The following is a 57,613-nucleotide window of genomic DNA, read 5'->3' on the forward strand; positions in this document are numbered from 1 at the left end:
TTTGTGATTCTATGAGTAACGATTTATTGTAAAAGAGTTCTAAGAGATTTTTACCGTGAAGTAGTGTATGTGGAGACTGGTCGTCGCATTGCGTGTTTGTTTTCTGTTGAATATGTGACATCCGAAAAACAGATTCAGCCTAAAACTCTTTTAGTACATCGTAAATGATTTAGTAAACTCGTTAATACTCAAACAGTCTTGTCAGCTTTAAACTCGCAAAGTAAAAACCTTACCTTTATATTCTGTTATTTCTTTTTACGTCTCGAAGGTGTTCGCGAAATCGATCGCGTAGTGTCCTTCCTATCCCGGGTTCCTATACCCACAATGTATAACTTATTGCATAAAGTGCATTTTACTGCAAACAATCACATCATCCCATGTAAAACAATCTGTGCCGGATTTCAATAGGTCGATTGCTTGGGTCCCGAAATTGTAATGACGTTGATGACGTTGTAATAAAGGAACAAGTTTTAATCGCGAGCGCGCGCATTAACTCCCATGTTGATTGTCGGATTTAACTAGAAAGTTGCCTATGCTTTTATCGCGTTTTACTAGAAAAACCACGAAATATTGCTAAATATTGCTGATTTTAGTGATATTTGCTTTTATTGCTAACGCGTTCAGTTTGCAATTTTGTGGGGAAGGGTATAATGATTGGCATGGCCGCTAGACCAATCAATTTACTTTATAATTGCATTATCCAGTGATCCGCGAATTATAGTGCTGGCATATATTGATACGTACGAGTTAGGCTTAAGGGGCAAGCCCAGTGTTTCCAAATATGCCATTGTTATTGATAATTAGTTATGTTGCAACTTAAGCAGCTGCAAAAAGATACCTTGTACCTCTGCAACGCTCTACTAACCCAAGAGTTTGAAGATTAGAGATTTGCTGGAATTTATTAAACAACTTTCTCGGGGTAGCTCCCAGAGGATAACCGATGATAGGTGCATTACCGAAATGTGTTGTTGAGTGCTCCTGAAAAGCATCAGGGACTCTATAATAGCTAATGATTAAGTAAAGAAAGCAGCCGTTTATCAATGATTGTACGTTATTTTTATTGTCACTAGTTTTTTTACACACCAATATGGAGAGTAGCTTTGCTTACTCACTAACCCATGCTAAGCTGTGCATAACATCTAGTTTCCTCTTTAAGGTACGGTAAATCACGTTACTATATTAAATCACTTTCTTTTTTTTCTTGTTGTAGCTCATTGGCAGCCACTCTAGAAGACGATCTTTCTCGTTACTTGGTGCACACAGCGCATGTAAACTCGCGTCCAGCGACATATGGACCACACGGGAGTGAGCCACATTGCCCTTGCACAGGGTACAGCAAGGCACCATTCTTGCTGGCTCCGCTACCGGCAACGTACTCTGGATCAACGTCAACGCAGATGAAGTCTTTTGAGCTCTTTTCGGTATAATGTGCAGTCATCAAGTATCCATGATACTCCTTGGTCCAGCCAGATGGACAGTCATTCCGTGCGGGCATCATCAGCATTGAACCACGTGACTTGGTGAAGCACACAACGCAAGGTGCTTCATGGTCATGGAGACTTTTCTTGAAGGGATCCCCATTGTACCCACTTACTTCATACTCTGTACCGTACACATATCCCGAGTTCTGCCAACCGTTTTTATACTTGTCATACTTTGGATTGTTTGGAAGGCAAAGGTAGTTTACTCCACCACCGTAGTGGGTATAATGCTCACCACCCATTATACCTAATAACAGCAAGTAGAAAATTAGCATGAGTTAACCCTGCACAAATTACCATTATAGGCGTGCTTCGTAACTAGATTATCTAGATTATTTTGTTCCTTTGTTTGTCGGCAGAAACGAAGATTCCACAATGGCCTGGTATATTTTCCCGTTCGTAGTAAACTTTTTCCCTGATACATTCGCCATAAAGCGTATTTTTTATACATTAAAATAAAATTAAAGAGAGAGTTTTGTAATCCTTGTACCTTTGTAGACAATATTAGCTCCACTAGGACATGTTGTTCTTCCCCAGCGCACATACTTGACCCCAGACTTCCCTGTTTGCCCTTTTTCTCCTTGAGCTCCTTTTTCTCCAGTCCTACCGACAGCTCCTTTGTCTCCTTTGCAAACAAAATTTGAAGTAAAAGACGCTTGGTAAGTTCAAATCCATCCTGAGTGACAGCAAACCTTCTTGTTTTCTCCCCTCCTTAAGTTAAGCAGCCTTGTTAACATTTAAATTTATTATCCCAATTTTCGATTCAAGGCTATCCATTCGTTAAGGTGATTGTAGCCTTTTCATTAATTATTACAAGCAACAGTCTTTGTTATACCTTTTGGTCCTGTTTTTCCTGGGGGTCCTGGTGGTCCCATTCGTCCCATACCATGATATCGACCATCCCGCACTGAAATAAAAGGACAACAAGTGACCTTTTTTAGTCTTAAACTGGATGCTCTCAATCGCATCATCTCTAATCTCCAAGTACTTTGTCATTGGGATCATGAGCCAACTTCATTTTACCACAAAAATGCTTCTGTATACTGCAGATACACTTCAAAAGGATACCTCTCATATAAGTAGTTCCAAATATATTTTTAGTATTTTCTCAAGCTGATGCAGGTGGGTAACGTCACTAAGAAGTGACTAAATAAACGTTTTGTCATTGTGTTTTTTTGATTTTTAGTTAAACAAAAGCTATTTTTTTGAGATAGTATTTTATTAATTTTAAGTATACCAACCAAGAAGGTAGGCCAAAAGCGACGAGTCGCTTGATCGAGGTGGAACGTGCACCATGGCATCAAGTCTGCAGAAAGATCGTAAGAGAACAAATGTATTAGCCAATTAGAAACCTTTCATACTCAAATGAACAGACCAAAATTAAAAAGCCAAATACTGAGCAGCTCATTTCTCTGATGCACTCAGCCAATCAGAATGTGTACAACGCCGTAAATAAATTCCTGAAGTGTGACTGGACAATAGCTATATTAACTAACAATTTAAGAGGGCAGCTTCTTTTTTATGCTGCGAATGGTAGTTATAGCTCTAGGATGGTATGCTTAATGTGACCCTTCACAATGAAATGAAAGTTAAGAACAAAGTTTTTGCGTTCGATGCTGCACTATAAAAGTTTGGCTTTGAGGTTGCCGTGGCAACACTTCAGTTAAAATTAAACGAAATAAAGATTAAACAAAAATAGCACAACTAACACAGTGGAATGATGAGTCCTTTCAGAGCTATCATAAAGAATAGAAGTTGTTTAAAGATAAAACGTACCTTTTCATGAACCTTGTCTCCATCTCTTGAAAACTTTTTTCCATTAAGCTTGTAGTTTTGTTATGTCTGTGACAAAAAGATACAACAGTTAAGGAAAGGACAAGCCTGCGAATATAGCCACCATTTGCAGAACTTGGGGTTATGGCACGTTTTACTTCTGATTCGTCATCCAGAGTTTTAACACAATACGGCGATATATACAGCTTTAATGATCAAGTTTACGCTATAATTAGAGCTTTGTATAGGTATGAAGAAGTATGTGTGAACCAACATAACATGACTTAGTAGAGTTTAGAGTGGCGCTTTCCACGTGTCAGAGCAGGCCGGCCAGAGTGGTTATTCCTCAGACTAAAGGCACCATTTTAAAGAACTGGATCTGGTGCTAGAACTTCCAGCTCATTTTCTTTATCACAAAATAAGGAGAACCTATCAAGAACAAAGGAAGTGAGAAGGAAAAGGAAGAAAAAGACAAAATATAGGACAACTTAAATAAAAGAAGACGATTGAAAAAGAAAGAAAACTGTAGTAAATAAGAACAAAAAGACAAAAGAGTAAGAACGAAAAGGAAGAAGAAGAGAAAGAAGAAAAGAAAAAAGAAAACGTAGACAAAAGGAAGGTGAACCTTAGTTCAAGAAGAAAATAAAGTGAACAACAAAAACAGGACAAAAAGAAGGAGGACTTAAATAAAAGAAGAAGAGGAAGAAGAAGAAGAAGAAGAAGAAGAAGAAGAAGAAGAAGAAGAAGAAGAAGAAGAAGAAGAAGACAGATATATTAAATATAAGGCAAGACTAAGTGGAGGAAGAAAAGTGAGAGAGAAAAGGAAGAAAAAAGAAGAATTCTAAGTATAACAAGACGAGTAAACAAGGAAGAAAGAAGCAATTAAAGAAGACAAAACTAGGAAGAAGTTAGGGAAAGAATGCAGAAAAAGAAAAAGAGTGGAGACGAAAAGGAAGAAGATAAAAAAGACAATAGAGAGGGGAAATTAAGTGGCTATAAAGAAGAAGAAGGACGAGTAAGAATAAATGAAGCAGAAGAGAAATCAAAGTGACACTATCAGGAACTCGTGGATATGGCGATGGAAGTGGCCCGTGATGCCATGGGTTAACTAAAAGGTGGCTTTAACTTATAATAGTTTGGAATGGTCTTTGAATTGTAATAGTGACGATGACTCTTAGGGCTCTTCACGCGTTTCCCCCATGGAGGGTGGGTGGGGGAAGGAATGCGTCTATTTTTCTCTGACTACCTACAAATTGTTAAAACGGATTAGCAAGTAAGAAATTTATATTCTTTTTCTTTTTCGAAAAATTAATTCATGTCATAATCAAGGTAAGAGAAGTGCAAATACTTTTGTTGTAAACAGGGTCAGGGTTTGACAGCCTGGGCAGCAGATTTCCGCTTAGACTTGAGTTAGCCTCACAAAAATTTGAGGTTTTTGGGTAAAGGAGGAATCAAACATAGGACGCAAATTTTGGGTATGTCCTTGGGGGAGGCGTCATCATTTTTTGTTTTGTTTTGTTTGTTTTTGAGGATTCAAATGTTATGCAGCTATTTGTTGCTGCCTCTTATCTTCCAATTGGATGTTCCCAGTCTCTCACCTAATAAAAGACTTTTAATACTGGTAGCCCTTCAAAAGATCGCGTGATCTAGAAATCCGAGCGCGACACATCACTCTGTACCTGGCGCTTATTATCCCTTGATATTCCTTCGTTCAACCTCAAAGTGCTGGTAATCGTCCTTGAAGGATGACTCTGTTCTTCCACGATGTCAATGGAGTTGTAAGGGCATTTTTACAGTTTTAAGAAACAGAACTTTCCATCAACTTTATTTTCACTTCTTTGTTTTCGACTTACCCGACAACTGATCAATGGAAGGGGCAATGCTTTCTTCGTTATCAAAGCAAACACCTTGAGGGAAGAATTCTTAAGCATGTGCTGCATGTGGGATGAGGTAAGACGGAAACACATTCATTTGTAAATAATGTTGATCACTGCTGGAGTAGCTAGAGCTGAGTGTCTTATCGAAATGAAATGCCAAAAGATTTCGTAACGAACTGACTTTTTTGAAAATTGCCGTTCCATTTTTATTTTGTACCAGAATTTCCTTATATTTATTGGTCGAATGGATCGGTTTGAGTTGAAGATTTTGCGTTTCAGGTCTAGATCACACAAGGCACAAGGCCCTATTTGTGAGGAGATTCAAATTATTTTCCTTGCATGTAAATGGCTTTCCGACAACTGTGGCATTTATTTTTTATATCTTGGTCATTTTAAAGCAGCAACAGAACACTTCCTGAATTATATCAGTTTATTAAAAGCTTGCCACGTTTTTGTAAAAACACAATGAAAATAAATAAATAAATTCATGACGGGAAAAGACTCATGAATTAAAAAGTTAAATTGTGACTTCACCAGATGAAAATATGCACACTACCTTTCACATGCTCATGTCCCTCAGTCGTAGTTCGCATAGAAGAAAAACGAGTGAGAAAGAAAAAGAAAAAGATAAAAGGAGGGGAAGCTGAGTAGAAGAAAAAGAGGAAGAAAGCAAAAAAGAAGAAGAAGAAAAAGACAACCAGGAGGTGAAGCAGAGTACTAGGAAACGAGTGAGAAAAAAAAAAGGAGAAGAAAAAGGCAAAAAGGAGCTGAAGCTGAGTAGAAGAAAAAGAGGGAGAAAGCAAAAAAGAAGAAGAAGAGAAAGGAAAAAGGAAGAGAAGCTTAATTGAAGGAAAGGAGAGAGGAAGAAAAAAAGAACAAGAGGAAAAAGACACAAAGGTAGGGAAGCTGAGTAGAAGAAAAAGAGTGAAAAAGAAAAAGAGGAGGGGAAGCTAATTAGAACAAAAAGATTAGGGAATAAATAAAAGAAAAAAAAGAAAAACAAGGCAAAACAGAGGGCAAACTGAGTTGAAGGAAAAGAGTGAGAAAGAAAAAAAAGAAGAGGAATAAAACGGCAAAAAAGGAAGGAAAGCTTAACGGGAATATTAAGAAAGTCAAAAATAATAAGAAGAAAAGGACAAAAAGGAGAGGAAGGTGAGTAGAAGGGAAAGGGTGAGAAAGAACGAAAGAAGAAAAAATGCAAAAAGGAAGGGAAGCTGAGTAAAAGGAAAAACGTGGGAAAGAAAAAAAAAGAAGGAGAAAAAAAAGGAGAAAAGGAGGCGAAGCTCAGTAGAAGGTAAATAGTGAGAAAGAAAAAAAGAAAAAGGCAAAAAAAAAAAGAAAGCTGAGTAAAAGGAGAAGTTTGAGAAAGAAAGAAAGAAAGAAAGAAAGAAAGAAAGAAGCTAAAAAAAAGTGAAAAAGGAGAGGAAGCTGAGAAGGAGAAAAAAAGTGAGAAAGAGAACAACTAGGAAGAAGAACAAGGCAAAAAGGAAGAGAAACTGAGTAGAATGAAAATGTTGTGTGACCAAAAAGAAAAAAAAAAATTAAAAGGCAAAAAGGGGGGGGGGGGGGGAGGGGAAGCTGAGTAGATGGAAAATGGTGAGAAAGAAAAAAGAAGAAGAATAAAAAGGTAAAAAGGGGGTAAAACTGAGTAGAAGGAAAATCTTGTGTGAGCAAGAATAAAAGAAAAATACGAAAAAAGGAAAAAGAAGGGGAAGCTGAGTAGAGGGGAAAAAGTGAGAAGAAAAGAAGAAAAAGAAAAGACAAAAAGGAGGGGAACCTGAGTAGAAGGAAAAGATTGAGAAATAAAAAAGGAAGAAAAAGAAAAAAAAGAGGGGAAACTAAGTAGCGGACAAAAGAGTAAGAAGAAGAAGAAGAAGAAGAAGAAGGAGAGGAAGATGAGTTGAAGGTAAAGAGTGAGGAAAAAAAAAGAAAAAGATGACAAAATGAACGAAAACTTAAGTAGAAGAAGGAGAATTAGAGAGAAAAGAAAAAAGAAGGGAAATACCATAAACATGGGGAAAAATGAAGGAACACTAAATGTGAGAAAAAGGGAAACGAAGAAGAATACAAAATGAGGACAACTTAATTAGAAGAAGAAGAAGATAAGACAGTTTCCAAGCTAAGGCTGCAATGCCTAAGATCCTTCTGTTACTTCGCGCTACTAAGGGAAACTTGAAAGGATGATTGACTAAGTTGACATGGTAACATTCCCTCCTTCAAAACCCTAATTTGCTTATGACGTAGGTTTTTGGTTTATTTCACGAATATTTTACGATTACTTGTAAAAAACCTTGTCTTGTATTGACTTGTTCAAATATCTGTTTTTTGCATATTTTAGCCAAAGAAAAAAAAAACGACAAAACGGATTTCAGTCCGTTTCCAGGATTCATATATTAAAAGCTAAATGTTCTTTATCTCAGGTGATATGATTTATGGAATTCACACATTTATAAGTTCAAAATGTTTCCTCATCTAAACGAGTCTTTCATCTTGGGAATAAAATGGTGACCAATTTCTTTTATACTCCAAATTAAATAGACAAATACCGCTCACACTGTGGTTAATAACAGGAAACTCTGATCTCAATTTTCTGTACATAACTCCTCAACTATTTGTGATTCTCTTACACAGTGAAAAGGTTTAATTATGCTGAAGAACGGCAGACTGAGTTTTCCACTTCATTTCAAACTTCTTTTTTTTTTAATTATCAATATATTCTGCATTCTTATATCAGTTTCAATTAATTTGAAATTGCAAGACTATGAAACCAACTGAGAGCATACCTTTCTTCCATGGCTTGCAGTCGTTTTTCCAACTCCGCAATATTTTTAACAGCTCTTGGTTCGCGATGCAGCAAGGTCTCCTTTCCGGTTGCGTCAGCGCGATCAGCAGAGACTCGCTCGGAGTTTTGGACTTCTCCTCGACGTAATCCTTCCAGAGTTTCATCCTTGGCGGTGATGGGAACGAGAGTGGCACAACACATCAGTAACACGGCCACAAAACGCACGCCGTCGCGCGGAGTTACTGCTGTGGAGGATTTCATGGGCTTTCCGTACATCGTAACGTTTCAAATTCAAAGACAAGAGAATAACAACCTTCGTTCTGTATACCAAAGTAGGGTTGTGATGTTAAGTCGATATCGAGGGGCATAAGGCTGAGAGATGGGCGAGAATTTTTTCGTGTATAAGTGACGTAAGCATCCACCGGAACAAGAGACTGGTATGATAACTGCTGAAAATAACCAACGGAAGTAGTAGTAAGCTATGGATGAATTTTTCGCCCAGTTTGTTCTTTAAATACATATAAATAATATCGAATAGACTGTGTCCAACACAAATGACGTATTTAGAGAAGATTCAAGTTGAATGCCTTCCATCAAATTGAATGAATCAATGCAAGGCCAAGTTTTTTGTGCACCATATTATTTTAGATAGCGTGCACCTCTTTAGAATCGTTAGGATTTTGTTGGATTTGCATTGACAGCTATATTATTCCAAGGTTAGGGTCCAGTGTGTGTGTTAGGGTCTAGTCGAGTTTGCTCTTTTTGTTCTCCAACCAATAATGTGAGACGTTGGAAACGGTGCAGTATCACGTTGCTCTATTGTTTCTGTTGTTTGCCCATTGCTCCACGTAAGTGTTTTCAGCCTATCATGTGAGCTGTTCTAAGTAGCTGCCTGGTGGCAAATAAGTCGAGTGGCATTCTTCATTTACGTCACGCCAGAACAATTTATTTTCTTTCTTTCACATGCAGTGCTCTTCTCGTTAATTTTTATTCCGGTTATTTCAATTGGTGTAGTCTCGTAACCAGGTTATTTTATTTGAGTAACTTGAACTCGGCAACTGTTATAAAATTCAGTAATATTTAATCTCGGTAAACACAGCAATGGCAGTTTTACTATTGTTAGCCGGTGACTAACGCATTCAAATCATCGCAGCATTAACCGCTTCGTTGTTGAATTATCAGATCACTAGCAAACTCTGTTCTGTAGTCATTAGTGAGCTTAACTATCGAGAGCTACTGAAAGACGGATGGTAAACTAACTATTGTTAAAACTTTGTTTACTTATATAGTTATTACCACAGTCGTCCACAAACCACTTCGATACTAATACCAGCTGATGGCATAATTATTAATAATGTTACTGAACTGTTTCAAATAAATTGTACCACTCGAAACTCACTAATAAACTGTTTTTGCTGACATAATAACCTGATTATTTTAAGGAAATTCTTCAAGATAACTGGATCTTTATCGTATCTAGATTCATTTGCTCTCATAAATAATCGCAGTGTTAATCTTTATTGCAGAAGGTAAGGAACAATCCATTGTTCGAGAAAAAAGGTTACTTTTCTCTTTCGTAATCACCAAATATCCAGTGCGTTTGTTTGTTTGTTGTTGTTTTTTTTCTTTCTGAATATTGAAATTTCACTAAAATTTCAATCTGAATTATTCCATTATATCACAAAGAATCTACTTTGTGCGGCTGTGTTTACGTTTGACTGCGCATGACAGGAAGCTTGCTTTTACTATAAGTGCTCTAAAAGTAGACAGATTTCTACTGAGATAACTTGTTAATTTTGCCAAAAAAGTAAGACAACAAATGACTGGTTGTTTGCGCATGACCAATAAGAACTCCATCTTTACTGACGTGTCCGTTTTGTGGCTTTGGCGTCTCTTCGATCGTTCAGCTCCAACTTTTATAAAAGACAACACGAATTATTGTATAACAGGCTGTTAGGCTGTTGACCTAAGGAATAAGAATTAAATTGTGAAAAAAAATCTAGTGTTTTCTTTAACGGCATATAGGCTAAAGCCTCACAACAGCGAAGTGTGAAAGAAAGCGAGCTAGCCTTCACTCGATAACAATAGCTACGTCTGAAGTGTATTTGAATAATAATAAATGAAATAATTTTTTTCTAGGGTTTTAACCAAAGAATCCGAACATATGAAACAGCCTTGGCTTATGCAAATTTATTAAACGACCGAAGAATGAGGAGACGTTCAGTAAGTTGCATTCAGCTAAAGGCAATCAAGGTCTACTAATTTTGCTTAATGTTCTCGTTCATTGCCTCTGAACAAATAAACTCGGCCATATCAAAAAAGTCGGCTGGATTTGTTGAGTCAACTCTGTAATGAATTTCAATAAGAGTGGCGAATGTAACGAAACGGTTGCAGGTAAAATTCTACACTGAATTAAACACAGCTATAAAAATAGTCGGTACTTAGTTTATTAAAAAAAATTGAGTAAAATTAAATGCGCATATCAGAATTGAGTAAGAAAAGGGAATAGTTATATATTGCTAAAAGCGGAAACGACATAAAGATCTATTTCTCCGATTCAAGAAATAGAGTTTTCGCGAAATAATTAGTTATCTGCATTAGTCGAGAAAAATAATGAGGTACACTGATGGCACGGAACGCAGGAAGGTTCACAGGCGGAGTTTAGCAAGAGGTTGAATTCAGTCTTAAATGAAGTTTGTATCATGCACAATATCCGGAGAATTACCACAAGCAGATTAACTGACTCCGGCTAAGGTAGTTGGGCTAACGTAAGTCAGTTGAGAACGGTAGCGCACCCTCACCAATGTGACCAGACTGACTGAACTCGATCGATTCAGCTTCATACGCGGAGGTCCACGGAGTTAGGGTGATTTTTCTTGTTTTGAAAAGACAGTTTTGAGTACAGTTAAAGAAGGTTATTAGAGATTGCAATCTCAACTGGTGATCGCAGTGGGATGGGGGAGGGAATTCTGATACTATGCGTGTATATCACGGTTCAACAACAGAGGCCAATAAGATGGCTACCCGGCGTCCTAATGAAGGCTAACTGCAACAGATTAGCGCGAAAAAAAAAAACACTGCGAGCTAGAAAAATGAGAATTAAAGGTGCCAGTCTCGTCGTTTTATAATTCACTCGCATCGCAATTTATTTCGCGCCGCTGGGACCTATATTTGAACGCCTGGATCTGGCTGAAAACTGGCTGAAAATTGCAATCAGAAATTTGTTACCTCTTCCTATTTTAAAGAAACCGTCTAAACGAAATTTATTACGCCGGACCGATTTATTCGAATGTACATAGTAACGAGGGGATACTGAATGTCCGAATGCCCAAACGTTTCAAAGCTAGCTGTATTCTACTGTGATCTCTTCTGCTAAACACACAACACTAAAACTACTACTAGAACTAAAAACTACTACTGGTCACGAGCTTTTTTAGTAGTCCAAACAATTATAAATTAGAACAAACGTGTCAAAATATATTTACACATTAATTATCAATTCTCTCCATAAGCTTTCCTTGAGCTAGGCAGGGTTTTTTGAAGTTTTAGAGAGAAAGGTTTCCCAAAAAGGTACAGTTTTCTCCCAAAAATCGAGCCACACAGTATCTCCATGAAAAAAGTTTATTCAATTAACCGTAAATTGGTGTAAATTGTAGTTCCGTGGCAATGATTTTATCAGTTTATTACGTTATTTGTGGCGTTGAAACTGCAAAGAAACCCTTTGAGTAGTTTGTTGACGGTAATATCACACGCAAGAATTTCATTATGTTCAGTCCCTGCCCTTAGAAACTGTGGCCCTTCTCAGCATCGCAGATGCTTAAAAATATTCATGGTAATTGTTGTTATGAAAGTAAGATTCAGTTGTAAAATTTGCATGATAGAAACCCGTTTTAGCAATTTTATTCTGATATTTATAAACCATTTCAAAAGGTAAGAAGAGGGGCAAATCAGATGTACAAATGTCGATATAAAAACTGAAAAATAGCGTGCCAGTACGTTGGGAATTGGTCAGGCACGGATTCTAAGCGTTCTAATCACATCCTGCTAGAATCAATATGCGGTGTCTTAGTTTCAAAGGAATGTTCCAGCATTTGAAAGGCAAGTATATCCATATACAAAATAACCCCAAAAAATTGAAGAGACACAGCCGACAGCAAACCCTTACTGAACATTGCGAATTAAATGGAATCATGAAAATATAAGCGAAATCTGTTATCAATAAGTGACACGTCATACTGAGTAACCATGAGCCCATAGCCAGTTTAAATACTACTGGTATTTTTACATTTCTGTCGCGGCTATGATTTAATTCGTCGTGATTCGACATTAAAGATGGCCGATGCTTGCCGGTTTTTAACGAGAGATCAGCCTGATTCTAGCTTTGGTGTACTGTACGAACATTTTGTGTGTCATATCATAAGCAACGTCACACTGAAATAATAAAAATAAATAAAGTAATCACAACAAAATTACTTACCTTCAATATCTTCTGTTTTCATCTTGCTTGGAAAATTTGTAGCTTTTTCAAACTGATCTTGCTGCTTGGCTGAATCCCGCCGAGAAGCGGTACTGGGAAATTGTCACCGAAATTGTTTCCTTGGAAATACTTTTTGTTCGCGCCTAAAACTTCTGTTGTTCATGTTTACTGAGATACTAAACCCGATCCAAAGGAGAAATCCCACGATACAGAACTGCTAAAAGCAGTCTTAACGCTTCTAAAGCGTCATAAACGATCAGAAAATTGTTTTCTTGATGGTGTCCCTTCCCGGGATTTCATGCAGCCTTATGATGATATCGAAAAACCATAAACCACGAGCGCATTTAATTTATTGCGGTGGAAAATAATTATGCTAAATTTCCAACCTAGCTGTCAAATACTTGAATACTTTTGTCGTATGTCAGTTTACTAAAGTCAGTGCAAACAATCTTTCCCTATAGCTGTTGACCTTTCCCTCGAGCGGACCCAAATTATCGACAAATTTTTACTCCCTTCGCACAACAAACCCAATAAAAATGTATCGTCTCAAGTCGCCGGACAGATTCAATTCGTTTCAAGAACTCAAACAAAAGATTCAGATTCATTGTCTTTTCCCTTTTCACGGGTGTTTTCCCAAGTTTAGACATCTTAGCGACTGACAACTAAATCACCATGGTAACGATCTTGATAGTGGAGGTCACTGTACAACGGCCCTCTTCCCTCCTCTCCTTTTTCCTTCTCCGCCCTTTTTCCCTCCTTAAATGCGCCCCCTCCCATCCTACTTTGTTTCCCCTACTCTCTCCCTTTCACATCTTTCTCCTTATCTCTCACCGCTATACTGTGAATCAGAACGAAATGTCTCAGTCTTTTGGTATTTGTTCCGTTTTGACAGCAAAAAACAACACTCTTTTCCGGGAAAAGAGAAAGGAAAATATCAACAGGAGTCCTGCGATGCACGCGGTCTACTCAATCAGCTTTATTTCCAATCGGCGCACTAAAGTAAGCTAAAAATTAAAATGATATGAAATTTCTATACAACTGAATTGCTGGTTTGATCAAAAGCAATACACGAACCAGTCACAGACTTTGATACGTACGGCTGTCCCTCTAATAAGAGCCCGCCTTCAGTCAGAAAGAATGTTTGAAGAAACATGACACAGCAATTATAAATCATTGGTCTTTTATTAACAAAAAGAGTCTTCATCTGCTCAGCAGTAAATTAAATAAGAGCCATACATCAGTACTTACTGGAGAAAATGACAGTAACGGTAAAGCCTGGTTTACATGTACGTAAGACGCAAGCATAAGCATAAACACAGGGATAACAGCAAGGATGTTTACACGTGCAATAAGCATAAACTTAAGGTGACATACGCAAGCGTAGAAGCATAAAAAATTTCTGCCGCCATTTTGTAAATGGCAACCCATGAGTAACTAGAATGTACGCTGACAACTTGTCACTGTTTTTCAGTTTCCTTTCCTTGCACTTGTGCTTATGGTTGCGTCGTCCTGATTTACACGTACGACGCAATGACGCAAGCATAAGCACCGGCACAATCATAAGAGAATGGGATGATTTCCATTCTCTTGTGCTTATATGCTTATGCTTGCGTCGTTGCGTTGCGCGTGTAAACCGGGACGACCCAACCATAAGCACAAGCGCAAGCACAAGGCGCTTATGCTTGCGTCGCACCGGTTTACACGTAGGTTTCTTGTACTGATGCTTGTGTTTATGCTTATGCTTGCGTCGAACGTGTAAACCAGGCTTAACAGCTCGATGTAATATACTGACACATATCTTGTATGTAGACGCTTTCAAAAGTTGATGGTTGGTTAACTTCCTTCATGTGTTCAAATTCATCAGATCATAAGATTTGAAACAAACGCCGTCTCTTTCAACTGGCTCGCCGAAATTTAAAGAAGAGCTTATTGGGGGTAAGTAGGTGTGATATATACTATCAGTAAACACACGGTTAATGTTACTTAAATCACGGCGTGCATTATTTTGAGTATTTACTCAACTGAGCCAAGACAAGTTTTGGGATTATGTTGATTTCTCACGCGCTTTTTAACCACAGCATTTTTCCTTTCCAAGAAATGTTTCTGACAAAGACGACGAGAAAGCATAAAAGTGTACTATCGGTCCAAACGAGGATTAGTACAAAACCTTTAGGATGAATGTGACAATAAAATAAAAACCACGGTCAGGGAGATCTGGTGGCATTTCAACGACACGGTTTCTGTATGAAACCCAGCAGAAACCCAAAACTGATGGTCCAGTTTTGTTTTAAATTATATAATTACCATCCTAGTGTACTAAAAATGTCGATGGACCTGTCTGGCCATTCATGGGTTAGTTTGGAATGGATATCCAACTTAAAGAAAGTTTGGTAACTTCCTGCAGATCAGTTATTCGAGTACTCCATTCCAAAAAAAAAAAAAAGAAAAAAAAGAAAAGAACAAATCAATCACGTGCCCCACTGTGTGTTACGCCTAGTCAGATGCATCACAGTTCTGAACTGAACTGAGCACCTTTATTTAAACAGGGTAGTCCCTTTAGGACATATATACAACAGACCTGCTATCAATGGGAGCCCTGAGTAATAAAGCAACGTAAAAAGACTTAATTCGCAAGGTTAAGAACAAAAGCCTACATAAAATTTTTAACAGCTAAAAAAAGTAAAATCACGTTGACAATCCGTAGCCAATTGCAGCCGCTCAAAAGGAACGCTTCGCGGTTTCGGTGCGAACCTGCGGTAAACAAAGGTAATTACCTGGTAGTTACTTTGCCCGGTTGTGCGACTACATACGCTCTTGTGAAAAGGAAAATAATTCTTAAAAAATTGAGGGCATCGACCAGCAATGCGTTTCTTTACAAGGTGAAAACATGATCTCCACGCATACATTGTAGAGTGCTCGACCTTCGACTCGCTGAGAACAACTGGTCTTTTGGCTGGACCGAAGAGTATCAGGAGTACCTGATGTCATGACAACATAGTCACAGGGAATCTGGTGATTTTATTTGCGTTGACGCGGACGCCGATTTTGTTCATGGAAGCCACGCAAACAAAAATGGCGCGCTCCTGTACCTTGTTGACAAGCAGCACAGCTGGTTGCCATGCCTACCGTATGTTGGTGGCCTGAGAGCTGACATGCACTGAGTGCACCAAGTGAAGCAGGACAGGTCAAGGATAAACCTTTTAGTTTTGATTATAGCCAAAAGTGCATTTGCCTGAAGGTGCAAATATAGTAGTGGTCTTCTAGAGCCTTGTCCTGAGCACTAAACAAAATCGTTCACTGTAGAAAGCAAATAAAACTCTTGAAGCTTTTAAAACTTGTTTCTGTTGCATTATCAATTTACTTTTTAACCGTATAAGCAGGTGTAATATTAGCATCCGCTAAAGAGGATACGAAACTGGTTCCAGGAGTATCTCCATCCTGAGCGTGTATTCAAGAGCAACAAACTGCAGGCCCCGCGAAGTAAAATCATAAAAATGACCTTTTTGTATTCCTCTGGAACCCCGTTAAAGTATAATAGATTGCATCATCAGCTCCTTAACCTGTGGTCGTACTAAACATAAAAAAGTGACTGCAAAAAGTTATTTCGGACCGAAAAATGTGGTTTTGAATAACACCCGTAGAAGGACTGTACAGCTCATTAAAAAACGCTCACTCTGACTTTTGGAGCTGTTTGAGAGCAACCTGCTACTGTCGTTAGCTATGGAACTGACTATGGAACTTACTGAGAGCATACCTTTATTCCATGGCTTGCGGTCGTTTCTCCGACTCCGCAATATTTTTAACAGCTCTTCGTTCGCGATGAAGCAAGGACTCCTTTCCGGTTGCTTCAGCGACATCAGCGGAGACTCGCTCGGAGTTCTCCTCGACGAAATCCTTCGGGAGTTTCAACCCTGGTGGAGATGTGAACGAGAATGGCACAACACATCAGTAACACGGCCACAAAACGCACGCCGCCGCGCGGAATTACTGCTGGGGGAAATTTCATAGGCTTTCCGTATATCGTAGCGTTTGAAATACAAAGACAAGAGAATAACAAGCTTTGTTCTGTATACCGAAGTAGGGTTATGATGCCCCATCGATATCGAGGGGCATTAGACTGAGGCATGGGCGAGAACTTTTTCATGTTCATTTGACGTAAGAATCCACTGGACCTACAGTCACTCTTTATTTACACAATTCCAACCACAGGCAGCCCAACTTACAAAATCATTATCTTCACAAGGAAATTTATACTTGCCTTTGCTTCGAAAGATTTTCCGCAATAATTATTTGGAATTCACATCGAAGGGAGACTTTTTCAGCCAATTAGTCGATCTTCTTGTGATTTTGGACTAATATAGCTATAAGAAATCATAGCTCAGCAAACTCAAACACCATGTTAGAAAAAAAAAAAATTCCTTTAATAGCTGCCCCTTCTGCCCCACCCCCCGTTATGTCCGGCCCTGAAGACTCATCTATTTTGAATGAAAATTACGTTCTTGACTAGTAATAAAACGGAGCTACACTGAACTGGAAACCACTACGCCAAGACGCCTCCCTGTTAACATTTTGGGCAAAAGAAAATTTTAAACCTCAACTATCTCGAATGAGAATGATGTATTATTCAGTGAGTGACAAAGGTATACTCGGAAATAGGAAATCCGAGTGCTCATGAACGGTACCGACAAAACTTTATTGGCTTTAAAACTTGAGTTGACACAGAAATATCCAGCTAGCAAGAGTCAGCGTTGAGGTTTGAATCTCATTCCATTGTCATTTTCACTGCTGAATGGAGGGGTGGCTATGCAATAAAGAGACCGTCTTTTAAGGTTGAGGAAGAGGTGTGCAGGCAGACACCAACATCTGTTTTGTAGTGTGGCGGACCCTGTTTGGGTATAGTAGTTTTCACGACTTTTTTAAATATATTTAGGTTTTATGGCTGGGTTAATGCTTTTTAAAATGGGAACAACCACCTTCGCCGATTTGGCCAGCGAGGTCGATTTGGTTTCATGCATGGGTGACAATTTTTCTGGTCATTTAATTTGATGCCGGGGAAGGTCTTGAGGCCGACAATCATAGAGAATTAGTGTAATTTTATCGTCAATAAACAGATTGCGGGGCGAGTGACCGCCATATGCAAGCCCGTTTCATTTGAAAAGGACAGGCTCAGTGAAATGCATATCCCCACTAATGAAGAAACAATGAACACTCCTCAACACTGGAGAGGTTTCAGCAACTCCCTTTGACTGCTCCATCTTTTCTTATTTTAAGCAGGCCTCCGAAATGATCCACGATATATCCGGATTTAGCACAGAATTACTGACAAAACGTCCAGTTTAAAAGTTGGTACGTATACCACTTAATCTGACTAAATTGTCTCCGCTTATTATGATACACAGCATAGACTGCCTCATGCTCCCGCTACTAGTGCGCACACGAAGAGTATTTTGATCTTATTGTACGTACGAAACATGACAAGCTATTTTCATTCTGCATAACATCTCACGCCGGTCATAAGCTTACCCAGTAGAACAGGGGTTGGAGTAATTAAATGTGTGTGGAAATAATTCAGTTTTGCAGAGAGCGTAAAATGAACGTAAGTTTTAAGAAGAACTCAGTTTTATTACTTTCTTCTGAAAATGGAGCGCACGTGCATAATCTATAATCAATATTAAAGTTAAGCTATAGTACCTGGATTACTGAATGTCATCATTTTAGAAGCCGTTCTTTTTTTGCGAGGTGACATCTTTTAGCAGGGTCGCAGCAAGGCTTTTTTGTCATTGCCATGAATGCTGATCCATGATGGAAAGGCGAAGCTTTAATGACAGGGTTCTGGGGATATCCGCGTTCCCACAGACATTTTGAAATGTCTTTTCTGCACTTGCCATGTGGTGTTACTTAAAAAATCAATCTAAAACAAGTGTAACATAGCCTGATTAATCTGGTCTTCTAGGGTTGAAGTGTTTCATTAAATGCGAGCAATTTACGTTTTCAAAAAGAGGCTCAACCTCAAACGTTTTAGAACAAAAACAAACCGACAATCTTAGCTTAATCAGCTCCACGGAATCAACGAACGTTTTTCATTCGACTAATTAATTTATTCTTGTTTTCCACCTTACCATACTCCTGCCAACAGGGTAACTCCACTATTTACTTTATACACCACACACAACCCACAATTCCTTTATTCACTCTGAAGGACTAGCGCTCAACACGTCAGCACTCGAATCTCTTTACGGTGGCCAAATTACTTTATCAACGATGTTGATAAAACTAAGCATTGGTTTCCCCTCCAACCGACGCAGCATCACAGTTCCTTTAAAAACTAATCCCTTTATCCATTCGCTAAAGTTCAGAGCTCAAAGATGACAAACTTTTTGTGATTCTGTGAGAAACGATTTATTATAAAAGAGTTCTAAGAGATTTTTACCGTGAAGTAGTGTATGTGGAGACTGGTCGTCGCTTTGCGTGTTTGTTTTCTGTTGAATATGTGACATCCGAAAAACAGATTCAGCCTAAAACTTTTTTAGTACATCGTAAATGATTTAGTAAAGTCGTTTATACTCAAGCAATCCTGTCAGCTTTAAACTCGCAAAGTAAAAACCTTATCTTAAGTTTATATTCTGTTATTTCTTTTTACGTCTCGAAGGTGTTCGCGAAATCGATCGCGTAGTGTCCTTCCTATCCCGGGTTCTTATATCCCCAATGTATAACTTATTGCATAAAGTTCATTTTACTGCAAACAATCACATCATCCCATGTAAAACAATCAGTGCCGGATTTCAACAGATCGATTGCTTGGGTCCCGAAATTGTAATGACGTTGTCGACGTTGTAATAAAGGAACAAGTTTTCATCGCGAGCGCGCGCATTAACTCCCATGTTGATTGTCGGATTTAACTAGAAAGTTGCCTATGCTTTTATCGCGTTTTACTAGAAAAACCAGGAAATATTGCTAAATCTTGCTGATTTTAGTGATATTTTCTTTTATTGCTAACGCGTACAGTTACAGTGGGAAGGGTATAATGATTGGCATGGCCACTAAACCAATCAATTAAATCTAGAATTTGATTATCCAGTGATCTGCGAATTTTAATACTGGCATATATTAATACGTACGAGTTAGACTAAAGTGGCCAGCTCGGTGTTTCCAAATATGCCATTGTTATTGATAATTGGTTTTAGTATATACCACACAAGCGAATAGTACTTTTCGCGCGCGCTGATTGGCTAGCTCGGAGGTGATTAGCCAAGCACTATTCACCTCCGAGCAGCCGAAGAGAAACAAGATGGCTGCCCGTTTCGCCACGGTTACTTAAGGGAAAATTATTTCGACAAACGAGGCGGCTGTTAAAAAAATACATAAATAGCAACAAAGTTTGGTTCAAAGGCATTAAGTGGTAAGTAATTTAATCTTTTCAATTCACTTTTCCACTTCGGTGAATAATTGTTAAATGTACGCAACTTAAGCAGCTGAACCTCATCGATGCTCTACCAACCCATGAGTGTGAAGATTAGAGATTTGCTGGAATTTATCAAACTACTTTCTAGAGGTAGCTCCACAGAGGATAACCGATAATAGGTGCATTACCGAAATGAGCTGTTGGGTGCCCCTGAAAAGCATCAGGGACTCTGAGTAAGTAAATAAAGCAGCCGTTTATCAATGATTGTACTTTATTTTTATTGTCACTACTTTTTTTTACACACCAATACATGAGCAATAGCTTTGCTTACTCACTAACCCATGCTAAGCGGTGCATTACATCTAGTTTCTTCTTTAGGGTACGGTAAATCACGTTACTATATTAGATCACTTTTTTTTTTCTTGTTGTAACTCAGTGGCAGCCACTGTAAAAGGCGAACTTTCTCGTTACTTGGTGCACACAGCGCATGTAAACTCACGTCCGGCGACATATGGACCACACGGGAGTGAGCCACATTGCCCGTCCACAGGGTACAGCAAGGCACCATCCTTGTTGGCTCCGCTACCAGTAACGTACTCTGGATCGCCGTCAACACAGATGTAGTCACGTGACTTCCTGTGGCCATAATGTTCAGTCATCAGGTACCCATGATACTCCTCGGTCCAACCAGATGGACAGTCATTCCGTGCGGGCATCATCAGCATTGAGCCACGTGACTTGGTGAAGCACACAACGCAAGGTGCCTCGTGGTCATGGAGACTTTTCTTGAAGGGATCTCCATTGTACTGGTTGACTTCATACTCTGTACCGTACACATATCCCGCGTTCTGCCCTCCGTTTTTATACTTGTCATACTTTGGATTGTTTGGAAGACAGAGGTAGTTTACTCCACCACCGTAGTGGCTATGACTCTCACCACCCATTATACCTGATAACAGTAAGTAGAAAATTAGAATGAGATAACCCTGCACAAAGTACTATTATAGGCGTGCTTCGTAACTAGATTGTCTAGATTATTTTGTTCCTTTGTTCGTCGGCAGAAACTGAATTTGCATTGTTGTAAATAAACTCAAAAGTTAACAAACTAAAATATCTTACTTTCACATTGAATGAGTGTAATCCCTGCTATCGTTAATTTGAGATTGTGCCTATAGCAAAGGGGGAATTCGCGACCATAATGGATGCGGCGAATTCCAGGCGCACTTAACAGCGTTGGAACGCATTAATTAGTTTGTGTGACGATAATTATGAAATATTTTGCTGGTTCTACTCATCTCGGGCACAAATGAACATTGTCTAAAACCCCTTGCTTGACTTGCCCCTTCTCTGACTCCAAATTCCATGTATGTGATTGTGCTCTTATTCAATTCTCACATTGGCTCATTGTGATATACTTTTTTGCCACATTTATTGTATATACTGATGATTGATATATGGATTTTACTATTGTAAATAGACACGAAATTTACTTTATCATTCTCAACTTTACTTTTACATTCTCACGTACATTGCAGAATGTTTGCATTCCTTGAAACCTGGGCATTATATATTAATTATATTTAGAATGTACCATCTATAATATTTTAATTTGCGCCTTTTAAAACTAATTAGGGTTATCGAATGGTCCTCGCGAGCACTGGGGTTTTCTTCGCGAGCACGAGCAGTGATCAACTTTGTCTTGAGAGTAGCGAGCACGATACACCTGGGAGGCAGCGAGCACTTCGTAAATTTTTCGTTTGCAGCAAAGCCTATCACCGATTTCATTGATACGCGACCCTCGAATAAAAACTCCCGCGAGCATTTGGCGATTCGTTTCCGTCAATCATGCGCTCCTTGTATGGTGTTACAGGAATGCCGCTCTTGTTTTCAAAAATATGGCGGCCCATGTGTAGCCTGTTCGGTCGACATGGTTGCTTCTTATCCTTCAAGTTTACGTTGGCGAGTGGTGTATTTGCTCGTGCAGGGGTTGAGCGCGAGCGCTATAGCAAGACTTCTGCACATGGGGTTGACATTTGTTAAGAAAATTCGGAAAATAGACATAAATACCTCCACGGTTGATTACCCAACCCGGACGGGAAAAGCAAGACAAATGGACGGTAGGTGAAAAAAGAATCGCATAAATCGGCATAAATAAACGGCATGCAGTAGATGATATTGATCGCCTTTTACCATTTACAGCACATGACGTATTGAACAATATCCAGGTTTTTTCGAAGATCATTGTCCACTCAACAGGCCGACTCAGTGGCCGCTATATTTTTTGAAAATAAGAGCGGCATTCCTGTAACACCATCTAAGGAGGGCATGATTGACGGAAGCGAACCTCCAAGTTTTTATTCGAGGGTCACGTATCAATGAAATCGGTGGTAAGGGGTTGTTTTTATTAGAATGCGAATGCGCCTATACTAGCAATACGCAACACTTTAAGTTTTACGTCTTATCGTGATCCTGGATATGGCATGTATGATTACGTTAACTTATGTTATTGTCATGACTATCAAATGAACTTGACAGCCAGTTTCATTGAAGTTCAGCACCATGCAGAGAAACACTTATTTCTGTACCAAAAACCCTACACAGCACGATTTACAGAATTTTGAGCAATCGAGCAAACTTTAACGAGAATCCGAGCATGCGGGTAGTTGCGAAAATTTTGCGAGCACGAGCAAACGAGCACTCGTTTGATTTTTGCGATCAAATGGAGTGAAGGCCAAATTTTGCGAGCACTAGAAAATTTTAAGGGACCATTCGATACCCCTCTAATTTACGCCTTGATTGATTTTGATTTGCAAAACCCTGTGTGATTGGTAAAAAATGAAATAGCCCCCATTTTGGCGCCAGTTACGTGTACATGCTTTGAGTTTTGATCCGTTTCTGGTTGGTTTATTACTTATAAAGTTAAGTTTTGATTTTACAACACTCAAATGGAATCTGCTCTAAATTAAATGCTGTAATATGTTTTCTCAACTGAATTCCTGTAAGAAGATTCCACAATGGCCTGGTACATTTTCCTGTTTGTAGTAAACTTTTTCCCTGATACATTCACAATAGATTATTAATAATAAATTATAAATAATTAGTAAGAAGGCTTATTTTGTATACATTAAAATGTTTTTGAATGAAATTAAAGAGACCGTTTTGTAATCCTTGTACCTTTGTAGACGACATCAGCACCACTAGGACACGTGGTTCTTCCCCAGCGCACATACTTGACGCCAGACTTCCCTGTTTGTCCTTTTTCTCCAGTCCTGCCGACAGCTCCTTGGTCTCCTTTATGAACAGAAGGAAAAGTAAACGACATTTGCTTAGTTGAAATCCTGAAATCCATCCTGAGTTACAGCAAGCTACTTTGTTTTGTCCAGTCCACTGAGAAAGTAGCCTTGTAACATTAAATTTTATTATTCAAATTGTTGATTCAAGAACAAACCTTTGGTTAAGGTGGTCACAGCTTTTTTAACTATTAGCAGGCAGCAGTCTTTTTTTTTATACCTTTTGGTCCTGTTTTTCCTGGGGGTCCAGGTGGTCCAATCCGTCCTATACCATGATATCGACCATCCCTTACTGAAATAAAAAGATTAACATGTACAAGTCACCAAAGTGACCATTTTGACACCTTTTTAAGTCTTTGAAAACACCTGGCTGCCTCGTAATTTCATGATCTCTAATCTCCACCCAGTTCTAAACATTTTTTCAAGTTATTTTCATTGGGGTCATAAGCCAACTTTATTTTTTCACAAAAACGGTTTTCTATGTATACTGCTGATAAACTTCAAACGCTTACCTATCATTTAAGTAGGTTAGATATATTTTCAGTATTTTCTCAAGCTGATTCAGGCAGTTCACGTCACTAAGAAGTAACCAAATAAACATTTTCTCCTTGGTGTTGTTTTGGCACTTAGTTAAAACAAAAGCTATTATTTAGATATGTATTTTTTATAATTTTTATTTTAAGAATACCAACCAAGAAGGTAGGCCAAAAGCGACGAGTCACTTGATCGAGGTGGAACGTGTACCATGGCATCAAGTCTGCAGAAAGATCGTAAGTGGACAAATGTATTAGCCAATTAGAAACCTTTCACACTCGGATAAACACACCAGCATTGAAAGCTCAATACCGAGCAGCACATTTCTCTGTTGTACGCTGCCAATCAGAATGTGTGCAACGCCGTAAATAAAACTCTGAATTGTGACAGGACAACAAATTAACTATTAAGTAACAATTTATGACGACACCGTCTTTATAATACTGCAAAGCATGGTTAAAGCTTTAGGATGGTATGGCTAAATGTGACCATTCATGATCAAATGAAAGATAAGAACAAAATGTTTGCACAAGGATGATGCATTATAACATTTTGCTTTTGGGGTTGCCGTGACAACACGTCAGTTAAAATAAAATGAAAGCTCAAACTCAGAAAATAGATATAATTAAAAGCCTACACAACAGAAAATTATGAGACCTTTTAGAGCTATAAAGAATAAATATACCTTTTCATGAACTTTGTCTCCATTTCTTGAAACCGTTTTTCCATTGAGCTTGTAGTTTTGTTGTGTCTGTGACAAAAAGATAAAACAGTTAAGGAATGGTCAAGCCTGCGAATACAGCCACCATTTGCAGAACTGGGGTTATGTTTTACTTCTGATTCGTCACCCAGTCTTAACACAATATGGCAAGATATATACGGCTTTAGTCATTAAGTTTACGTAACAATTAGAGTGTAGATATGAAAAAGTATGTGTGAACTAACATAACATGACTTAGTAAAGTTTAATGTGGCGCTTTGCATGTATCAGAACAGGCTGGCCAGACGGGTTATTCCTCACACTAAAGGCACCATTTTAAAGACCTGGGTCCGGTGCTAGTCGTTCGAGCTCGTTTTCTGTATCACAAAAATTAGGAGAACTTAAGAAGAACAAAGAAAGTGAGAAGGAAAAGAACAAAAAGAAGACAAAAAGTAGGAGAACTTAAGTAGGAGAAGACTAGTGAGAAAGAAAAGAAAGGAAGTAAGTAGGAAAGAAAAGACCAAAAGGAGAAAAACTTAAATAGAAGAAGAAGAGTGAGAGAAGAGAAGAGAGGAGAAGAGAAGAAATGAAAAGAGAAGAAAAAGACTGAAAGAGAAAAGAAAAAAAAAAAGAAGTCAAAAAGAATGTGGAACCACAGTCCAAAAAGAAAAGTGAGAAAAAACGAAAGAAATCAAGAAAACAACAACAAGAAGACAAGGAGAAGGAGAACTTAAGCAAAAGAAGAAGAGAGAGAAGGAAAGGAAGAAGATGATGGTGGTGATGAAGTACACAAAAAGAATGAGAACCCAAGAAGGAGAGGACGAAAAGAAGAAGGAGACGAACAAGAAGAAGACGACAAACAATGGAAACCTTAAATAGAAAAAAACGAGAAGGAGAAAGGAAGAAGAAGAAGAAGAAAACAACAAAGAAAAACTTAAGAAGAGGACGATGACTGAGAAAGTAAAGAAAGAATAATAATAATAATAATAATAATAATAATAATAATAATAATAATAAGAAGAAGAAGAAGAAGAAGAAGAAGAAACTAGATAAAAAGAAGGCAAAAAGAAGTAGAAGAAAAAGGGTCAGAAAAAAAGAAAAAATTGAGATGAATTGTAAGTATAACACGACGAGTATACAAGGGAAAAAAGAAGAAGAAATTAAAGAAGAAGACAAAACTACCAAGAAAACGAAGCGGAGTTTAGACGAACAAGAAAAAGATAAAGAAGATAAACGAAGGGGAACTTAAGAGGATATATAGAAGAAGAAGGACAAGAACGAACAAACGAGGCAAACAACGAAGAAGAACACTAAGAGAAAGAGAAAACGAAGGAGAACGTAAATAAAAGAAGAGTTAGTGAGAAAGAAAGAAAAAGAAAAAAATCGAAGAAAAATTTGAAGAAGAAGCCAAACAAGGAGAACCTTAGAAGAAGGAAAAGACTGAGAAAGAAAAAAGAAGGCGAAAAAGGCAAAAAAGGAGGGGAAGCTGAGTAGACAGGAAAACATTGAGAAAGAAAAGAAAAGAAGAAGAAGAAGAAGAAGAAGAAGAAGAAGAAGAAGAAGAAGAAGAAGAAGAAGAAGAAGACGAGGACGACGACGAATGCAAAAAGGAGGGGAAGATGAGTAGACGGGAAAAGATTGAGAAAGAAAACAAGAGGAAGAAGAAAAAGGCAGAAAGAGAGGAAATCTGGGAAAGAGGAAAAGATTGAGAAAGAAAAAAACAAGAAGAGAAAGGGAAAAATGAGGGAAATTTGGGAAGAAGAAAAAGTGTGAAAAAGAATAAAAAGAAGAAGAAAAAGGGAAGCTGGAAAGAAAGAAAAGATTGAGAAAAAAAAGAAGAAGAAAAAGGGAAAGTGGGGGAAAGGCGAAATAACAAAAAGACAAAACGGGAAGGAAGATGAGTAGAAGGAAAAGAGAGACAAAGTAAAAGAGAAGAAGAAGAAAAAGGCAAAAAGAAAGGGGAAGCTGAGAATAAGGAAAAAGCGAAAAAAAGAAGAAGAAGAAGAAAGGCATAAGGGAGGTTAAGCTGAGAAAAAGGAAAAAATTGAGAAAGAATAAGAGAAGAAGAAAAAAACCAGAAAGGTGGCGAAGGTGAGAAGTAGGAAAAGGGTGAGAAAGAAGAACAGAAGTAGAAGAAAAAGTCAAAAAGAAGAGAAGCTGAGAAGAAGCCAAACATTGAGAAAGAAAAAAACAAAATTAAGAAAAAGGCAAAAAGGAGGGGAAGCTGAGGAGAAGGAAAAGATTGTAAAAGATAAAAAAAAAAAGAAGAAGAAAAAGGGAAAAAGAGGGGAAGCTGAGAAGAAGGAAAATATTGAGAAAGAAACAACAAAAAGAAGAAAAAGGCAAAAAAGAGGAGACGCAGAGTAAAAGTAAAGGAGTGGGACAGAAAAAAAGAAAAATAAGAAAAAGGCCAAACGGAGGTTAACCTGATGAAAAGGAAAAGATTGTGAAAGCAAAAAAGAAAAACAAGAAAACGACAAATGGGATTGGAAGCTGAGAGGAAGGAAAAGGGTGAGACAGCAAAAAAAGAAGAACGAGGAAAAGGATTAAAGGAGGACAAGCCGAGAAGAAGGAAAAGATCGAGAAACAAAAAAAAAAAAAAAGAAGAAGAAGAAGAAAATAGGCAGAAAGGATTGAAAGCTGAGTAGAAAGAAAAGAGTGAGACAGAAAAAAAAGAAGACAAAGGCAAAAAGGAGGGGAATCTCAGAAGAAGGAAAAGAGTGACACAAAAGAAGAAGAAGAAGAAGAAGAAGAAGAAGAAGAAGAAGAAGAAGAAGAAGAAGAAGAAGAAGAAGAAGAAAAAGAAGAAGAAAAAGAAGAAGAAGAAGAAGAAGAAGAAGAAGAAGAAGAAAAAGAAGAAGAAAAAGAAGAAGAAGAAGAAGAAGAAGAAGAAGAAAAAGAAGAAGAAGAAGAAGAAGAAGAAGAAGAAGAAGAAGACGAACAAGAAGAAGAAGAAGAAGACGAAGAAGAAAAAAAACAAAAGAAGAAGAAGAAGAAGAAGAAAGCAAAAAGGAGAGGAAGCTGAGCAGAAGGAAACGATTGAGAAATAAAAAAAAAAAAGAAGAAGGAGAAAAGGAGAAATGAGCGGAAACTGAAAAGAACGAAAAGAGCGGGAAGGAGGTTAAACTGTGAGGAAGGAAAAGATTTGGAAAGAAAAAGAAAAAAAACGGAGGTTAAGCTGAGAATTAGGAAAAGATTAAGAAAGAAAAAAAATTAAAATGCAAAAACAAAGGGAAGCTGAGTAGAAGGAAAAGAGTAAGACAAAAAAAAAAAAGAAGAGCAAAAGGGCAAAAAGGAGGGGAAGCTGAGTAAAAGGAAAAGAGTTTAAAAAAAAGCAGAGGAAAGAAAAGCTAGAATGGAGGGGAAGCTGAGGAGAACGTTAAGAGTGAGACAGAAAAAAGATGAAGAAGACAAAGAAAAAGGCAAAAAGAAGGGAAAGCTGAGGAGAAGGAAAAGATTGAAGAAGAAAAGAATAATAAGAAGAAAAAGGTAAAAAGGAGAGGAAGCGGAGATGAAAAAAATTAAAAAGAAAAAGAAGAAGGAAAAGGTAGAAAGGAGGGCAAGTTGAGTAGGGGTTAAAGAGCGTGAAAGAATAAAAGAAAAAAAAGAAGAATAAGAAGAAGAAGAAGAAGAAGAAGAAGAAAAATACAGAAAAGAGTTTAAGCTGAGAAGAAAAAAAGAAAAAAGAATAAGGAAAAAAGGAAGGTAAAATGAGTATAATGAACAGATTAAGAACGAAAAATATTAGAAGAAAAAAGGGAAAAAGAAGGGGATTATGAGAAAAAGGAAAAGATTGAGAAACAAAAAAGAAGAAGAATAAAGGCAGAAAGGAGGGGAAGCTTAAAAGAAGGAAGAGGGGTAGAAAGAAAAAAAAGGAAAGGAAAAAGACAAAAAGGGGGAAAGCTGAATAGATTGAAAAGATTGAGAAAGAAAAAAATAGAAAAAGGAGGGCAAGCTAAGAAGAAGAAAAAGGTTGAGAAAGGAAAAAGAGAAGAGGGGAAAGTGAATAAAAGGAAAAGATTGAAAAAGAAAAAAAGAAAAAGAAAAAATAGGCAAAAAGGAGGGCAAGCTGAGAAGAAGGAAAAGAATGAAAGAGACAAACGAAAACAAGAGAGGAAGCCGAATAAAAGTAAAAGATTAAGAAAGAAAAAAAAGAAGAAGAAAAAGGCAAAAATGAGGGTAGGCGGAGTACAAGGAAAAGAGTCAGAAATAGTAAAGAAGAAGAAGACAAAAGAAAAAAGGAGGGGAAGATAAGTAGAAGGAAAAAGAGTGAAAAAGAAGAATAGTGAAGAACAAAAAGGCAAAAATGAGTGGAAGCTGAGTAAAAAAAAAAGAGAAAAAGAAAAAAAGGAGGAAGATAAAAGGAAAAAGGAGTGGATTCTGAGAAGAAGGAAAAGTTTAAAAAAGAAAAAAGAGGAAGATAAAAAGAAAGAAAAAAAAGGAGAGAAAGCTGACTAAAAGGTAAGGATAGAGAAAGAAAAAAAGGAGAAGAAGAAAGAGGCAAAAAGGGAGGGGGGAATAGAGTAGAAGGCAAGGAGAGAGATAGAAAAAAAAGAAGAAGAAGAAAACAAAAAAAAGGGGAATGTGAGAAGAAAGGAAAAGCTTCAGAAAGAAAAAAAGAAGAAGAAAAAAAGGCAAAAAGGAGCTAGGGAAGCTAAGAAGTAGGATACGAGTGAGAAAGAAAATGAAAAAAAAGAAAAGAAAACAAAAAAGGAGGGGAAGAAGGGTAGAAGGCAAAGAGCGAGAAAGAAGAAGAAGAAGAAGAAGAAGAAGAAGAAGAAGAAGAAAAAGAAGAAGAAGAAGAAGAAGAAGAAGAAGAAGAAAGAGAAGAAGAAGAAGAAGAAGAAGAAGAAGAAGAAGAAGAAGAAGAAGAAGAAGAAGAAGAAGAAGAAGAAGAAGAAGAAGAAAGAGAAGAAGAAGAAGAAGAAGATAACAAAAAGGAGGGGAAGCTGAGAAGAAGGAAAAGCTTCAGAAAGAAAACAGAAGAAGAAGAAAAGGCAAAAAGGAGTGGAAGCTAAGAAGTAGAATAAGAGTGAAAAAGAAAATAAAGAAAAAGGAAAACAAGGAAAACGGGAGGGGTAGCTGAGTGAAAGGCAAAGATAGGAAAAGAAGAAGAGGAAGAAGAAGAAGACGAAAAGGAGGGGAACCTGAGAAGAAGGAAACGATTGAGAAAGAAAAAAAGAAGATAAAAAAAGAAGAAGAGGAAGCTGAATAGAGGACAAAGATAGAGAACGAAGAAGAAGAAAGAGGGAAATAGGAGGTGAGCTTAGTAGAAGACAAACAGCGAGATAGAAAAGATGAACAAGAAGACAAAAAGGAGGGGAAAAGATTAAGAACGAAAAAAGAAGAAGAATAAGAAGGCAAAAAAAGAGGGGAAGCTGAGAAGGAAGAAAAGATTGACAAATAGAAAAGAAGAAGAAGAAAAAAGGAAGGGAAGCTGAGAAAAAGGAAACAATTGAGTTTAAAAAAAGAAGAGAAAATATTAAAATAGGAAGGGAAGCTGAGAAGAAGAAAAAGATTGAGAAAGAAAAAAAAGGAAGAAGGAAAAAGGCAAAAAGGAGGGAAAGCTGAGTAGAAGGGAAAGAGCGAGATCGAAATAAAGAAGAAAAAGTAGAAAAAGACAACAATGGAGAGAAAGCTAAGAAGAAGATAAGAATTGTGAAAGAAATAAAGAAGAAGAAGAAAAAGGCAAAAAGGAGGAAAAGCTTAGAAAAAGAAACAGATTGAGAAAGAAAAATAAAAAGAAAAAAGGGAGGGATAGCTGAGTAGAACGAAAAGTGTGAGAAAGAAAAAAAGAAAGAGAAGAAGAAAAAGGGAAAAAGGAGGGGAGGCTGAGTAAAAGGAAAAGAGTGAGAAAAAAAAATAAAAACATGAGAAAAGGAATGGAAACCTAAGTAGAAGAAAGAGAATAAGAGAGAAAAGAAAAAAAAGGTAAAAATCATGAACAAAGGGCAAAATGAAGAAGCACTTAATAAGAACAAGAAAAGTGAAAAAAAAGGAAAAAAAGAAGAAAGCAAAAAGGTGCAGAAGATAACACGGTTACAATGCCTAAGATCCTTCTGTTACTTTGCGCTACTAAGGAAACCTTGAAAGGATGATTGACTAAGTTGACATGGTAACATTCCCTCCTTAAAAACTCTAATTTGCTTATGACGTTGGTTTTTGGTTTATTTTTGCGCATATTTTACGATAATTTGTAGCAAAATGTGTCTTGTAATGACCTGTTCGAATACCTGTATTTTTGCATATTTTAGCCAAAGAAAAAAAAAAAGAAAAAAATCGAGAAAACGGATTTCAGTCCGTTTCCAGAATTCAAATATTGAAAGCTAAAATGTTCTTCATCTCTGGTGATCTGATTTATGGAATTCACACATTCATAACTTCAAAATGTTTCCTCGTCAAAACGATCGAGTCTTTTATCTTGGGAATAAAATGGTGACCAATTTCTTTTATACTCCAAATTAAACAGACAAATATCGCTCACACTGCGGTTAATAACAGGACACTCTGATCTAAATTTTCTGTACATTACCTCCGCAACTATTTTTGATTCTCTTACATAGTAAAAAGGTTTAATCATGCTGAAGAACGGCAGACTGGGTTCATTGCAAATTCTTCAGTTCATTTCAAACTTCTGTTTAAAAAAAAATCAATATATTCTGCATTCTTATATCAGTTTCAATTAATTTGAAATTGCAAGACTATGGAACCAACTGAGAGCATACCTTTCTTCCATGGCTTGTAGTCGTTTTTGCAACTCCGCGATATTTTTAACAGCTCTTCGTTCGCGATGCAGCAAGGACTCCTTTCCGGTTGCTTCAGCGCCATCAGCGGAGACTCGCTCGGAGTTTTGGGTTTCTCGTCGACATAATCCTTCTGGAGTTTCATCCATGGCGGATATGTGAACGAGAGTGGCACAACACATCAGTAACACGGCCACCAAACGCACGCCGCCGCGCGGAGTTACTGCTGGGGCAGTTTTGATGGGCTTCCCGTACATCGTAGCGTTTTAAATTTAAAGACAAGAGAATAACAACCTTCGTTCTGTATACCGAAGTAGGGTTGTGATGTAAAGTCGATATCGAGGGGCATAAGGCTGGGAGATGGGCGAGAATTTTTTCGTGTATAAGTGACGTAAGCATCCACCGAAACAAGAGACTGGTATGGTAACTGTCAAAAATAACAAACGGAAGTAATAGTAAGCTATGGTTGAATTTTTCGCCCAGTTTGTTCTTTTAATGTATAAAAATAATATCGACTAGACTGTGACCGTCTCAAATGACGTATTAGAAAATATTTAAGTTGAATCCCCGCAATCAAATTGAATCAATCAATGCAAAGCCAAGTTTTTGTCCACCATGTTATTTCAGATAACGCGCAGCTCTTTAGAATCGTTAGAATTTTGTTGGACCTGTATTGACAGCTCTATTTTTCCACGGTTAGGGTCCATTGTGTTTTTGTTTGTTCTCTTTGTTCTCCAACCAATAATGTGAGGCGTTACAAACGGTGCAGTATCACTTAGCTCTATTGTTTCTGTTGTTTGCCCCTTGCTGCGCTAAAGTGTTTTCATCCAATAATGTGAGCCGTTCTAAGTAGCTGCCTGGTTTACAATTCTCGGTTTTCACTGTCACGCCATTGAAAAAAAAAATCGAAACCATTCCATGAATGAAGTAAAGAAATTGACATGGTATAGAGGATAAATAAATAAGGCATCTGTCCAAGTGTCAAATCTGTGTGGCATTCCGTATTCGAGTTATTTGACCAAATGTTCCACATAAATTTATAGAGCTTAGTATGGAGACGCCATGTTTGTGTCCCTCTGAGGGGCACAAACATGGCGGCCGGAAATAGGAAAAAACATCTGGGGTTCACTTTTGCCAGAAAAGATGTTTGTTTGCCCTTGTGAATTTTCGAATGTTTAGATTAATATTTCTCCTAAAACTTAAATTGTTTAGAATGCTGAAAATCACACGAAGAGTCATTTTTAAGATACGGAAAAGCTCTGTCACGGCCGTGCTCCTGATGTCACGCACGTTGGAAACTCAGAAATTGAAACTGTTCTATTTTCAAAAGGAAGCACGACATCGAGCTAAGAAATTGTGAACAGACATATTTTTAGGTAATCTTTCCTTGAATGAAGGTAAAAATTTTGTAGGCCTCCCAGTTTTGAATTCTAGAATTTGGTGACGTCACGTGAAAACCAAGAATAAGTCGAGTGGCATTCTTCATTTACGTAACGCCAAAATAATGTTCCTTCTTTCTTTCACAGTGCTCTTCTCGTTAATTTTTATTCGGTTATTTCAATTGGTGTAATCTCGTAACCAGGTTATTTAAGTTGAGTAACTTGAACTCGGCAGCTGTTATAAAATTCATTAATTGTTAATCTCGGTAAACACAGCAATGGCAGTTTTACTATTCTTAGCCGGTGACAAACGCGTTCAATCATGGCAGCATTAACCGCTTCGTTGTTGAATTATCAGACCACTAGGAACTCCGTTCCATAGTGATTAGTGAGCTTAACTGCCGATAGCTACTGAAAGACGGATGGTAAACTAACTATTGTTAAAACTTTGTTTACTTATATAGCTATTACCACAGTCGTCCACAAACCACTTCGATACTAATACCAGCTGAAGGCATAATAATAAAATAATTTTACAGAACTGTTTCAAACAAATTGAACCACACCACACTCACTAATAAACTGTTTTTGCTGACACAAGATAATTGGATCTTTATCGTATCTAGATTCATTCGCTCTGATAAATAATCGCAGACTGTGTTCATCTTTATTGCAGAAGGTAAAGAATAATCCATTGGCTATTTTGGAGAAAAAAGGAAACTTTTCTCTTCCGTAATCTTGACTTCTTTCTTTTCACCAAATATCTAGCGCGTTTGGACTTTTTTTTCTGAATATTGAAATTTCAATATAATTTCAATCTGAATTAATCCATTATATCACAAAGAATCGCCTTTTTGCCGCTGTGTTTACTTTGGACTGCGCATGTCATGAAGCTTGTTTTTACTATTAGTGCGCTAAATGTAAACAGACTAACCAAGAAAGTAAATGTTTATTCATTTACTGTATTTCTACTGAGATAACTTGTTAATTTTGCCAAAGTAGTAAGACAACAAATGACTAGTCGTTTGCGCATGAGCAGTAAGAACTCCACCTTTACTGACGTGTCCGTTTTGTGGCTTTGGCGTCTCTTCGATCGTTCAGCTCCAACTTTTAAAAACACAACACGAATTATTGTATAACAGGCTGTTAGGCTGTTGACCTAAGGAATACGAATTAAATTGTGAAAAAAATCTAGTGTTTTCTTTAACGGCATATAGCCTCGCAACAGCGAAGTGTGAGAGAAAGCGAGCTAGCGTTCACTCGATAACAATAGCTGCGTCTGAAGTGTATTTGAATAATAATAAATGAAATAATTTTTTTCCTAGGGTTTTAACCAAAGAATCCGAACATATGAAACAGCCTTGGCTTAGGTAAATTTATTAAACGACCGAAGAATGAGGAGACCTTAAGTAAGTTGCATTTAGCTAAAGGCAATCAAGGTTTACTAATTTTGCTTAATGTTCTCGTTCATTGCCTCTGAACAAATAAACACGGCCATATCAAAAAAGTCGGCTGGATTTGTTGAGTCAACTCTGTAATGAATTTCAAAAAGAGTGGCTACAGTAACGAAACGGTTGCAGCTAAAATTCTACTTAACAAATAAAGAAGCCTCGACTGTGCTCTGTTCTGTTGTAAAGCACGCAGGAAGCGGCTAGAGCACGAAAGAAGTGTAGGGGGAAACACGAGACGTAGTCGAGTGTTTCTCCCTACTTCTTGAGTGCTCTAGCCGCTTCCTAAGTGCTTTACAACAGAACAGAGCACAACCGAGGCTTCTTTATTTGTTTTATGATAAAGAATTCTTTTATTTCCCCCCGCATTCACCCTCATTTTCAAAACCAACTTCATTTCCGAACGAACAGATCTGGCGTCAGCGTGCATCTGTACTCTGATAAAGCACGCTAAAATAAGCCAATCACAATCCTTGTTAGAATGGTTCAAATGATTTGATTGGTTGAACAACACGAAAGCTGTCAGACATGTCAAAACAAGGCATCAAGGTTTACAAACTTTGCTCAGTTCGAATGTAACGCCAGTAGCGTCAGCGCTTCTTCAGTTTTCCCTTTTAAAAATCAGGATGGAAAAGTAAAATGTTCATTGAAATCAGGTGGATTTGTGGCTCGTGAAAATCCGGACGTCATCAACATGGCAATTCGAAAACAAACTGCTTTAAAGCTTGCGGCCGGTAATAAACCAACTGGTGCGCTGTGTTTTGTGAATGAACAACAGTCGAATTCACGGGAGCAAGAGGAGTGCTCGAACTGTTGACACCGTTAGGAAAAGGGCTGCTGTGGCTTCCCACTCAATGCTCCAGAGAGGATATCTGAACAAGCTGTAAGTTGTTCACTCGAAGGGCGACCGTTGTAATTTCTGAGGCTTGCTTCACTGCGGTGAGCGGAGGTGGCCATGATGCGGCGTGATAGAACTTGCACCAAAAATGTAAGGATCTTGTGAGCTTATATATTTGTGTATTCGTTAGCTAATTAAATTTTCAGTTCTCTCAATTTTTTGTTTGATCTTTTTGTACGAGAATATAGCTAACGAGCGTTTACGGGACCTTTCAACACTTGTTTAAGCTTGTGACATTTTTACATCTTTTCGTTCTTGAGCTGTCCATTTTATGCTATCTTTGGTGTTTATCGTCTCTGCCTTCGATGTAATTTCGACCATTTCGTCGGTTGACATGTTTGCAAATCTCTGTTTTAAATTTGTTTATATTTCTTCTTGGCTCTGTGTTTTAGTCGCGAACTTCTTCGGTAGCTTCACTTTCAATCACCGTGTTATTTGTACTGTTTTTTTACCTTGTATGCGCACAGGATGGTCTATATCCAGCTTGTTTACGTTTTCTAGGTTATAAAAGACGTCTGTATCGAAAAACTATAATAATAATAATAAATAAATAAAACCGAGAGAGAAGTCCAGGAATTTCACAAACGGGTTAATGATGGCGTGACACCGTTGCTCCGTGCATCTGTACTCTGATAAAGCACGCTGTTTCAACCAATCAGCGCGCGCGTTATATCGAAATTTTATTATAAACTGAATTAAACACAACTATGAAAATAGTCGGTACTCAGTTTATTAAAAAAAAATGGAGTGAAATTAAATGCGCATATCACAATTGAGTAAGATAAGGAAGTAGTTATATATTGAAAAAAGCGGAAACGACATAACGATTTATTTCTCCGATTCAGGGAATAGAGTTTTTGCAAAATAATTTAATTAGTTATCTGCATTAGTCGAGAAAAATAATGAGGTACACTGATGGCACGGAACGAGGGAAAGTTTACAGGTGGAGTTTAACAAGAGGTTGAATTCAGTCTTAAATGAAGTTTTAGTATCATGCACAATATCCGGAGAATCACCACATGAAAGATTAACTGACTCCGGCTAAGGTAGTTGGGCTAAAGTAAGTCAGTTGAGAACGGTAGCGCACCCTCACCAATGTAACCAGACTGAGTGAGCTCGATGGATTCAGCTTCATACGCGGAGGTAGGGTGATTTTTCTCGTTTTGAAAGACGGTTTGAGTGCAGTTGAACAAGGTTATTAGAGACTGCAATCTCAACTGGTGATGGCAGTGGGATGGGAAGGGAATTCTTATAATATGCGTGTATATCACGGTTCAACAACAGAGGCTAATAAGATGGCTACCTGGCGTCCTAATGAAGGCTAACTGCAACTGATTAGCGCGAACAAAAAATACTGCGAGCTGGAAAAACGAGAATTAAAGGTGCCAGTCTCGTCACTTTATTATTTACTCGCATCGCAATTTATTTCGCGCCGCTGTGAACTATATTTGAACGCCTGGATCTGGCTTAAAACTGACTGAAAATTGTAATCAGAAATTTGTTACCTCTTCCTATTTTGAGGAAACCCTCTAAACGAAATTTATGATGCCGGACCGATTTATCCGAATGTACATACTAACAAGAAGATACTGAATGTCGAATGCCAAAACGTTTTAAAGCTAGTTGTATTCTACTATTATCTCTTCTGCTAAACACACAACTTTAAAACTGCTACTGGTCACGACCATTTTTAGTGGCTTTTTACTCAGATATCGTCAAATTCTATTTTGCGGATCATATAAATGCAATCTTTCGGCCACACAATTATAAATTAGAACAGTGTCAAAATATATCTACACATTTTAAATTCTCAATTCCCTCCATAAGCTTTCCTTAAGCTAGGCAGGATTTTTTGAAGTTTGAGAGAGAAAGGTTTCCAAAAAAAGATACAATTTTCTCCCGAAAATCGAGCCACACAGTCACTGGCCATGAAAGAAATGCCTATTCAGTTAACCGTAAATTGGTGTAAATTGTAGTTCCGCGGCAATAATTTTATCAGTTTATTACGTTATTTGTGGCTATGAAACTGCAAAGAAACCCTTTTAGTATTCTATTAACAGTGATATCACACGCAAGAATTTCACTTTTTTCGGTTCCTGCCCGTGATAACTGACGCCCTTCTTAGCGGATGCTAAAAAAATCTTTACGGTAATTGTTTTCAAGGAATAAAGATTCAGTTGTAAAATTTGCATGATATAAACCCGTTTTAGCAATTTTATTCTTATAATTATGAACCTTTCCAAAGTTAAGAAGAGGGCAAATAAGGCATTACCAGAAATCGGGGACATTTCACGCCCGCGATTAATGAACAGCGGTATCTCGTTTTCAAAATGGCGGCCGTAAGCAAACCTCGCGAGCGAAACGTGTTCCATACCATATTTTAAGCAGTCTGAGCTCACTCGACCTATTTACATTCTGAATTTACTTTAAGTGCCCATTCTTGCTTCTGTTTTTTGTAAGCGTCAAGAATCTCAGACATTTTTACTTTGTTTTGATACCGGCGGCACACTCTTAAAATTTGTGTTCGTTTTTCCCGCGTATTTACTTGCTAAAGAACCAAGCCTGGTTTATAAATTGGGGGTTTGGAACCTAATTCTATCCCGTCAAACATCGCTGGACTATAGCAACAAACAAAATGGTGGCTGGAAAGAAGTTCCGAGTTTGGAGTCTTTCCTTCCCTTCTTCGACCGAAATGAGGCATTTGAAAATGGCGTCCGAGACGGGAAAATGAGAGACTTTGGAAGCATTTTGCAGGGACATATTCATACTTTTTTCAGTGGATTTAAATGCAATAGACATTGATGAATTTATATCGAGTCGCGCAAATTGACTCCATCGAAGGGTTCAGACTGGAGTGGACGAGTGTTTGGCATGACTTCAGCAGGATTTTAATACAATGTATGGGGAAATAGTGTGTAAAATGAACGATGAAAGCGATCATCTCGGGAAGTAAGTGAACCTATGTGTATTCAGCCGTTTTACAATGAGATACGTAGCTCTTACTGTACTAATCATAATTCAAGTCGCGCACTGAATACCCGTGAGCTCGTATTGGCTTTTTTTGAGAAAGTTTTTATCTCTCCATACATTTTCTTACACGATTTGGCCGCCATTAGGACCTAGGTGCGCAGGCGCGGCCGCCATCTTGTCCCCAATTTCTGGCAATGGGTGTCCAGTTTTCGATATAAAACTGAAAAATAGTCTGCCAGTACGTTGGGAATTGGTGAGGCACGGATTCAAAGCGTTCTAATCACATCCTGCTAGAATAAATGTTCGGTGTCTTAGTTTCAAAGGAATGTTCCAGCGTTTGAAAGGCAAGTATACACATATACAAAATCACACAGAAAGAAAAAAATGAAGAAACACAGCGAATCTTACCGAATATTAGGAATAAAATGAATCGTGAATTAAAATATAAGCGAAATCTGTTATCAATCAGTAGCACGCCATACTGAGTAATCGTGAGCCCTTTGCTAGTTAAAATACTACTGGTATTTTTTACATTTCTGTCACAGCCGGCTACAATTTAATTGGTCGTGATTCGGCATCATCGATGACCAATGTTTGGCAGTTTTTAAATAGAGATCAGCCGGGTTCAAGCTTCAGTGTACTGTACGATTATTTTGTGTGTCAAATCACAAGCAACGTTATACTGAAATAATAAAAATGTAATAAAGTAATCATAACAAAATTATTTACCTTTAAGATCGTCCGCTTTCATCTTGCTTGGAAAATTTATAGCTGTTTCCATGAAACCGATGTTGAGTTGCTGCTTGCTCCAAACACAACTGAATATGCCGAATCACAAGAGGCGGTGCTGGGAAATTGTCACCGAAATTGTCTCCTAGCTTGGAAAGATAATTTGTTCGCGCCTAAGATTTCTGTGGTTCTTGTTTACTGAGCGAAATAAACCCGATCGCGAGGAGAAATCCCACGATGCAGAGCTATTAAAAGCAATTAACGCTTCTAAAGCGCCACACACGATCAGAAAATTGTTTCTTTGATGGTACCCCTCCCCGGATTTCATTCATTCAGTTGATATCGAAAAACCATAAACCACGAGTGTATTAATTATGTTGCGGTGTAAGGGTAATTATGCTAAATTTCCAACATAGCTGTCAAATACGTGAATCCTTGTGTCGTTTGTTAGTTAACTTTGTTCAGTCCGTGCAAACAGTCTTTCCCCATAGCCGTTGACCTTTCTCTAGGCCCTCATCGATTGGGCTAGAATAATTTTTGGCATAACTTGGAAAAACGAAAATAATTTTCGCACTTTTTTTTTTTCAAGTAGCACTGTTAGCATTTTTTTTTTTAAGGAAGCATTACCACCAGAGTCGTAACATACTTGGTCTCTAATATTGATTATTTTCAAATTCTGTCCATGGTTTGGTCTATTTTCATTCGTCTGGGGGAGTGGGAAGAAGGTTACCGCATTTGGAGTATTGCATGTGACGTCATGGCGGCCATGTTGGTGGATAGGAAAGATACGATTTTTCTACTCTTGGAGTTAACTTCCATTTTTATGCAAACTCTGTGAGTAAATCCACCAATACCGCGTCATTCGTTTTCCGGCAAGAGGACTGGGCACACTGGAAGTAAAGATTGCGTCGGGTCCCAGTAGGCCCGAACTCGCTCAAATTGCTGGAGATCGGAACGTGTTAAATGTGATACTTACATCGCTAATCGTGCTTCTAGTCTGGAGGTGCAGTAGTTAGTTGAGCAAGAGTGCAACTCAAGATAAAGAAAATATCATGCATGCTTTATTAACAATAAATATGAAATTTTGGACTTGTGTTTCTTTTAAAGCATGCTTCAAGAAAAAGTAGCATAATTTCCAAAAACGCGCATAATTTGAGCATGATTTGGAAAAAATCGGGCACTGTGTTAGTGGCATAGTATGCTACTTTTATAGTCGATAAGGGCCTACTTTTCCCTCAAACAGGGCCGTTTTGGATGTCTACCCAAACTATGGATAAGTTATTACTTCCCTCGCACAACGAACCCAATAAAATGTTGTAAATGGTTTGAACCCAGGAGTCATGTCATAAGTACGTAAATTATGATCATCCGGGTGAGTGTAGTCCTGAGAAGGACTGTTTGTGGTGACTTTGACTGACGTTTCGACAACCTGAGCGGAAGTCATCTTCAGAGTCAAGTGAATTGTGGAACGTCAGTAGGTGGTATATGTACGTCTCTGGTTGTTAACCTGATTGGTCAACGAAGTCCAGATGTTATTGGTCGTTTGTCAGTAAGCCGTGATGTTATTGGCTGTAAAGACTGTAAAAAGTGATTGGTGCGTTTCGATCCGTCTTTTGTTAGTCAAAAAGTCCGTGGGTCTATTGTTAGTAAAATGTCTATTGTTTGTTTGTTTCGTTGGTATTGTCAATAAGTCGTTTGTATGGTGCAGGTAGTTGTAGGCAACGGTTGAGTGGCGTTTGTTCTAAGTTAGTAAACCAGCTTTCCAGAGTGAGTCGTTGATAGTAATTTGTACAGTAGGTAATGCACTTGGCAGAGTCCCAGTCGATTCTGTGGTTCGTTTGTAAATGGTGCTCAGCAATGTGATTGTTGATATCACCATTTCTAGTTGCTCATTTGTGTTCAGTCAGTCGTACGTTTAAATTTCTGCCGGTCTCACCAATATAAGTGGCCTGGCAGTCGCAGCATTTGATCTTGTAAACTGCTCCCTGTCTGCGGTTAGGTTCGTCTTTGTCCTTTACTTTCGTCAGTAGTTGTCGTAAAGTGGTTATAGGTTTGTGAGCTACACGGATATTGTAAGGTTGTAGAATCCGTGCGATAGTCTCAGAAGTGCCCCTTACGTAAGGTATAGTTACAGTAGTTACGGGGTCGCGTCGTTGTTTGTGACGTTAGGTTCAGTGTTCTTGTAAGTGTTACGTCTAACAAAGTCCTTGTTGTAGTTGTTCTTGTTGAAAACGTTGTCTAAGTAGTTGTTTTCGTCTGCGAGTCTGTCAGGTGAGTCACAAACCAGTTGTGCTCGCCTTGTTAAGGTCTGTATAGTCGTTGCTTTGTGAGAAGTAGGGTTGTAGGATGACTGGTCCAGTAGTCTGTCAGTATGTGTTGGTTTCCTGTAAACCGTAGTACTTAGTTTGTTGTCGTTGTTGTTACGGGTAACTAAGCAGTCTAGAAAAGGTATTTTACCATTTTCTTCGATCTCCTTAGTAAATTGTATGTCAGCGTTCTGTCTGTTAAGGTGTTCGTGAAAATCGTCAATTTCGTCTTTGTGTACTGCTGTAAAGGTGTCGTCTACGTACCGTAACCAGAGCGGTAGTGTCCGTCTGTAGGTTGCTAGGGCTTGTTCCTCGATGTTCTGCATGAAAATTTCTGCTACAACAGAATAATAAAATGTATTGTTTCAAATCCACTGAAAAATTCGATTCGTTTTAAAGGGAGAGTTTCACGGTTCGGCGCATGTGCGAGCGATAACGTAAGCGCTGTCAAGCCAATTGTTTTTGCACCAATTAGAAGCAAGTACACAACACCGGCGGGATACGGCGGGCAAGTCTTATAACTTGCTGGCATAAAAATAAAACTGACCGGCCAGTGTTTCGGTCACGTTTCAGAAAGAAACAAAAAGGCTGTCCATGTAAAACACATGGGGATTTTTGCAGCGCCGCTTCGTGAATGTCCCATAACATTCAAGAAATGCCAGAACTTATGAGAACGTATACGGTTTTATTTTAGTACAATGTCGATATCTCGCGGCATCGACCTTTTTTTATTATGCACGGTTCGAAAAGCCGAGAAGCTCCCTCAAACTTACGTACTGAAATCCAGTATTTCATCAGCATTCAGTGATAAACTTACTATAGTGTGTACGCTCGATAGCCTGATTTTATTAGACCAGCGAGAAGGCGAAGAACGAGAAATCCGCAAGCTTCAAGAAGCGATGCGACCGTTTAGTAACAACAACACTGAGCGTCCTTCCGAGATGCTGGAATGCATTTGAGAAAACTCTGCCATGGTGGCAAATCAAAACTGCGTTTGCCATTCGCAATGACCATAATTTTATAGATAAATGAATACCTTACAATAGATTTTGTAATTTGCCGCAAATCTTTTGGATTTTTTTCTACTGCCCGCTATTCGAGCCCGCTAATAGACGACTACAACTAACTCGCACATTTGATCTCATATTTATTCGCTTCGCGTCTCAGTGTTGTACACTTTTTTCCATCCAAAGCAAAACACTGATGTTTGATGTTGTTTGTCCGTCGGATTCTCCGTTTTTGACAGTTGACTTCCATATGAACAAACAGTACGATTGAAATCTAGAAAATCCTCGCGAGTTCATCCAAAGCCAGTTGGTGACCTTTGCCATTTCCAGCGAAGCAGATGTGCCGCGAAATCGTTGTCTATTTTAAACAGACTTATCTCTTTACCAATTTTCCACGTTTGGTGGACGTATCTTGTTAACCACAGTGGGTTTCTACATCCACTCCACTCTGTCCGCTTTAACTTCTGTGCTTCCAGAGAGTCCATAGAACGTCCCGTCGCCGGTCGGCTTGCCGATCCATCGACAAAAATGTCGTTTTCGGATGCTAAAACACTTTTAACCTTACAAAAATCGAACTCATATTTACAACAGGAAACAAAGATTATAAAAAGTGAAGAACGAAGAGCGGATGATCCAAATTCGGGCGCGATTTCAACAGATTTTTCCACCATAAGCTCGCATCGAATTTAGTGTCGACCCGTACAATTTATTTTTGAGCCGGTCTGCTCGCGCATGCGCTTGACCGTGAAACTCGGCCTTTAAGAACTAAAACAAAAGATTTATATCCATTGTCTTTTTCCTTTTCTGGAGTGTTTTACCAAGTTTGGATATGCTTTGTAGAAAGTTGCTTTTGTACTAAGAAAAACCACGAAATATCGCTAATTATTATATGGCTGGCTCCACGGGAGGGTAAGATGAGTCAAATCCTGCGCTGTGATTGGCTACCCGACCGGGCAAGATGGAGCTATCTTGCCCGCTCGGGATTACGCGTTGCCCGTCCGCTTGGCATGGAAAGTTTAATCCCGAGCAACAATGCAATCTTTTTTTTTCGATTTTCTCGTTGTTTTGGGAGAAAACGCTCACTAAAAAGTTCAACATTTACCTAAAGGAAAGAAAAAAAGAATGAAATTTTGTTTCAGCTACAATGAATGTGAGTTGAATTGGTGAGTTGCTATGTGTTGGGATAGATTGATTTTGTAAAACTTAGTGTCAAGTCGAGCATTAAATTGATTAATTCCCTAGGTTTACAATGACTGCATTTAAATCATAGCGTAGTGAAAGTTGTTAATGAAAGTTAAGTGTTTTGAGCAGTTCAGAAAAGTGTTTTTCTCAAGTTCGCCGAAGAAGCTCACGTTTTTAATTTAGCCGCGTCCTTGACTGTTGTAAAAAACAAAATCTATTCAAAGTTTCGGCCATTTTTCTGATTTACCCGCTTTATTTTTCGGTCCATGTTTTCATATAATTTCAAAATGTATTATTGCATTCAAGAATTATTTATTGGCGGTCGAAAACTGTGTAAAAATGTTTATTATTTACGGTACTGCGCGATCGGCTGGAAACGGCGAGCTTGCCGAATTCTATTAAAATCTTCCCGCACTTGCAAAAATCTAAATTTTTCCTACTCAATACTCGGCTTCCCACCTGGTGACAAAGTATACACTTGAAGCACAAGCTGTCAATCATCGTTCGCGGTAAAATCAGAAATGCGATTGCTCGCCGGAAAATCACGGAGCCTTTGCAACAGAAAAACGTTTTATGTTGTTTACTCTTTATTTTGTCTTTAATTTTAACTCAGAGAGTTTTAACATTACAGGAAATGCTTACTAGGTACTTCATTGTTTTACGAGTACTTGCTAGTGGCGACAAAACAAAAGAGCAGGCGACATCTTCTGAACTGAAAATCGATGGTTCAGGCTGTCTGTAAAGATGAAATTCAAATAATATCGTAAGTTTAACTATTTGTATCGGCTTTTCCTTCCTTTTTATGTTTACTTACAAAAAAGACTGTTCCATGGAGTCCTCAAACTGCGAGGCGTATCTCCAGCCATCCATTTTGATTTTTTATGGATTAATTTTAGTTCACGGCAAAATGTTTTTTCTGTCCTGGCTTGACGGCGTACTTCGGCTTCTTTGAACTACGAACGTTTCCATGGTCACTAAGTAAAGTTCAAGTTGGTAGGTTTTACCCCTTCACACTCAAGTAGGTTTCAAGTGCACTTAGATTATACTTACAAGCTCTAGTGTGAAGCCCCCAAATAATTGTATACTCCCTTTAAGCCATAATAAAGTTAGAGCCTTAAGATAATTTAGGATTCCTTGTTTTCCATGATTAGGGACCGTTCATTTTTTATGAGCATGGGGGGGCTGGTGGGATTTGGTTAATTGCCACTACGAAACTGTATGACCCCCCCCTAGCATGCAATTTTTTTCCACATGGCCCCCCCCCAAGCAGAAACTATTTTTCTGATGACCCCCCCCCCCTCCCCTGCCGCCCAACCAGAAACAGATCATACTCCTAACTTTAAAAAAACGCTTATGTACTGTTTATATCAAAGATAAACGTAATTGTTACTGTGATTTCTTTACAGTACTATTAAAAAGTTACCGTTCTCTGCTTGGGTAAAGATTTCTCTTGTTTAAAAAAACGTTTAAGAGATTAGCAACACGTTTACGGCAACGGCAAATCCTAAATTTCCATTTAGATTCTCAAAGGAACTATAAAAATTAATCAAGAAAATGGTTAACGTGAAATTGCTCCCCTTCGAGTAAAAACAATTAATACACGTACAGACCTGACTAACAAAATACGGATTGAAACATACCAATCAACGATTACGAGTCATATTAAACAGAAAAAAGGAGCGGACACACAGATATTAAAGTACCGCTATTAAAATTGACGGTTACAAGCTTTTCTCAAGATGGCCTACGGCTCAGATTTACCAACAACAGTTCTATTATTAAAAACTAATCTGGATGTTTACATTAGGCATACTACTGAGTCTATTGATACTCCTGGGTTCAAACAATTTTTTAATCAACAGTCTTTATAAAAGTGAGTACTATTAAACAGAACATTAAACAAACTATTGATATAGTTCTGAGTACAACCACTTTGTAGAAAACTACTCCCCCACGGATGATCACAATTACTATTAAAGTAGATGCGGGAAACGTTTACCGTAAACATGATGCTAAAGTTCTACCAAAATGACACTGCCCCTTATTTTCTTCAAAAGTGGATCAAAAAAGAAAGAAATCAATTTCTGATCTCCTGTTGATGACTCTTCCCGAGCGTGTTCTTGTGGTATTCCCAGCTTCATTCTCCTCTCCAAGGACAGCGAGGACAAGATCACTGGAGTCATCATCTTCCCCAGGCTCAAGGACGTCATTGTCGCTCTCACCATCACTATCTGTGCTGGTACAAACGCCATCGTCATCATCCTCAGTATCCTCATCCTCCTCCGGAGTTTCATCAGCAGCGACTACATCCCTCACTCTAGATTGTCTCAGAGGTGTGCTTTCTGGCTCCGTCTGGTTCCAATGTTGCACAATAACAGAAATCTTGTCAGTCTTGCTCTTCTTCAGATGATTGTTAAGTCTGTGCTCCATCAGGTACTTGTTCAGCTCTAGTACTCGTAGCTTTTTCATTTTCGTTGTATCTTGACACAACTCTGCCCAATCATAGTCACCATAGCTTCTCTCTTTCGCCTCCCTGCTCTCCTTTGCCCTCTCCTCTGTTCTCTTCTTCTTCTTAAATTTTATCACATCAAGATGGTGCAGATAGTCCACGACATGAGCCGCCTTAACAATAAACCTGTCCGAAAATGCAGCGACACTTTCTGCATCCGACAAGACTATTGTACCATCCGCATGCTTCTTCCTTAACTGGATTCTTGGCTGCCAGTCATCGGATTCACGACCTGCATTTGGCGTCTCATCATAACGCAGGTAGTGGTACTCTGGAAGACATGCATGGTTGGGAAATGGCTTTGGACATCTTCCTATGGGTGGTCCAGTCGGTTCCTTACAAAAAGAACAATTCTCTCCTACCTTATCTTGACAAGAGCACTTCAGAAATTCCCGGTAATTCTCACCCTCCTCGTAATGTTCGTTGATGAACCTCTCTACCTTAAGGAAGTAGTGATGGCCTGGGACAGACTCTTTCTTTGCTCCAGCATTGTGATACTGAACAAGGTAATGGGTGTTGTTAAAAAACTGGAAATCTACGGATTTAAAATAAATTGAAAACAATTGATTTAATATGTGAATTCAATAGTTTATATTAAATTTGGGAGGTTCTGCCAAATATTTATCAATTGTTTGCATCTATCAAACCAATTTTAAATTCAGAGCTCTTAGAAACATATTAAATTGCTTTGTTACCTGGTCTAGGTGTCACATGAGCAAACATATATCCATGTGGTCCGGGTGCTTCATCAATTCGCTGACAGACTTCATCGCAACAATGCCAGACGTTCTGTTTGACTGCATGTTCTTCCCGTGCATCTAACTCCTCAGTTGAAAACTACACAATACAAACATACACACATGTCAATATGTATTGCAGAATAAGTGTTCCTTTAAAATGAAAGTCCATATACATCAAAACTGAGAGGAGCATAAACCAATGTGTCAATACCAAAAGGCCATTTTTTTTCAAAGCGTCGTCTGAAACTAGACATTGAAATTTGTTATTAAAGAGTCCAAGCAAATTGTACCTTTTCCAGTTGATCCCTGCTGACTCCTTCAAACAGATCAAAATGATTAAACGGAAGAGCTCCACCATCTGCTACAGCATCACCTATTTTGTTATTAAAATAGTTCACGAAATATTAACAGTTTTGTAAAGTACAACCTAACATGGAAAAAGAAAGACGTTTTTTCTTTCTTTCTTTCTTTCTTTCTTTCAATGGGTTAAAGATGCTCCGAGTATACTGTATTTTACTAAAGTTGAACGAGTGGGAAGGCCTGTCAGACTGGAATATATTTGCCTCTTCAGAAGTGAGCTAGGTCCGAACGAGAGCCAAATATTGCCCTATCTGGTCCGACCAAACTCAGTCAATAAGCACTTTATCTTAAGACCGATTTACTTTCAAATCACATTTAATAATACGCACGGCCGTACACATCTCTAGCAGCACCGTACAGCTCTTTTCGGTCCCGCTCGCGCTAATGAGTACGGCAATCATATAAATATACAATGGTATAGCTACCTATGCAAGCATTGGTCCTCTCAGCAGGGCAAGGATCATTGACGGCATAATGCACTCTCATTTGCCAGTCTAGATCGTACATTCTGGCCAATTCAGCATCCCGAAATTTGACTTCAAAGTTCGTCACCGAAACTCCAGGACCTTTGTCTGTGTGCATCAAAATACGTGGACGGACATGGACTGGCAATCCCCTCTTCGTCATCTCACTCAATAACCCCTTGGTTTTTCCCGTCACATGTTCGTACGTCTGCCATAATTCCGCTGCTGGAGTTGCTACACTGACCAATTTCTCTTTCAGCAATTCAAATTCTGTCTTCAGAGCATCAAGATAATCGGCAATTTCATTGCCTGTGGCGATCTGCTCAGGCTCCAATTTGTTTCTAGATTGGTTCCAGGCAACAGTTGCCCTAGAAATGCCCGAGACTACATGTTCTATCCTTGTCTTTTCATACTCACGAAATTGACATTGTGCATCATTTGTCACGCAGTCCACATCTCCCTTTTCAGTGCTGTCCTTGAAATAAGAAATATGGTCGTAAACCATTGCTGAGAATTTCCGTAACATAGGATCATATGATGACCCCTCAATTTCATATAATTGCGGGTGTTCCCAACGTAAAAACACTGTCTCAGAGGCCCAAATACTTCCGCTACTTCCGACGTAATGTTTGGGACGGACAGTCACAACTGAATGGTCCTCTTTGAGCATCATTCTCTCTTTGCCTGTAGGAAGATAAAAGCCAAACAAATGTCACATTTATGTAGAGTTATGCCGGAGGACCCCACTATCACGAATACCAGCAGAGCTACCCTACCCTACTGGAAACCTGTATATATCCTTCTCAACTATAAACCTGTTTATGCTCTTAATGCTGTAAACTGAAAATGAAGATGTGTCTTACCATCCACGTCTTTTACTTCATGGGACATGAAGCGGTAGGCTGAGGGAGTGACATACAAACGGGAATCGCAAAAGTCATGGCTAGGAAGCGCTCTTGTACTCAAACCACTTTCCTCTGTAGGCTGGAACATGGACTGGTGCTTGGTTCCATCCATACCGACTACATTGCAACAAGACATTAAAAAAGAGTATTTGAAAATAGAAACAGCGAACATGCTTGTAAATAGCATGTTTAATATATTGATCACAATATAGATTTATATATTGTTTTGAAAGGACATGTAAACTACAAAATTATACCTAGGTACTGAAATTCTGGACATTCAAAATCTAATCAAACAGTACCTTGTGTCTCTGTTTTGTTTTAAATGCAACATGTTACCTGATGTTTCTGGGCGGATGTAAGCCTTATCATCTGCACTGATGTGTACGCCATATTTGCGGTTTTCTTGGAATGAAAACAGGTGATGTTTGGCAAGATCCACCATTTTCCTCTGATGATGGGTAAGAAGGTTTTCAGAACTCTCGGTCTTTGGCGGTTTCTTAGAACAGAACAGTCCTCTGCCTAGTATGTAAAAAATAAAAAAAACATTTCTTTTATTTTAAATTGTGACTTTCCTTTAAAAGAACTACAATTTTAATAATCTTATTCTCACCTTTTTTTTAGTAAAATTTAGTATCTCTTTAATATAATATTCTGTCTGTTCTAAGTCTGAATAACGTGTAATGCTATCATACTTGTAATACGCAGATACCGTTAGGAATTATCTGTGGTGTCTGCTTTTATATTAAGGGTGTCTGCTCTTGCCATGAAGATATTTATAACTGCCCAATGGCGAGTGTAAAGCAATTCACATGTTCAACTTTACAAAATAAAATTCATTTTTATCAATAAAGTTGATACCACACCTATGTGCTTCTTGGCTTGAAGCGATCGCACTCTCTTTGGCTTTGCACGATTGTAGACGGTTGTGGCAGACTTGATCATTTTTTTCCCTTGCTGCAGAAGATGGTAATTGGCAATGTTTAAGAGATCGTCTCTTTTGACTCTTTTGTGATAATATAGAACCATGTCATGTCTTCGTCCGTGAAGGGTCGTTTTTTGCTCTATGGCTTTGGCTATCAATTCCTCATCGATATCATCGAGCTTTCGTTTTGCTCCAGCACCAGACTTTCTGTTTCTCAGTCTATTCTCATTTATTAAATGTTCGGCTCTTCTCCGCGCAGCCGCATTAAACTTTTGCTTTGAATACTTGTTGTCGCACTCAACGACAGCTTGTACACTTTTGAGACCTTCAATACAAACAGTCAACTTTTCTTCCATTGTTTGAATATGCCTACTGTCAGCACGAATGTCTCTTAGAGCCTTGATTGAGGCCTTCAATTCTTCAATCTCATTCTCCCGCTTTGCTATTTTCGCTTTCAAACCCAATAACGTCATATCTTTTCCTGCGACCACTGCATTCTCTACTTCCTTAGCCACTGCCAACACTGTTTCCAAGTTTTTAATTGCAGCTTCGGGTTTTAAACCCAAATCATAGAGTTCAGACCGTGTGGACGTTGCGGCAAGAACAGCGCGTAGTACGGATTTATCATATTCGCTTTCCATAGAGTCAATGATGGTACTTAGTGATTCTGCGTCCAGATCAAACCTGTTCTCGCTACTGCGATCCTCGCAAAAGACATCTAATAATCGCACAATGTTCCACTTCTCTGGGTTAAGTACAATATATCTTACATTGTTCCACGTAAATACTGCCACAGGTAGTCCAAATTCCTCCGACAGTAGTACATCCCTAAAATTGTGACGGTCAGGAACAGGCAGTTCTGGTTCAAATGCACTGTAAAACAGCTCGTATGCTTCTTGAAACGGCAATACCCCTTTTGACTTTCCATAGCGTGGATCAGCGAGTGCTGTCAGCTCATTAAGGACATGTATTAAACCCGTAATTTGTCGAGTCCTACGGAGATGCTTACTGTCGTTTTTCTCGGCAATACCAGCTAGACGCTTTGCCACGTCGAAGGCATTAAGCGTTTGTAAAGAGACGCGGACGGTTTCGTTAACTTGGCAACAATTTCGAATCTTTGACCGTCTTCGTGTCCATGATATACTTCCTCCTGCTTCTACATTGACTACTTTCGAAGCAACTGTGACTTCAAAATCCTCGCAAATTGGTTTGTCCGCCATATTTTCCAGTACTAACGAAATATGAGCGACTAAGCGGTCGCTCAATAGTAACCGAAAGTTAATCATTAACTGTCAAAGTGACTACAGACAGGCGCTCTTTGTTTAACACAAACCTGGCAGTTCGCTATACACGTGTTTTGCTGCAGGATCTTCGAAGACTCTACTATTATCAGAAATATAAAGAATGGATTGGAGGTATTGATGAAATGGATTTATTCTCTAGCCGTTTTGGACTATTTAATACTAAATTCTCCGAGTTTATATTTCATAATGAAGTACATTTAAATAAAATTTCAGAATCTGCGATCAGTGTGATGAAGGACAGTCTACATTGTACTGCCGAGAATGCCAACTTAAATATTGTGTATCCTGCAATGGAATATTCCACTCAAAGGTAAGTTTCCGTATAAAACGTTTCGGATATGTACATTTCATACAGCTTGTGAATGTTCGATCAAGCCATAAAAATATTCAGTTCGCACTGGATGTCACGCAATCTTCTGCGAGCCTTTCCGATCACTGTTTGCTACATATAGTTGTATTATATTTCCACAGGGAACGTTGAAGGAACATGAAGTTCAAGATCTTGATTCATGCATTTGCCAGTGCTGTACTCGCACCATCGCCATTCTAGACTGTGACAGCTGTGACATGAGTAAGATGACCTTTATATCACGGCAAACGACGCCATCTTGTACGGGGGTGGGGGGAGGGGAGGGGGGTGCTCATTCAAGATGGCGCCGCTTTCGTGGGGGCAAGAAAATGCAGGCGCAGTTTATCCATGCATTTCCATTCATTCTGTTATTTTTTTATCTGCGAATTCTGCGAAATTGCGGTCCTTTAATATAACCCCAAAAAGTTTTTTTCTACTTTTAATATAGATGAGAACTTTTGCTCCTTTCGGGTACTGGACAAATTAATTATTAAAGAACGCTAGTGCGCGCTTTGTACCTTCACTGCATCGTTCATTGAATGGAGGGGTATTTTTTTATTTCAAGGTTATTTTAATGCAGTTTAATAATCAATTGAAGGTTTTTTTTATTGTAATTGTTCACGAAAACTAGTGAGCAGGCCTTCAATGTGCATGGAAAACTGTGGTGAATGGCGAACCCGCTGGGGCACTCAGCGGTCTGCGGAGATTTTATAGTAGTCAGAAAAACGAAGACGTTTTTAACCAACACCTTTCTGTTTGCTTTTTTTTTTCAGAATTTTGTGAGCCTTGTTGGAATAAGTGGCATTCTAAAGGGACTCTTCAGACCCATGAGAAACAATCTTTAATAAGAGAACCTATGGGAGTAGTATGTGAAGACATGGTGGTAGGTGAAATGTTTTTACCTTGCCTGTCTACCCTTGAAATCCAATTGTTGAATTATTATGTCTAAAAGGATTATGATATTTGTGTGTTTTTTTTTTTCATTAAAAAGTGAGGAAAGTGAGAAAGAAAAGTAAATTTAAACAGTCTATTGATTAACACAGATTATTGTATATTAACTTACGTAATTTTAATATCAAAATATACATCACTATTACTAATATATATATCATTATTTTTCTAACAGGACCAGGTATCTTCCACAACTTGTGAGTCAACAATCCCGGATAGATTAAGAAAAACAAGCCTGGGGTTCATTGTCAATCCAAAAGGAAAGAGGGCGGAGTACTATATGAGTATCATGAGTGAAGCTCATGAGAAAATGAGGCTGCTAGGTGAAAGCAACGAGTCGTTCAAAAAGAGATTTACTACAGAAAGGTCAAGGCAATTCGATTTTCTTGAATCAGAAGAAGTTGCTTTCAGAAAAGCTGATGGATGCTGCGAAAGATCCGGTACATTCAGCAAACCCGACTACCAACTTAAACCGAGCGATGGACGTAATCTTAACTATACCATAACTACACATAAAAATGTGCTGAATCACTTGAATGATCTAACGGAACAATTAACAAGTCATGATGCTACATTGTTCCACCCAAATGGTCGCACTTTAAAAGAAGGAACACAATTCCTTCATGACTTTAACTTAGAGCACATAAAAAACATAGAGTTAAAGTATCTGAAGCTGACGAATGAAGTGCAAACCTTAGAAGAAAAGATGCAGGACTTCAACCGGATTTTCAAAGGAATTAAAGGAAAATATCTATCTGATGGAAGACGAAAAAAGGAGAACCGACGTAAGGCAAAATCTCGAAGGAGAAAGCGCCTTGACTCTAACATTAAGCGAGTGTATAATATATGTGTCCAAAATCCACTTGAAAGAGAGCTTCCCCGGTGCCTGGTATATCCACCTTTCGTGTTAGTCCCCGAAGCGTGCATTAATGTGGAAGACGTCTCAGCACTATTGACTTGCCGTGATGCGCCTTCTATTTCGCATCTTATAAGAGAAAACTGTTTCGCAAACGCTGGGGCAAGCAGATTGCTGACTAATCTCGACCCTCGGGTTAGGGATAGCGTGTATGGCTACCTCTATCCAGAGGAATATTCCATGGGTCCCACAGAAGTCAAAGAAGTCGAGATGGATAGTGGCAGTGATCGTGAAGAGGGGGATAGCGTGGATGAAGATGAAATTGACGACGATGAGGAGGAAGAGGAGGATGATATCTCTTCGCAAGATAGTGAATAGATACATACTCTCAAGCTTGGTTTTGTGATTTCCTTTAAACATATTTTTAAAATGAGCTAGTCGACATCTATTTTTATTTCATATTCATTTCATATTGTATTAAAATGCTTTTCAAATGTGCATTAGAATCGACGTTAAGTTTGTCTCCTTGTATAAATTCAATAGTGAGACTGTTACGTTCTGATATTAATTTGAACTTGTACAAACATAGGTGTCTACTTCAGTTTATATTCATTATTGCTTTTCCAACAGATATGCTTCATTTCCTCAGTTGTTGTTAATATAAAATGCAGATTTCGACCTCAGTATGTAAAACAAATTAAAAGTGGTTAGGAAAATCGTATTAAATAAAATTGATATAATATTCAATTTCTTCATCGGTTCTGTGTTGAGCCACTGTCAATTTCCCCTACTAGCCAATTATTTCTGGTGACCCCCCCCTCTTTCACTCAATTTTTTTTGGTGGCCCCCCCCTTTAGTGCCATTTTTTTTCTCGTGGCCCCCCCCCAAATCCCACCAGCCCCCCCATGCTCATAAAAAATGAACGGTCCCTTACATGCTAATCCAAAAATGCACTGAAAATGAATCTTTCCGAGCAGAACAGTTTCATGTTCTGTTTTGTTTTGTTGTTGTAGTTTTTCTTTTTGTGCGTTTTTATGGACCTCGACTTCGTCTCGGTCCATAGAAAAACAAAAAAAGAACTTGGCCAAAATCCAGCCATCTTGACCTCACCCTTGGTCAATAACGCATATATATTACTGATTTCAAAAAAGCCCAGTGTTTCCAAAAATGCCATTGTTATTGATAATTGGTTATGTACGCAACTTAATCAGCTGCAAAAAGATACCCTGAACCTCTGCGATGCTCTATCAACCCAAGAGCGTGAAGACTGGACATTTTCAGGAATTAATCAAATTACTTTCTCGGGATAGCTCCCCAAAGGATAACCGATGGTAGGTGTATTACCGAAAGGAGCTGTTTGGTGCCCCTGAAAAGCATCATGGTCTCTAGAATAGCTAATGAGTAAGTAAAGAAAGCAGCCGTTTATAAATGATTCGTACTTTACTTTTATTGTCACTACTTTTTTATACACCAATATAAAGAGTAGCTTTGCTTGTTCATTAATCCATTCTAAGCGGTGCATAGCATCTAGTTTTCTCTTTAGTGTACGGTAAATGATGTTACTTTTTAAATCACTTCAGTCATTTTTTCCATGCTGTAGCTCAGTGGCAGCCACAGTAAAAGGCGACGTTTCTTATTACTCGGAGCACACTGCGCATGTCAACTCGCGTCCGGCGATATAGACCACACAGGAGGGAGCCACATTGCCCTTCCACAGGGTACAGCAAGGCACCATTCTTGTCGGCTCCGGCACAGGAAACGTACTTCCGGTCACCGTCAACACAGATGTAGTCACGTGACGTCTTGTGGCCATGATGTGCAGTCATCATGCAGGTAGCTTAGTTTAGTTTAGTTTGTTTATTATGCCACACCACAAATATAATGAAAACAAAAAATAATAGAAATAGATCAGTTAACAAAGGCGAGGAGACCTAAAGGAAGCTATGAAGCTTATATTAATTAGGTCTCCTCAGTTACTGTTTTACAACATGAAATCAAAAGAGAAGATAAGAACACGACGACGGATACAATTACAATTTCATACAATTATAATGTCAAACGGAAGGATACAATACGAAAAGAAAAGCTACAAAAAAAGTTAATACTTAAACACATTACCCATGCAGCCAGATATTGACTTTGACATTTATTTGCTTTTTGTCCAATATATTTACAATTTATCCATAGTTTAATGTATGGCGAGGTGACCTCTAGAAACCACCAGGCTTATAGTTGAGGCCACCTCGTACGTAACAATATGCTTACATTGATAGTGCTGCAAGTGTGCGGCTTGGCCAATTCAGTAGTCATTTTACTGAAAACTCTAGCAGTTTTTTCTTAAAGTAAACAGTCATCCAGGACGTCTATAGTGATACCATTAAAAAGACCAGTTGTTTGAAAATATTCAGTAAAAACAAAATTGGTGACGTGTTCCCGAGAGTGAGAGCTGAGCTAAGTTGCCCAACACTTGCTCCATGTAACGTTTCCAGACTGTCATTACGTTTTGACGGGAATGTATTTAGCACTAAAGAGGCGTTTATATATTAATGGGAGGGAGTTTAACAGAGGAAATACGGAACTAATGAGATCAACACACAATAACGATCGTTATCGTTATCTCTTTATCAACTCGACATTTATACTGGATGACTAGTGATGCTGGACTACTGTGTCACCATGATGTACAGAAAGGCTACAGACTGCCATGAGTTTGAAAGGATGTTTAGGCAGGGTATTTCAAAGTGTCATTTTTTTTTTTCAACGTATCGCTTTTGTTTGCGAAATCCGTCGCCTAGTCTCCTTCTTGCCTCACCATTAGGGGGTTTAACTGAGCAGATACGACGACGACGGTAACGGGAACGTCTTCCAACAATTAGATTTATGAGCAAAATAATGCACTGCACGTGTGTTACAAATTTTGGTACATTTCTGCGCCGTCCTCGTCCAAACAACGACGTGAAATTACATTATTAATGAATTATTATTTGGCTGCAGTCAAACTGCATTTGTGGTCCGAGTGGCGACGTCACCAAAAAGAGGATCACGCTCAATACCTGGGAAAAAGCCTTATGGGTGCTAGAAAAGGGAGTGGGAGACATGGAGGTAAAAACAAGGGTCGGGGACAGTTGTGGTGGATTCAAGAAAGAGAAAATTGTGCCAAGATTTAAGAGTGAAAGTGAAGGGGGAAGGGGAGGGGGGGGGGGAGGGGTAGAGTCAAAAGTTTCAGAATGGAAAACATTTCAAAATAATACGATTTGCCTAGTTTTCATAGTTAATAACATGGTGTGAAGGCTATTGTTGTTATATCTCCCAATATTTAACAATTAGACGGCGAGCTTGAGGTTTCTATCGGCTGATAGTTGGCGAGGGGCGAAGCCCCGAGCCAACTATCAAAGGCGATAGAAACCGAGAGCGAGCCGTCTAATTGTTTTAGCATACCTCAGTGATCGATCTATCAAGCAAAAAAATCTTTTTATTTCATAAATTTTGATACATTTGTGCAATAATGCATGCTCAATCGCGCGCACTCTGACAAACTGGCGCATTTGCAAAATTCATTCATCAAAGTTCATTCATCAATCAAAACAAAGCTACACAGTGATCTCGACATACATTGCGCAGTCTCAGAAACTTGCAAACCGTAGAAGAGAAAAGTGATGTTAAGCTCAAACTAAGTTTAATTTCAAAGTCCTTGTCATTTTCAAATTCTGGAAAAGAGATGACTAACATTTTACCGTCTGCTTCGTCGTTGTTGTCGTTTACGCCACCTTGGTGGCTGGTTTCAGTTTTTGTCGACAAAACCACCCCGGAAAGTCTATTCGCAGCTCAAAATATCGTCTACCCTGGGGTGTTTGGCGGAGGATAAACATCTTTGGAGTGAGACTGCGTTGGTTTTCTCTTCCTCTCCTCCCGAAATACAGGTATGTGTAAAACCACGCAGTTTGCTGTAATTGTTTAAGATCTTTTGTATCTGCATTTCCTAGGTAGTTGACCACTTTCAAAAAGCTTTTGCAATTGCTCGCTTGTGATGGGAGTTTTATGACAACTGGACGAACTTTGCCCTCTTTCAACAGATTTTTACAGACTACATTTAGCGTATCATTTGCCTTCTTAAATTCATAATCACCGACGATAGACGCCAGCTTGTTAATAGGTGCCTGCTTCAAATATCTATCAATGGCCGCTCGGATGGCTTTAAGTGAAGAAACTTTAAACGGTTCGCCATTTGTTTGTCTCACTGACACAAAACCTCTGCAAACACGTGTTTAATTCGACTTTGGTTTGTTATTCAATGGGTGTTGTAATTTGTTTTTGGGTTGAAAACCAATTTAAAACAAACAAGAACCGCAATTGTTACTCTTCTTTATCAACTTTGTTTTGTTTACTTACGAACTTAGGTAAGCTTAAGCGCAATTTGTTGTTGGTTTTAAATAAAGCATTCTATTTCGGAAATTGTTCTACACTTACCTTTAAAAATCTTTATTCCATACTCTGTAGCTTTCTTTCTTTTTTTTGCTGGCATGCCACTTTGCAAAACGTTTTGTACGTCTTCTTCACAAACTTTACGAAAACACGAAGGGGAAGCCATTTTTCAACAGCTCCAGGTTCCGTCTATCGATCGATAGACGGCACCTGTGTAGCCAATCAGATTGCGAATTTACGTGATAGTCGGTCACTGAGGTATGCTAAAGTGTAATATTTGGCGGTGATGTCTGCAAAGTGAGTAATTTATTCTGCTAATTCGAACCCGGTGTTAAACTTTCCAGTCACCACACAGCCGAACCCCTGTAAAGCGGCCAGCCCTACTGAGCAGGCAGTTGCCAAAGTTCAGAAACTACCGTCAGTACAAATATTGTAAATAGAATTTATATTCAGTAGCTACCTCTTAACTGTTGAATTACGCCCGTGGCCACCGGCCCTCTGTTAAGCGGCCACTATAGAGTCCAATATATCAAGTCTGGTTTTGTTTTTCAAGTATGATTTGGATACGATTCTTTGTCTCTAAAATTGATTCCAACTCTGAAATATTTCTTACTTATCACTTTTTTTTTTATATTTTACCACAAAAGAAAAGAAAATAGCAAAAATCCATGGTCACATAAAAGAAACAAAGTAGCGAGGAAATCTAAAAGGAAACCATAAAGCTTATAACATTAGGCTCCCTCAAAATTGAACAGAATAAATTTTTAATAATGCTAGCATCGGACGTATAATTAAATATCGACATCCCTTATTTATCTCCCGTTTATTACAAATCTTTACAGTGATTTCT

At 38.4% G+C, this 57,613-nt stretch overlaps 4 protein-coding genes across 7 annotated transcripts; 2 read left to right on the forward strand and 2 right to left on the reverse strand.

Moving 5' to 3' along the window:
- Window positions 1-1,033: 1,033 nt before the first annotated feature.
- Window positions 1,034-38,608, reverse strand: LOC146484687 (uncharacterized). 3 transcript variants are annotated; one of them, XM_085104435.1, is made up of 7 exons: window positions 38,484-38,608; window positions 7,915-8,359; window positions 3,258-3,323; window positions 2,723-2,787; window positions 2,317-2,388; window positions 1,972-2,106; window positions 1,034-1,728 (listed from the first exon to the last, which is right to left on the reverse strand). In XM_085104435.1, the coding sequence occupies exons 2-7, from the start codon at window positions 8,187-8,189 to the stop codon at window positions 1,247-1,249; spliced, it is 1,095 nt and encodes a 364-aa protein (XP_084960561.1). In that variant the 5' UTR covers window positions 8,190-8,359; window positions 38,484-38,608; the 3' UTR covers window positions 1,034-1,246. The 3 variants fall into 3 exon arrangements, with proteins under 3 accessions (XP_084960561.1, XP_084960562.1, XP_084960560.1); XM_085104436.1 differs by lacking the exon at window positions 38,484-38,608 and adding an exon at window positions 12,391-12,735 and having other exon boundaries at window positions 7,915-8,062; XM_085104434.1 differs by lacking the exon at window positions 38,484-38,608 and adding an exon at window positions 12,391-12,735.
- Window positions 20,052-38,537, reverse strand: LOC146484688 (uncharacterized). Of its 2 annotated transcripts, XM_085104440.1 has the most exons (7): window positions 38,484-38,537; window positions 31,042-31,486; window positions 24,302-24,367; window positions 23,775-23,839; window positions 23,303-23,374; window positions 22,967-23,083; window positions 20,052-20,741 (listed from the first exon to the last, which is right to left on the reverse strand). In XM_085104440.1, exons 2-7 carry the CDS (start codon window positions 31,314-31,316, stop codon window positions 20,260-20,262), a joined length of 1,077 nt encoding a protein of 358 aa, XP_084960566.1. In that variant the 5' UTR covers window positions 31,317-31,486; window positions 38,484-38,537; the 3' UTR covers window positions 20,052-20,259. The 2 variants fall into 2 exon arrangements, with proteins under 2 accessions (XP_084960566.1, XP_084960567.1); XM_085104441.1 differs by lacking the exon at window positions 38,484-38,537 and having other exon boundaries at window positions 20,056-20,741; window positions 23,805-23,839; window positions 31,042-31,864.
- LOC146484689 (uncharacterized) lies at window positions 24,538-28,532 on the forward strand. Its single transcript, XM_085104423.1, has 2 exons — window positions 24,538-24,545; window positions 26,984-28,532. Exons 1-2 carry the CDS (start codon window positions 24,538-24,540, stop codon window positions 27,339-27,341), a joined length of 366 nt encoding a protein of 121 aa, XP_084960549.1. The 3' UTR covers window positions 27,342-28,532.
- An 11,779-nt stretch (window positions 38,609-50,387) lies between the features above and the next one.
- Window positions 50,388-53,083, forward strand: LOC146484690 (uncharacterized). Its single transcript, XM_085104432.1, has 4 exons — window positions 50,388-50,495; window positions 50,657-50,756; window positions 51,308-51,417; window positions 51,661-53,083. Exons 2-4 carry the CDS (start codon window positions 50,753-50,755, stop codon window positions 52,717-52,719), a joined length of 1,173 nt encoding a protein of 390 aa, XP_084960558.1. The 5' UTR covers window positions 50,388-50,495; window positions 50,657-50,752; the 3' UTR covers window positions 52,720-53,083.
- Window positions 53,084-57,613: the final 4,530 nt, after the last annotated feature.

The sequence above is a fragment of the Pavona decussata genome, unplaced genomic scaffold, assembly GCF_977016875.1.
Source record: "Pavona decussata unplaced genomic scaffold, jaPavDecu1.1 SCAFFOLD_31, whole genome shotgun sequence".
Taxonomy (NCBI): Eukaryota; Metazoa; Cnidaria; class Anthozoa; order Scleractinia; family Agariciidae; genus Pavona; species Pavona decussata.

What these genes read in the sequence shown, in the direction of transcription:
- LOC146484687 (XM_085104435.1), bottom strand. Translation starts at nt 8,189, where the DNA reads ATGTACGGAAAGCCCATGAAATCCTCCACAGCAGTAACTCCGCGCGAC. An exon ending in CTGCAAGCCATGGAAGAAAG is followed by an intron (nt 3,324 to 7,914) that starts GTATGCTCTCAG and finishes TTTTTGTCACAG; the next exon opens with ACATAACAAAACTACAAGCT. An exon ending in GAGACAAGGTTCATGAAAAG is followed by an intron (nt 2,788 to 3,257) that starts GTACGTTTTATC and finishes ATCTTTCTGCAG; the next exon opens with ACTTGATGCCATGGTGCACG.
- LOC146484688 (XM_085104440.1), bottom strand. Translation starts at nt 31,316, where the DNA reads ATGTACGGGAAGCCCATCAAAACTGCCCCAGCAGTAACTCCGCGCGGC. An exon ending in CTACAAGCCATGGAAGAAAG is followed by an intron (nt 24,368 to 31,041) that starts GTATGCTCTCAG and finishes TTTTTGTCACAG; the next exon opens with ACACAACAAAACTACAAGCT. An exon ending in AGGAAAAACAGGACCAAAAG is followed by an intron (nt 23,084 to 23,302) that starts GTATAAAAAAAA and finishes CTGTTCATAAAG; the next exon opens with GAGACCAAGGAGCTGTCGGC.
- LOC146484690 (XM_085104432.1), top strand. An exon ending in TAGTATGTGAAGACATGGTG is followed by an intron (nt 51,418 to 51,660) that starts GTAGGTGAAATG and finishes TTTTTCTAACAG; the next exon opens with GACCAGGTATCTTCCACAAC.